Genomic DNA, 70,615 nt, shown 5'->3' with positions numbered 1-70,615 from the left:
TCCAGAAGAAGATTGGGAGAATGTCATATGGTCAGATGAAACCAAAATAGAACTTTTTGGTAAAAACTCAACTCGTCGTGTTTGGAGGACAAAGAATGCTGAGTTGCATCCAAAGAACACCATACCTACTGTGAAGCATGGGGGTGGAAACATCATGCTTTGGGGCTGTTTTTCTGCAAAGGGACCAGGACGACTGATCCGTGTAAAGGAAAGAATGAATGGGGCCATGTATCGTGAGATTTTGAGTGAAAACCTCCTTCCATCAGCATGATGAAAATTACAGGCCTCTCTCATCTTTTTAAGTGGGAGAACTTGCACAATTGGTGGCTGACTAAATACTTTTTTGCCCCACTGTATGCATAGATACTGTATGTCAGTCACTTCCTCCACCCACCACTCTATATATGAGGGTATGCAATAGGCCTACCTTTTATTAAAGAAACTGGAAAAAAGCACAGGCCTATCCCTTATTAGCTTAAGAGCTTGAAGAAAATAAAACAGATCTGATTATATAAAGTGATCTATAAGAGCACTTTGGTCTGAGATACTTTATGCTAGAAACAAGATGTAAAATACCTGGGAAATACCTGACTCCGATGCATATGGGGATATCATTGTTTTGTTTCTTTGACATTTAGAGGCTGACTTTGCTAGGGAATCAATCAAATTCTGTCTATCAATTGATTAAGCTATTAACTTTCTTTACAATAGAAGATGTTTAAACCCCTACTCTGATAACATAGTGATGTTGCTTTTGATACCGAAGCTCTGAGGCATACATCAAAATCACTAAGCAGTTTACTTCTAAGCAGTGTGCCTGTATCACTTTATCAGAAGAACGTGATCAATGACGTCCGAAGCATTGTTTCCTCGAACAACCACCTGATTGGTTTGGTAGGCGATTGGTTTGGTAGAAAACAAAAAGGCTACTATGCGCACAAGCTCCAGCGTGTGGGATGTCATCTATAATAATTTGGATGCTCTAAATTCTTTTGACCAGCAGGTGCCAACAGTGTACACTGTGTTGATCAAAGCCTTGACTAGACACAATTGTCTAGAAAGCTTCAATGCTTCAGGAAGCTTAGTTTCCCCATCACTACCGAATAATGGTGCAACTGGGAACTCTAAACTCTGAAATCTCAGAATTCCGACTTCCGTGTGTTCAAAACAATGGGGACCTCGAAAAAACGAGCTCCAGCTGGGAAAATCGATTTGAACGGTTATCCAACTCAGAATTCCAACTTGGGAAATTGGGCCTCTTTCTAGAGCTCCGACATTCTGACCTGAAGATCACTGACTTCATGATTTGACCTCGTATTTTTCCGCGTTCCCAGTTGTTTTGAACGCGGACTAATAACGGGTTATTGGTGTACATGTAACCGTGGTCACTGACTCCTTGAAGGAGATATTTCCTGAGGGGTGCTGAAGATGGCGGCGAGTGCAGGCGAGATTTCAGCTTGCTCCGAGTAACCTTAACTTTTATCCCTCAAACGTAATTAAATGTAACGGAACTTGGCTTATAGTAAACACAATAGAGAACAGCGCTAAGTTGACTGCTAATTTGATCTGAAACTTTGAGAAATGGAAGGAAAAAATGTGCGAAAGAGCAAACGGAGAAAAACCGCTACCTGATTCCTCGGGAGAAGAAATGGAGGATTCTGGACATTCGGTTGATTCTGAAAATCCAGTCACTAGTCCTGCACCCAAAAAGACACAGAAAGAATTGTCTTTGCGCGAATTACAGGTCAACATAATCAATGCTGTCTCTGCAAAGATAAACGAAAGAGCCGATAGTCTGGAGAAAATGATAAGCGAAAATACATCAAAAATAGTTGACCTCGAGACCTCTCTGAATCATGCATACAAGAGTATCGAAGAGCTTAAACTTGCAAACACTGCTACTTCTGAGAAATGCACTGCACAGGAGAAGACCATTGCAGACATGCAAGAGCGCTTATTGAAGCAGAGCGATACCGGAGAAGGTGGGGGCTACGGTTTTAAGGTGAACCGGAGGACCAGGATGAGAATGTGAAGCGCTTAGTAAGAGACATTTGTAACCGGACTTCCCCGATGGTTATATGGATATGGCTGTGGATGTATCTCATCTTATTGGGAAGAAGAAAGATGCCTTCATCAGCTGCTCGATCATCATCCAGTTTGCTTTTCGCGCAGCGAGAGATGCAGTTTGGAAGAAAGCAAAGGAAAGCTCCTTTCTGAAAGAGAGAAAATTTAGATTCGGTGAGGACTTGACTGCAGCAGATAAAGCAGCAAAGGCAAAATTGTGGCCTCTTGTACAACAGGCCTGAAATCAAAGAAAGGGTGGATACTACAGGGGAATCAGAGCCTTTTTTGCTGACTGAAAATAAATACGACCGGGGTGATTTGTTCTGTCGGTAGCTCCTTCCCCACTGCAAACTGAGCGTTCTAGTTTTGAATTATGGTGTTACTGTTTACAAGTTAAGACTTCTGTTAATACATATATGAAGCAACTTTTTATAGGGAGGGTAGAGTTGAGATTGCATAGGATTTTTCTTTATATTCTGTAGATATGGACTTGAAGTTTATGTCAATCAATGCCAGAGGGATACAAAACCTGTTGAAGAGAAAAGCTTTTTTGTTGTTGTAAGGACTGCAACGCAGATCTTGTATTCGTTCAAGAAACACATTCATGCAAAGAGGACTATAATTATTGGAAAAATCAGTGGGGCAATTTCATTTTTTGGGCCCACGGGACCAATCATTCAGTTGGGGGTTGCAATTTTAGCACACAACTTCAAAGGGAATTTTTTGTTTACTCAAATGGACTCCAATGGACATTGGCTAGTAGCGATCATCAACCACATGGACAAATTATTTGTGTTGTGTAATGTATATGGATACTGTTCTAGTCCCCCAAATAACTTACTTCTAGAGGAAATTTAAGAAATTCTTAAAAGTCTTCTCAGAAAATATCCATCCAGTCAGATTATAGTTGGTAGAGATTTTAATATGGTTTATTCTAATGAGACTGATAGATTGCCCCATAGGCCTAACATTGGTGTGAACAAGTTGGTGAATTTCTACCAAAGCCTGAACTTAATTGACATATGGAGAGTTAAAAACTCTGGAGAGAAACAATACACATGGAGTAATAGAGATCATTCTTTACAATCAAGAATTGATTTGTGGGTGATAACCTCTAGTCTTGAGCCCAACACTGTAGAGGTAAAAATACTGCCTGAGTCCTGACGGAATCATAAAGTGTGGCCAGAAACATTATGTGGTTGACTGAAGAATGTGCAGTAATGATGTAAGAAATACTCTGGTGGTTATTGGAAATTAAAAAACTCATTGTTATTGCATGATGATTTAAAAAATTGATTAAGAATCTAATTTCTGTTTACTGGAGTTTAGCTACATCTAATGCAGAATATGGAAAATATGGGAACGCTGGAAATTTAAAATCCGCTCAGCCTGTATTACTTATGGAAAAAGCTTGCTTTAAGAAGGATATGTGAGGAGCTGAACTCTCAAGACAATTGCGGATATCACAGAGATTGAGCATCTTGATCTTAATGAGAAAGCTAAATTGAATGATTTACAGAATCAACTAGATACATTGTATGGAAGAAAAGCTAGAGGAGCTTTCACAAGATCCAGAAAAAACAATGGCTTTGAAAAAGGCGAAAAGAAAACAGTAGATACTTTTTTAATATGGAAAAGAGGAGAGGGGAACTTAACACACTTCGGAAATGTAAGATTAATGGGGTTACCACTGAGGATAGAGAGTTGTTATCAGACTTTACCACTAAGTTTTATGAGAATCTTTACTCCTTAGATAACAATTTGAGTGACTAAGGATCTCCTTGATTCTATAGAGAATGTTAATTCGGTTAGTGAAGAATTAAATCGGTCTTGTTGTCAAGATTGATCCATTATGGACATCCAGTACGTGGTTGCTCAGTTAAAAAATAAAAATCTCCAGGTTGATGGATTAACCTGTAACGTTCGTGTCTGGAGGAGAAAAGAGACCAAGATGCAGCGTGGTAAGGTTCCATAATGTTTTAATAATAAAACTGAACACTGAAACAAAAAACAATAAACCGACAACGAACAGTCCTGAGAGGTGAAACACAAAAACACTAAACAGAAAATAACCACCCCAGGTGGAAAAAGCTACCTAAGTATGATTCTCAATCAGAGACAACTAACGACACCTGCCTCTGATTGAGAATCATACCAGCCAAACGAAAAAACCAACATAGACAAACGAACATAGATAACCCACCCAACTCACGCCCTGACCACACTAAAACAAAGAAATAACAAAAGAACTAGGTCAGAACGTGACAGTACCCCCCCCCCAAGGTGCGGAGACCGACGGAAGAAAGACGGGAGACCTGGCGGCGCTGACGGACGGGAGACCCTGGTGGCGCTGGACAGACGGGAGCACCTGTAGTGAGGAGACGGAGAGCAGCCTGGTGCGGGGCTGCCCACCGGAGGGCTGTGCGTGGAGGTGCACCGGATAGACCGGACCGCGGAGGCGCACTACAGGTCTCGAGCACCGAGCCTGCCCAACCCTACCTGCTGAATGCTCCACGTAGCCAGGCCAGTGCGGCGAGGTGGAATAACCCGCACTGGGCTGTGCTGCGCGAAACGGGGACACCATGCGTAGGGCTGGTGCCATGTACACCGACCCGAGGAGACGCACTGGAGACCAGATTGCGTAGAGCCGGCTTCATGCACCTGGCTCGATGCCCACTCTAGCCCGGCCGATACGCAGCGCTGCTATGTACCGCACCGGCTATGCCTACGCACCGGGGACACCGTGCGCATCTCTGCATAACACGGTGCCTGGCCCGGTCGCTCTCTCTCCACGGTAAGCACGCGGGAGTTGGCTCAGGTCTCCTACCTGGCTTAGCCACACTCCCCGTGTGCCCCCTCCCATACATTTTTGGGGCTGCCTCTCTGGCTTCCAGCCGCGCTTTCGTGCAGCCTCCTCATACCGCCGCCTCTCCGCTTTCGCTGCCTACAGCTCAGCTTTAGGGCAGCGATATTCACCAGCCTGTAACCAGGGTCCCTTGCCGTCCAGAATCTCTCCCAGGTCCATGAGTCCTGCGATCGCTGCTTTTGCTGCTGCTGCCCGTTACCACGCTGCTTGTCTTTGTTGTGGTCCTGACGGATCATAAAGTGTGGCAGAAACATTATGTGGTTGACTGTAAGAATGTGCAGTAATGATGGTAAGAAAATACTCTGGTGGTTATTGGAAATTAAATAACTCATTGTTATGCATGATGATTTAAAAAATGTGATTAAGAATCTAATTTCTGTTTACTGGAGTTTAGCTACATCTAATGCAGAATATGGGAAATATTGGGAACTGCTGAAATTTAAAATCCGCTCAGCCTGTATTACTTATGGAAAAAGGCTGCTTTAAGAAGGATATGTGAGGTAGCTGAACTCTCTAAGACAATTGCGGATATCACAGAGATTGAGCATCTTGATCTTAATGAGAAAGCTAAATTGAATGATTTACAGAATCAACTAGATACATTGTATGAGGAAAAGGCTAGAGGAGCTTTCACAAGATCCAGAAAAAACAATGGCTTGAAAAAGGCGAAAAGAACAGTAGATACTTTTTTAATATGGAAAAGAGGAGAGGGGAACTTAACACACTTCGGAAATGTAAGATTAATGGGGTTACCACTGAAGATAGAGAGTTGTTATCAGACTTTACCACTAAGTTTTATGAGAATCTTTACTCCTTAGATAACAATTTGAGTGACTAAGGATCTCCTTGATTCTATAGAGAATGTTAATTCGGTTAGTGAAGAATTAAATCGGTCTTGTTGTCAAGATTATCCATTATGGACATCCAGTACGTGGTTGCTCAGTTAAAAAATAACAAATCTCCAGGTTGTGATGGATTAACCTGTAACGTTCGTCGTCTGGAGGAGAAGAAGAGGACCAAGATGCAGCGTGGTAAGTGTCCATAATGTTTTAATAATAAAACTGAACACTGAAACAAAAACAATAAACCGACAAACGAACAGTCCTGAGAGGTGAAACACAAAAAACACAACAGGAAATAACCACCCAGGTGGAAAAAGGCTACCTAAGTATGATTCTCAATCAGAGACAACTAACGACACCTGCCTCTGATTGAGAATCATACCAGGCCAAACGAAAAAAACCAACATAGACAAACGAACATAGATAACCCACCCAACTCACGCCCTGACCACACTAAAACAAAGAAATAACAAAAGAACTAGGGTCAGAACGTGACAGTACCCCCCCCCCCAAGGTGCGGGAGACCGACGGAAGAAAGACGGGAGACCCTGGCGGCGCTGGACGGACGGGGACCCTGTGGCGCTGACAGACGGGAGCACCTGTAGTGAGGAGACGGAGAGACAGCCTGGTGCGGGGGCTGCCACCGAGGGCTGTGCGTGGAGTGGCACCGGATAGACCGGACCGCGGAGGCGCACTACAGGTCTCGAGCACCGAGCCTGCCCAACCCTACCTGGCTGAATGCTCCACGTAGCCAGGCCAGTGCGGCGAGGTGGAATAACCCGCACTGGGCTGTGCTGGCGAACCGGGACACCATGCGTAGGGCTGGTGCCATGTACACCGACCCGAGGAGATGCACTGGAGACCAGATGCGTAGAGCCGCTTCATGGCACCTGGCTCGATGCCCATTCTAGCCCGGCCGATACGCGGCGCTGCTATGTACCGCACCGGGCTATGCCTACGCACCGGGACACCGTGCGCATCTCTGCATAACACGGTGCCTGCCCGTCGCTCTCTCTCCACGGTAAGCACGGGGAGTTGGCTCAGGTCTCCTACCTGGCTTAGCCACACTCCCCGTGTGCCCCCTCCCAATACATTTTTGGGGCTGCCTCTCTGCTTCCAGCCGCGCTTTCGTGCAGCCTCCTCATACCGCCGCCTCTCCGCTTTCGCTGCCTACAGCTCAGCTTTAGGCAGCGATATTCACCAGCCTGTAACCAGGGTCCCTTGCCGTCCAGAATCTCCTCCCAGGTCCATGAGTCCTGCGATCGCTGCTTTTGCTGCTGCTGCCCGTTACCACGCTGCTTGGTCTTTGTTTGGTGGGTGTTCTGTAACGTTCGTCGTCTGGAGGAGAAGAAGAGGACCCAGATGCAGCGTGTAAGTGTCCATAATGTTTTAATAATAAAACTGAACACTGAAACAAAAACAATAAACCAACAAACGAACAGTCCTGAGAGGTGAAACACAAAAACACTAAACAGGAAATAACCACCCACCGAAACCCAGGTGGAAAAAGGCTACCTAAGTATGATTCTCAATCAGAGACAACTAACGACACCTGCCTCTGATTGAGAATCATACCAGGCCAAACGAAAAAAACAACATAGACAAACGAACATAGATAACCGACCCAACTCACGCCCTGACCACACTAAAACAAAGAAATAACAAAAGAACTAGGGTCAGAACGTGACATAACCTCTGAATTTTACAAAACCTTCTCTGAAGAAATAGCAAAATTTTTACTTGAAACCTTTAAGGAGGCTATAAAGAAGGGAGAACTACCTGCCTGTCTGAAGCAAGGGGTTATTACTCTTATACCTAAACCACACAAGGATCTCTTAAATATTGATAATTGGCGTCCAATCACACTCCTAAATAACGACTACAAAATTATAGCCTTAATTTTTGCGAAAATGTTAAAGTCTTGCTTGAATGATCTGATTAATGAATATCAATCAGGGTTTATGAAAGGGTGCCATATATCTAATAATCTGAGGCTGGTGTTAGACTTGGTTGAGTATTGTAATCTATTGGATTACTTCCCTGTTATCCTATTTTGGGATTTTCAGAAAGCATTTGATACAGTAAGTCACAATTTTATCTTTGATTGTCTTAAGCATTTGAAATTTGGTCGTTTTTGTTGTTGATGCTATTAGAACTCTGTATAATGGTGTATCAAACTCTGTCATGGAACATCCTCAAGGTTTAACATTTACAAAGGAATACGACAAGGTTGTCCAATTTCACCTTTTTATTTTTGTTAGTATCTCAAATGTTATGCTCATTAGTTCATAAAAGTCAATTTGAAGGCATTACATTCCAGTCCAGAGAGATCAGATATCCCAACTGGTGGATGACACCTCACCTTTTTTGAAAAATGTGTCACAAGCTAAATTAGCATTGGATATCGTGAAGCAGTTCTCCAAAATCTCAGGTTTGGCATTAAATCTTTCCAAATGTGAGATGTTTGTTTTGAAAGGAGCTGTCAATCCAGCAGATTGTAACATATCTGAAAAAGATACTGTAACCTACCTCGGTGTAAAGATCACCAAAAATCTTAAGGCTGTGAATGATCTTAATTTGAACCCTGTAACTGAATCTGTCAACAAAAATAATTATCCTCATGGTTAGCGAGGGATTTAAGTCTTCAAGGAAGGGTGCTTTTATCCAAAGCTGAGGGGCTATCTCGTGTATCCTATCTGTTTTCATCTATTGACATTCCCAAATCCACTTGCTGTACCTTATAGGCTTTTGTACAACTTCGTATGGAAAAACAAGCCACATAAGATAAAAAGAGATGTTATCACCAACAGGGTTTGTGATGGCGGTCTAAATGTCTTAGACTTCACTCTCTTCAATCAGATATCAAAGGTCAACTGGATTAAAAGGTACATAAAAAATCCTCATAGTTCTTGGAATATTATACCTCATTTTGTTTTTCAGAAGTTCGGAGGGCTTAATTTTTTACTACAATGTCCATATATTGTGGGTAAACTTCCTGTGAAACTGGCGGCTTTTCACAAGCAGGCTTTAATGTGCTGGGCTTTGTTGTATAAACACAACTTTTCACCTCATAAATGTTTTATATGGAACAATGGGTCGATATTACATAGAAACAAGATGTTATTTAACCATAAATGCTTCTCGAAAAACATTGTCCTTGTCAGCCAATTAGTTAATATTAGTGGGAATCTATTTACACTGATAGAATTTATGGAAAGATACGACTTTGAGGTTTCAAGCAAGGAATATGACACTGTTATTAAAGCTAAACCTAGTGGGATAAAATCTTGACTTCAGAATAATGCATAATTTGGAATATCTCCGATTGTAAGCGATATCCAGGTGAATGGCATTGGTCTACTAGATACGAAATTCAACAATCGTTTATTAAGGGATATTTTCTACAGGAAGTCTATTCCCTCTGCGATATTTTGTTGGGCTTCATCGTTTGATGTAAACTGGCACCGTGCTTGGCTCACTCCACACAAATTTATGTGACCAATAAAGTAAAGGAGATCTCGTTTAAGATTATCCATAGATTCTATCTGTGTAATAGCTTGATTTCTAAATATATACCTGATGTTACCAGTGAATGCAGTTTTTGTGAACTAGAAACAATCTATTGAACACTTATTCTGTCATTGTTTATATAGTGAAGTGTTCTGGACTGATGTAAAACCATATATTGGCCTCAAATTGCATACAACCATTGAAATTTCTAAGTTTGACATATTATTTTACTACACTGATTCCAGAATTTAACGTGAGTATGTCATAAATCTCTTTATTTTATGAGGAAACATTTTCGTACACAAATAAAAATGTATGAAGAAAAAGGCCCTTTTTAAATCTGATTTGGAAAACTATTTTGTCTTTAAAACGTATACAAAAAAAAATAATACAAAAAATGTATTCACTATATGTCTGTATTTGAATTGATATAATGTGGATTCGTTTTATTTTTATTATTATTTATTTGTGGAATCCCTCTGGCTGGATATTTCCTTGTCGGAGTTTACCCAGAATACACCGAGCGACCCATTGCCAACGTACGCAGTGTGTTAACAGATATACTTTTTGAGGAGATGAGAAACTCCTTTGTAATCAATTAACAGCCGCGCGGTGCATTCTGGGTGATTCTGGGACAAGACGAGCTCTCCTACAAGGAGTGAATGGGAGTCAATTGGGCGCTAGCTCAAAAACCCAACATTAGCATGAATTTCGTAAACAACAAGTACAATATCAATAACAAATCCGAGACGTGAGATAATTAACTTGTTATCTGTAATATCGTATAGCTTTGGAATCGGGACACTGTGTACTTTCAAGGAAAATAGGCAAGTTTCTCGACTCATACCCTGACTTTGAGAATGGATCGTGACGATGAGTTTAGCAACCGCATGACGCAGCATGACAACTTAAACGCGATTGGGCGACAGTCGACTCCATTCATTGCCAAAAGATATTCCCATCTCCTCCTTTCTCTAATATCGCTGGGATTATTACGATTCCAAGGGAGTTTCCGATTTCCTTAAAAGTATATCCGCTCCTCCCCTCAGTTTGTTTTCGCGGAAGTAAAATCCATCAGCGATAGCTAGCCAACTATTGGCTTTTCCAGCTGAATATTATCTTTAGAAACATAACACTAGTCCGATAAAATGTTGTTCCAGGAGAATATGACCAACTGTGTTACTTTTCAGACCAAATTATCATCCGTTATGGATGTGTTGGCCAAAGCTGCTGTGGCAGAAATAAGTAAATTGTTCGATGATGGGTTTGCTGTGTTACGCTTGGAAATGTGCCATAGAGAAAATGAAATTGAAGCCTTGAAAATAAAATTATTTATGGAGAACGAACGGCAAGCGACGAGTTCCAAACTGCGAGAAGCAGGCAATTCTTCCACATGTTCTTCGTCTTCCAGAAGGACAGAGCAGGGTAAGCCTGCGCGTGCTTGCTTACTGTACTAGCTAACTAGGTTGACTTATCTAAAATGTGTTGTTGTCCAGTGTCCATCTCAACTCAGGGGTCAATTCTTAACAGTATTAACAACATAACTGACAATAATTTAGCTCAATGCCTAGCTAGTGTACATATTGCCAGGAAATCCAACGTTGAATTGCATTGAATTCTGTTGGGCAGAAATTAGCGTTTGAGTAAGGGTAGTTTCCTCTCACGACCTCTGTTGAATACAATGATATTTTAACCTACTTTACTGGTTGTCCGTGCAGTTGGCTTTTTGGCGTTAGGAATGTGACACAATATATCCACAGAAAATTATGATTACATCAACTTTACAAAGCTCTGGTAGTGGGTTCAGATTTCTATCACCTGAAGCATGCACTTAACCATGAAAGCACGAGCTCGGCAAGTATGCGTGCATCTCATGAATGTATTTTTTAAATCTTGTGCACATGCTTCAGGTGATAGAAATTCGAAAGCACTGCCAGTGCTTTAGAAAAGTTGATGTAATTATACTTTCCTGTGGATATATTGCCTCACATTCCTACCTCCAAAAGGATCAACCGCACAGACAAATATCAAAAAGTTCAAAAATAATTTTGTTCAACATTCTGACTTGTAGAGGTTGTGAAGGGAAACTTTCCACATTCAAACACTCATTTCTGCCCTATGTGGAATTCAATGCAATTCGAGGTCAGGTTTCCAGGCAAGTGTAGATAATGGGTATCAGTTTTATTGTTGACCTATGTTAAATTGTTCAGTACACTCTCAACTTTGTTTTACAGTGCTTATGACATATAGCTTCTGACAGTTCAGTTAAACCTTCCCTTTCAGGGTCCAAGGGGTCTGATGAGGATGCTGGTGAAAGAACTTCATTTGAGCAGACCACCAGAGACAAAGTGTTCACACCTAAAGACAAACAACTGGATCAAAATAGACCACAGCCACCTGCAGAATCAGTAGAGGGGCTCAATGAACAGTACAGGTCTGTCCAGCGAGAGAAGGGTAGTGCACTAGAGTTAGTGAAGACAGAGCATGAGGAGGAGTATGACGTTATTTCACTACATACATCGGGAAGTGAACATGGCACAGAGCAATCAGATCATCAGGAAACTGAGTTTGCCATGGATCGCAGAGAGAGTCATCTGTGGGCGTCTGTATCAGAGATCAACTGTGACTCTGAGGGTCCAGATTGCTCATATGGTACGGAACAATATACACAGGATCTCAATACAGACATACAGCTTATTCAAAGTGCTGTGGAGGGTCTTGATAGCGATCCATCATCAGAGATGGGGTACATAAACAGACTAATGAAAGAAGAGATGCGAGCACAGTCTGGTTGGAATGACCAAAGAAGGACCCCTATAGATTTGGTTCAAGCACAACCAGGACAGCAGAGAGCGCAAACTATGTACCCAGAGAGAAGGGAGGATGGAACTACTACCAGAGTGCCGTCAGACAAACAAACGCGAACCAATGAGGGTGCAGCATATTCCAACGTTTGGCTAAACAATGTATTCTCATTTGCCCCAAATGGTTTCAACTCCGCAAAGGTAGCCCCAAGGAGTACCCCAGCAAGAGAGAAGTGGTTTGTTTGCACCTTTTGCGGAAAGAGCTTTGACAGGGTCAGTCACTTGGAGATGCATCAACGGATTCATACAGGAGAGAAACCGTACAGCTGTGTGACATGTGGGAGGTGTTTTGCTCAGCAGAGTAATCTCCGCACACATCAGCGAGTACACAGGGGCCTCAGAACAAAGCAAACGAAAAGTAATCACAATGACGAGACGACTAAGAACATTCTAGAGAAACCAGCTGGGTCCCGCCCCACACATTATGAAACACAACCTCATTAATATAAACTTTTTCTAATGACTGAGAACAAAGTGTTCATGAGAAGACAGTCAAGACACTCGTGCAAAAAGCCGCAGTGTGCTACTTTTGTTTTCCTATTCTTAAAGTGAGAGCAGTGCGGCCCTACCACTACTGTTACACTAGTGGTGCTAATATACTGTAGGGAGTTAAAGTTACAGGTTTACATCCTCCTGCTTGTATATTTTAAAAGGAACAGTTATCAAGAGGTGGATCTCCATCGTCTTTTTAGTTTTTGTAGGACTATGCCAGAGACAACACATCTGGAGAGAAAATACAATGGATGTGCTTTTATCAATGCATACATTTTTATGAATAAACATAAATTCTCTGAACTTTGAGCCCTTGTTGTTGTTGAAATACACTGAGAATACAAAACATTAACACCTGCTCTTTCCATAATATAATAATTTATACAATTTCTATAGCGCTTTTCATAGAATCTCCGTGCTTCAAGAGCAACAAAAAAAACACGCAATATATCATGACAGATGAACCAATAGAGGCCAAGTCTTTGAAAGCTGCATCCTCTGAAGATGGAGAGGGTCAGTTCATGGCTTGAGCAGAGAGAGCTGGTCAGAGGATGGTGATGGAGTCTGTTGACGATCTTGTAGAGGGCACGTCTGGGAACCAGCCTGACTCTTATAGCCACTGGTCTTCTTCTCTTCCAGTCTGTGTAGCACCCACTTGGGTGATGCCTCAGCAGCTCTGGACACCAGAAGGTTCACCACACAAAGTTCACAATAGTAGCCAGTCGTCCTCACTACGAGCGCTCTCTCTTAGCACTACTATATACTAGATGTTCTGTCCTCTGGGGTGTAGGAGGATGGTGTTGGAGTGTGGTTTGGGCTGCAGAAACCCATTGCTGTGGTTGAAGAGTGCCGCTGAGATCTGGTAAGAACTGGTGTCACAGTCAGCCTCATCAACCTCCAGCACGTCCTGTCTGTGGACCCAGTCGTCCCCTTCGGTCACACCGTCCCTCTGGCCACCCAGGTCACTGAGCATTGGGGGGATATATCTCCCATTCCTCTCACGTTTCAGGCGACTCCTGAAAATTGTTCTCAGAAGATCGGGAATTGGCAGCCAGAAGAAACAAAAAGGCTGGTAATGTGTCCAGATGCATTTTTCAAACAAAAATATTAGCCAGCTAGCTAGTTAGCCAAGCCAAAGACTTTTAACCTGTCAGTAAATCTGCAAATTCGTGGCCCTAAAACACTAGATATACAGTACCAGTGAAACGTTTGACACGCCTACTCATTCCAGGGTTGACTATTTTCTACATTGTAGAATAATAGTGAGACATCAAAACTATGAAATAACACATGCAATCATGTAGTAACCAAAAAAGTGTTAAATCAAAATGTTTTATATTTGAGATTCTTCAAAGTAGCCTTGACAGCTTTGCACACTCTTGGCATTCTCTCAACCAGCTTCACCTGGAATGGTGAAGCTAGGGCACCATGGCAACTATAGAACATGACAGAATGACCAGGTGAATACAGATGAAAGCTATGATCCCTTATTGATGTCACTTGTTAAAGAGACAGGTTAGAGAAGGATTTTTAAGCCTTGAGACATGTATTTAGAGGGTGAATGAACAAGACATTTTATATGTATGCCCTTTGAGAGGCATTTGAAAATCTCCCTGGTATTTGTGGTTGAATCTGTGTTTGAAATTCACTGCTGGACTGAGGAACCTTACATATAATTGTGTGGGGTACTGGCATGAGGTAGTCATTCAAAAACCACAGTGTTACACACAGAGTCCATGCAACGTATGTGACTTGTTAAGCAGATTTTTTTGTCCTGAACTTATTTAGGCTCGCCATAACAAGGGGTTGAAAACTTTTTCACTCAAGACATTTAAGCTTTTCATAAAAATGTTTAATCAAAAAACATAATTCTACTTTGACATGGGATATTGTCTGTAGGCCAGTGACAAAAAAAATCTAAATTTAATCCATTTGTAATAACGCTGTAACACAACAAATCAAGGGGTGTGAATACTTTCTGAAGGCACTGTATACAAGAAGCCCATGCTGATGGAAAAAAAGGACAAAGTCAACCTAAAAATGGCAATTAATGTGAACATGAGGTTGCCAAACACTCACTTCAGTCCAACTGTATCCAAGTTCAGTTCACAGGAGTGAGTAGCAGGCCACCATGACCATGGGGTTAGAGTGGAGCTGAGGGCAGTTCCCTTTTCAACCAACTCCTTTCACCCCTGTCTAGATGTTCTGTCCTCTGGGGTGTAGGAGGATGGTGTTGGAGTGTGGTTTGGGCTGCAGAAACCCATTGCTGTGGTTGAAGAGTGCCGCTGAGATCTGGTAAGAACTGGTGTCACAGTCAGCCTCATCAACCTCCAGCACGTCCTGTCTGTGGACCCAGTCGTCCCCTTCGGTCACACCGTCCCTCTGGCCACCCAGGTCACTGAGCATTGGGGGGATATNATCAACCTCCAGCACGTCCTGTCTGTGGACCCAGTCGTCCCCTTCGGTCACACCGTCCCTCTGGCCACCCAGGTCACTGAGCATTGGGGGGATATGTGGGCCACACACTGCCATCCTGGTCCTGGGGACGAGGAAGGAAGGCCAGAGTCCTGAAAAATAGAGAGCCACATATTGGGAGGCATTAAGATAAACAGATAGTTCTTTCAGTTATTACAGAGTAAACTTAGTGTGCATTTTCAAACAGCCCCTTCATACTCTCTCTGCACTCACGCCAGCTAGATTGGTACAGGACGGGGCGGCCTAGGTAGTCCAAATCACCCTCTCGAACCGTCCCCCACCGAGGGTGGATTGACTGCCTTTGTAGATGGGATGGTCCTAACGAGAGGGATCACAATAATCCACAGATTAAACATCAATGAAATCAGTATGATACTGTACATAATGTTGTAAATGTATAATATTGTTGAAGCTTTTATGAACTATCACCTCAAGGGACATTAGGCTTTTTTTCATTTCACTGTCTAGTCTGAGTAGTGTACAGTCTTCATTCTGTGGGTGGGGTGACAATTAGAGAAAGACAAAAATGATTGCTGGCAGACACTCATTCACAAGTAGATGATAACTAATAACTGAAAATGACCCCTCTAAGAAAATGAGAGATGACTGAAAATACGAGTAACAAGTGTTTGAAATGAAAGTACTCTGTACCTGTCGTCTGGGGTCTGTGCTGACAGAGTTGAGTCTTGTGGAGGAGGCCTATCTGGAGAGTGTTGATTTCTAACCTATGAAAGAGCTTTTTAGAAACTAAGGAGGATTTAAGGATAGGGAAAGGGGGTTCCAAGTATTGTGGAAATCAACCCATGTCCTTTCGCGAAGCTCCATCTCTAATGTCCTGTTATTGCGTCTATGGTATTAGTTAACTAAGATGATAATGACGATGACCAACACCCCAGCAGCCACACCTATAATGATCATCACTAGAGTGTCAAAGATCACTTCCTGCACACTCTGAGATGTCTCTGAGTGGGAAGGAAAGAGGGAATGCACACGAAATTGTAAACTCAAACAACCAAAGGTAGCGATTGCAGCAGGGGCGAAAATCTGATATCAACCTTGGAGGGGACAATTACATTAAATTTTCTCGAGCAATTCCTGAGGGGGACACCAAAAGTAGTGCTGTAACACATAGCATACGTTGTTATATGTTAAATGTATATTGAGGAACCATAATTCCTACAACTGGATAATTGATAGGTACAGTAGTTAACTGAAGGGTTTTCCCAACTTGTTCAAATGTTTAAATCATTATAATTCTACTACTAATAATAGTTATAGCAGTGCTCCTTACCAGTCCAGTATGTATGCAGGTATTCGTACTTACAACCAGCAATATCAAGAAAGGTCAGTAGGTGACAATGGTACTGTACACTGTATCGGTGTAGTTTTCATAAATACAATGAACATGGTGTGATCACATCTAAAAGAATCTCCATTGAGAACAATGACAAAGTTGGTCTCCATATTGAATTGACCTTTTAATTTGACTTTTTCTGATACATTTATATAGTCATTAAATATGTGCACCTGGCCTGAGTCTAATACAATATCTTTGCAAGAACAAAAAGCTTAAAATAAGTACAGTTCTAAAAGCAAAATAACTACTTCAATGAAAAACCCAAATAAATCAAACAAAATATCCTTCAGTCAGTGTCTCAACTCTTCAAACAGCAGCTATGGACAAGTATGTCGCACAAAGTATGCAATTTTAAATAAAATAACATGAAATAAATAATTTGTAAGTRTACTGAAAACTACTAAACAAAAGAACAAATATCAATTACACCAGGGGTTCTCAAACAGGGGTCCATGGACTAATTGCAAGGGGTCTGTGAAATAAAAAAGTGTAATGAATGTAGTCAGTACCACAAGATTTCCAGTAAGTTTACATATAATATAGAGGGGGTGGAGGTCCCTGAGGACCGCTCAAAACCTTGCCTGCCTTGCCTCAAAATATGCAGGGGTTCCAGTACCCCAAAAAGGTTGAGAACCACTGCTATACACACTACTGAACAAAAGAACCGAGCATATGTTTGCGGGTTTCCTCAACAACACATCAGTTGSCACTTTCGCAATGCCCTCGCCTGTTGTCTCCGACACCCTGTATAGCCCAATAAACTCCTTGTGAGGGACATGGTCATGGTCAACATAACGCAGACAGACATTCTCCTGTTCAGCACCAGAGACATCTTGAGTACCATCAACAATTAATGAAAATTGTACAATCGGAAGAGACGTAATCTCAGCTGCAATGCTTCGAATGACTATTGGCCATGATGTTCAGAATTTCATTCYGTGCTTTGGGGCCTGTGTACATTGTGGTACGCTCTGTTAACCACTTCAGTAAAATGGGATCATCCTCTTCTGCCCTAAGTTTCAAAATCTGGTATAAATTCCCACTGTCATCCGTGTGGCCTCTAAAGGCTTGTCCCTGTCTTACTACATGCCGCACCGAACTAACAATTTTCATCAAGCAATGCCTTGCGTCATCCTGCTGTTTACCCCACGCGCTGGATAACTGGACACTGATTGGATTTAGCTGGTGTGCTGTTACAATTACAAAGTGGCGGTGGGTTTGGCAGTTTTGATGTGCTGTGAATTTTTCAATGGCTTTTCTCCAGTTCCTAAATCCTGCACTAATGAAGGCAGCATCTGCTCTTTGGCCAAAAGATGGCTGTCTTGAAAACCCTTGGCTACAGTGAAAACACAACACTCCTTTTATTGATGGATTATAATGTAGCCACGGGAAATCGCGAAACCATCTCTCTTGAAACGTCAACACTCTGTTGGCAAGAGTTTGCGGTTCTATAAATTGTGGGTGTGGCTGATATGGTTTTGTGCCATCACTGTGGTAACTGGACAATGCTGTGCCACTGTCCCCTATACTGGTGCTGCTGGCAACAAGGGTGACACTTGGTCCTGCCGTGGCTGTGACACTGTCCTCTGAAGTCTCTCTCCCTGGCTCTTTCCCTTTCACCACCCTAACTGACTCACAGTCTGTCTCCTAGAAAATAAATAAGGTGTTTGCCGTACTCCTAACTACCGGTACCCAAAACTACACAATTAATCACAACAGCAATACCATTGCCGTAAACAAATCTTAGTTTAGTCACCAGTTTAAGTTGAGAGTGGGGGTATCCATGGCATTTTCCAATTATGTCCCTATTTTACAAGTCAAAAAAATTGAGAACCTTTCATAATGTTGCCAAACAAAGTCTCAACAAACTTACCTGAGACTCCCTGTCTCTGCATATCTGTCCCCAGCTCTGCTGTCTGTGTGCCATCTGTTGCCTGCTCTGCCTAATGACATCATTGTGAAACATTTCCATTAGCATTTCACTTCTTTCTTATGAACATTTTATCAACTAGTCTTTGAGATATTAGGATACTAGAGTTCTTACTATGCGTTTTGGTGTACTGACAAATACTCTGATGTCCGTCTTCTTACTTTTTTCTGCCATTTTTCTACCTGGCTGGCTGGCCTAGCTGCACACACACACATTTACACAACACATGCTGCAACCTTTTGTACTTTTAATAGTTTGTTTCATATTGGCTGGCTTCCAACAATAGCTGAATTTGTAAAGCAAGCGAGCACCAATTCCGTTTCTGTGTGTTTGCTATAATCTTTGCTACCTGGTTAAATAAAGGTGAAATAAAATAAAATAAAAAAAGTTCACTAGCGACAATTTATCTTTTGCAACGAGACCATTATATATATTTAAGACAATGGTAGAAGAGAGTGTAGTTCTGTTCTGTTCAGTTTGGACTTCAGTTTATCGCTAACCTTATCACAGGGACGTCGAAGCACTACAGCTGCATGCTGATCTTGGAATAAACTGATGATAGCAAAGATTCCATCTTTGACGACGCCACATAAATGGAATAGGTACTAGCTAGCTTGATAGTTAATGTTTGCTTTAGTTTGCGCGCTAGCTCTGTAAATTCAGCTAGTGTGTGAACCCTGCCAACATAAAAATAAATAAATAACATTGCTATGGACCTGCTATGGATTGACTGGATTAACCTCACGTCAGTTACGTACATGTCCCTTTCGGACATTAGATACGAACCCTCTATTACCTTGCCAGCTAAAGAACTGGCAGTGGATCAAACCATTGTGAGGCAAAGGGCGGGGGGGGTCGCAATCTTATGAAACTTAAAAACGCTTCTTAAGTGTCTATAATCAGCACAAGTGCTTTCATTGCGTATTATTAATATATTGAAATTACATAGTTATGTTTACAGTGATATCTTGGGGGGGACAAATCATATTTTTCCCAAGATGGGGGGGTCGTGTCCCCCCCGTCCCCCCTGGGATTTCCGCCTATGGATTGCAGTGCCATGTATATAGGATGCAGGTTTGTTGCAACTTTAGTGACATCTGTATTTCAGATTATTATCACAAGGGGGCAGCAATGTTACAAATATTACTAATCAGGTATCAAATAAAAAAATTAAGAATGATCACATGCACCAATACAACAGTGAAACGCTTACTTACAAGCCCTTAACCAACAATGCAGTTAAGAAAAATAAATAAATAAAAGTAACAAAAAATTAAAGAGCAGCAGTAAAATAAATAATAAGGCATGTAATAATAAGCCAAACTCCTGTTCCCCAATTGACATGTTTTGGTCCAGCTCCTCTTCATCCAATACCATGTCCAGAACATGCATCTCTGTGGACACCTCAATCTCCTCAGCCATGAGGCTGTCCTAGTCAGAATCCTGACATGTCATGAGGAAGAAGGAGAACACATTCTGTATACTGCCATTAACTTACATTGTCAGAGGAACATATTGACTCAGAATCACTTAACCAATAAATTGAGCATCACAAATGTATTTTATTTCAAAGATTGACTGTGTTGGAATGGACCTTGAACTACACCACAAAAAAACAGACTGAAAGAAGGGATGGGCTTATGGGGCCACATACCACACAAATCTCTTCAGAGTAAGACAGCACGTCCTTACAGGCAGACTGCCTTCCTCATCCTCCCATTATTCATCCAGAACAGGAGGAGGAGGAAGGCCAGTAGGAGGCAGGACACCACTAGAGGGTGGCAGGGATGAAGAGGACAAAGGACTGAGAGTGGAGAGGGAAGAGAGGAGGAATGAGTGAAGAGGAGTGAACCCCTCTTTAAGAATTGGTTCTCTGTGCTTATGAGTGGAGAGGTGAGAGAGGAGGAGGCGGTGGGGGAGAGGGAGGATGTGGTGGATGTTAGCCTGGAGGGCTGGAGAGACTGGCAGGAGGAGGGCTGTGATGCACATGAGGTCACAGAGAGGGCCTTAGGCAGCACAGAGGCCTGGAGCAGGAGTCTGTTCTCCATGCTGTCGCTGGTAGTTGGAGTAGAGCCTCCCTGGTGCGGCTTGCTGATCCCGGGCCCCATGAGGATGGCGCAAAGCCAGTGCCTTTATCTCTGGTGGAAGAAAAGTCTACTGACTGTCAGGTCATATGCACGCAGGAAGTTTGGGATGTATCTTGTCCTGGAGGCAGAGCTGAGCGATTTTTACTAATGGGCCAGCGACAAAGTCAAAATTGGCTATACATTGTAAAAAAATTCATGAAAACAAAAATACGCTAAGGTTAAGCAAAAGGTTAGCAGTTCGGTTAAGTTTAGGTTTAAAATCTGATTTTATGACATTGTGGCTGTGTCAGCTAGTGACTACCCTGCAGAGCTGCCTCCAGTACATAAGTCATCCCAAAAAATGCCAACCTGTGTATTCACACAGCACAGGGAGGGTCCGGGCCTTTTACAGTACATCTAGGACAAACATAAAACACAGTACCTGACTGGCAAGACATTCTAGGTTCATTATTTAAACAGTCTGTGTAAAACATACAAACTGCAGGCGGCAGGTAGCCCAGTGGTTAGAGCGTTTGGCCAGTAACTGAAAGGTTGCTGGATCAAATCCCTGAGCTGTCAAGGTAAAAATCTGTTGTTCTGCCACTGAACAAGGCAGTTAACCCACTGTTCCTAGGCTGTCATTGTAAATAAGAAGTTGTTCTTAACTGACTTGCCTAGTTAAATAAAACACAAAAAGCTATCCCTGTGTTTGAGCCTTTCTCTGGAAAAGTGAGCAGTAAAAGTGAAAAAGGTTCACTCAACTCAGATAAAGATTGTTGTCTGTTTGGTTGAGTAGCAGTTGTGTGCTTTAGAGAACTTGCTCAATAAATGAATGACATCAGTCCAGAATCATAGTATAATGCACCAATGTTGTTCTGGCCAGAAAACCAGTCTGAATTGTTGATAATGGTAGATTGGTTCAGGAGACAATAGTACTGTAGTCTGTTCCCTGAGCAGCAAGAAACAGTATTACGTGCCTGTGCCATGTATCTGGCTACAGAAAAGACAGGTGAGCTCGCGGTCTGTTTATGTCCTCTACGGACACCGTAGGACTCTTTAATGATCATATGACCACGCGCTTCTCCCATCCTTTGTTGTCGCGGAAGTAAAGACCCATCGGTGGTAGCTAGCAAAAGTGGTTAACAGTTAACTCAGGCAGTTTACCTTCCCAAAAAGTATACTTAACTGGGTGTGTCTCCCATAGACACCAATGGAATAGCAGCTGGGTCTGACTTCCATGGAAACAGGAAAAAAAGCAGCGAGTCGCTTCCTCTTCCGTCTCTGGTAGCTTGCTATTGTATTGTCTTTTCCGACTGAACATTATCTTTAGAAACATAACAGTAGTCACATAAAATGTTGTTCCAGGAGAATATAACCAATTGTGTTACCTTTCAGACCAAATTAACATCGGTTATGGATGTGTTAGCCAAAGCTGCGGTGGCAGAAATAAGTAAAATGTTCGATGATGGTTTTACTGTTTTACGCTTGGAAATGTGTCGAAGAGAAAATGAAATCGAAGCGTTAAAAAGAAAATTATTGTTTATGGAGAACGAACGGCAAAGGACGACGTCCAAAGCGCGAGAAGCAGGCTGTTATTCCACATACTCTTTGTCTTCCAGCAGAACAGAGCAGGGTGAGTCAGCTCGTGTTTACTATACTCATAGCAATATAATACATGGATTTTATTTCTAAGACTGTACTAGCTAGCTGTGTTTAGAATGAACCAGTACATGGGCTTGAGGAGACGATACATATGACGAGCACTCTGACGCCCAGGATCCTCCAATTTAAAGACTCATTAACCAGCTCCATAAACGTTATAATGTAAAAAACACGTTGGGTAGTCAGCAACATATGGAGTTATGCAGAACAACTACAGTCATTACTGCCCTTACGCACGGTATGTATTCCCAAAAAAGGTAAATAAGACTATTTATTTAGTTTTTTACCGCATGCGCCAAAACCACCTTCGGCACCTCCAATAAAATCACTCATTACTACTGTCTCGCAGGCTGATCCACCAGCATTACAATATTCCGAAAGGTCATTGATTTTATTGGAAGAACATACCGTGCGTAACGGCAGTAATGATTAGCTGCTCTGCGAAACTCCATATTTTGGTGAGTACAGAACCTATTTTGACATAACGTTCGAAGAGTTAATGGGACTTTTGCCGCGTTCTATTGCAAGTCGGAAAAAGAAAACTCAGAAATTTCCGACACGCTAACTGTTGTAGCGATACACGTGCCGCGTTCAACGAACCAGCAAGTCGGAAATGTCCGCGTTTCCTACCTCCGATTAGGATGTGAACGCGGCATTTGAATTGAAGGATCCTAGGCGTCAGAGGAAAGGTCGTCATATTCAGTTTATCCCCAAGCCCAGGTACTGGTTCAGGTATGCCATGTTCACATGCTAGTCGGAACTAGGAAACTCGGAAATTTCCAACTTGATGATGCGTTACTACTACCAGTTAGCAAGGTGGACATTTCCGACTTTCCTAGTTCAGACTAGCACTTGAAAGGTGCATTTGAGTAGACCTATCTGAAATGTGTTTCTGTCCATCTCAACTAAAGGGTCAATTCTTCAAAAAGATAAAGTATTAACAATATGACTGACATTTATGCCTAGTTAGTGTAGATAATTGATTTCAGTTGTTGACCTTGTTCAATTGCTCAGTGCTCTCTGAACTTTTACATAGTTTTTGACATATACTGACAGTTCATTTAAACCTTTCCTAGGGTCCAAGGGGTCTGATAAGGATGCTGGTGAAAGGACTTCATTTGAGCAGACCGCGAGAGACAAAGTGTTCACACCTAAAGATGACCAACTGGATCAAAATAGACCACAGCCACCTAAAGAATCAGTAGAGGGTCTTAATGAACAGTACAGGTCTGGCTACCAAGAGGAGAAGGGTAGTGGACTAGAATTAGTGGTGAAGACCGAGCAAGAGGAGGAGTATGATGTTATTTCACTACATACATCAGGAAGTGAACATGGTACAGAGAGATCAGATCATCAGGAAACAGAGTTTGCCATGGATGACCGAGAGAGTCAGCTGTGGGCGTCTGTATCAGAGATCAACTGTGACTCTGAGGGTCCAGATTGCTCATATGGTACGGAACAATATACACAGGATCTCAATACAGACATACAGCTTATTCAAAGTGCAGTGCAGGGTCTGGATAGCGATCCATCATCAGAGATGGGGTACATAAACAGACTAATGAAAGAAGAGATGCGAGCACAGTCTGTTTGGAATGACCGAAGTAGGACCTCTACAGATTTGGTTCAGGCACAACCAGGTCAGCACAGAGAGCAAACTATGCACCCAGAGAGAAGGGAGGATGGAACTACTACCAGACTGCCATCAGACAAACAAACGCGAGCCAATGAGAGTGGAGCATATTCCAATGTTTGGTTAAACAATGTATTCTCGTTTGCCCCAAATGGTTTCAACTCAGCAAAAGTAGCCCCACAGGGAACCTCAGCAGGAGAGAAGCGGTTTGTTTGCACCTTTTGCGGAAAGAGCTTTGACTGGGTCAGCCACTTGGAGATGCATCAACGGATTCATACGGGAGAGAAACCGTACAACTGTGTGACATGTGGGAGGTGTTTTGCTCAGCAGAGTAATCTCCGCACACACCAGCGAGTACACAGGGGTCTCAGAGCAAAGCAAACAGTCTACTGATGGTCATCACCATGACGAGACAATTAAGAACATTCTAGAGAAACCAGCTGGGGCACGCCCCACACATTATGAAACAACCTCATTAACCACGTTTCCATCCAGTTTTTATGCGAGTAAAGTCTTACCATATTAAAACAAAATCACGGCTGTGATGTTTCAGTGCAATTTCATAAATTCTGACAGATCATTTGTTTGTTCTACCTTTTTGTGTCTGTAAAATGTATTATGTGAGAAATGACAGTGGAAACACCTTTATGTGCAAATATTAATATAATAACCATACCAAAGTAAACTTGGAGTCACAATTATATTGTGGGTGGTCCTCCCATACGACTTGTGAAACCATGCAGTTTATTAGGCTACAGATTAAGTTATAAACTTCACAGCCCAATGGGCAAAAACTGGTTGCATCATTTTTTCCATGTTATTTCAACAACAAAAATGTAATCTGATGACGTTGAATCAACATGGAAAACTGATTGGATTTGCCAAAAGTCAGAACTGTAACGAAATTGTATTTTTCATCCAACTTTTAACCTAAATCTAATGACATGGTGACATTTCACAGTAGTTGACAACCAAATGTAAATATAAACTAGACGTTGAAATTGTCTATGCCCAGTGGGAAGGTGATGAAAGTGCACGGTGATCTTGATGCTCCTTTCCAATAAATATCGAGGGTCTTATTCTGATGACATGATGATCAACGCTTGACTACCGTGTTTGTCAAATATCCATAATCTCATCATGTAGACTACCCTACCCGCACTGTATCTGCGAGCTGTTGGCTCTAGCGCACATGCCAAGACCAGAGTAGGCATATTTGCTATATAACGCGACTGTTTTGTAGTTGAAAATGTGATGGAAACGCATTGAACTTTAGATTTTTATTTGGTACATGAAAACAAGTCAGTTTGGGGTAGACACGTTGGAAATGCAAATATTTTATTCGGATTCAAGAATATTCACATGAAAATCTGTCGCCAATTGGATGGAAACCTAGCTATTGACAAACATTTTCCAATGACTGTGAACAGAGTTTATGAGAAGACAGTCAAGACACGTGCAGAAAGCAGCAGTGTTACTTTTGTCTTTATATTTTGTAAAGTGAGAGCAGTGATCCCCTACCACAACTGTTACACTAGTGGTGCTAATATACTGTAGGGAGGTATCACAGCCTCCTGCTTGTAACCTTTTAAAAGGAACAACGATATCTAGAGCCAGATCTCCATCGTCTTTTTAAAACTGCCAGAGACTAACACATCTGGAGAGAAAAACGACAGTGGACATGCTTTTACCAGTGCATACATTTTTATGAATAAACATGAGAATTCTCTCAAACAGCCCTTTTGATTTTTTTAAATAGAAAGAAACATGAAAATAACATTAACGCACAAGGGTAGGGTATATTTAGTATATCAGAACTATAAGGTTAGCTAAAATGACATCACAAGCACAACTGATAAGTGCTTAGACAAGACTAGGTTTACAGTTGACAAAGCGATGCTGCAATATAACAGGCCTCCATGACCATTGGGTTAGGGTGGAGCAGAGGGCAGTTCCCTTTTCAACAAACTCCTTTCACCCCTGTCTATATGTTCTGTCCTCTGGGGTGTAGGAGGATGGCGTTGGAGTGTGGTTTGGGCCGCAGGAACCCGTTACTGTAGTGGAAGTGGTTGGAGAGTGCCTCTGAGATCTGGTATGAACTGTTGTCACAGTCAGCCTCGTCAACCTCCAGCACGTCCTGTCTGTCGCTCCAGTCTTCCCCTTCCGTCATGCCTTCCCTCTGGCCACCTAGGTCGCTGAGCATTGGGGGGATGTCTGTGGGCCCCACACTGCCATCATGATCCTGGGGCTTCATGGGGACAAGGGAGGAAGGAAGGCCAGAGTCCTGAGAAATAGAGAGCCACATATTGTGTGGCATTGAGAGAAACAGATAGTTCTTTCAGTTATTACAGAGTAAACTTAGTGTGCATTTTCAAACTTTCACGTATCCTCTTCCTCTCTCGGACACAAATACACACCAGGGACATATTGCTGCTCTTTAGGTACGACTCCACCCTTCGTCTGCGCTCTTCCCTTTCTCCCTTCATCTCAGCCCCCCTCGTACTCTCTCTGCACTCGCGCCAGCTAGATTGGTACAGGACGGGGCGGCCTATGTAGTCCAAATCATCCTCTCGAACCGTCCCCCACTTCCCACCGAGGGTGGATTGACTGCCTTTGTAGATGGGATGGTCCTAATGAGAGGGATCGCAATAATCCACAGATTAAACATCAATGAAATCAGTATGATACTGTACATAATGTTATAAATGTATAATATTGTTGAAGCTTTTATGAACTCTCACCTCAAGGGACATTAGGCTTTTTTTCATTCTACTGTCTAGTCTGAGTTGTGTACAGTCTTCATTCTGTGGGTGGGGTGAAAAGTAGAGAAAGACAATAATTATTGCTGGCAGACACTCATTCACAAGTAGACGATAACTAATAACTTAAAATAAGAGCAAACAAGCGTTCGAATTTAAAGTTCTCTGCACCTGTCCTCTGGGGTCTGTGCTGACAGAGTTGAGTCTCCTGGAGGAGGCCTGTCTGGAGAGAGTGTTGATTTCTAACCTGTGAAAGAGAGCATTTCAGAAACTGAGGGCGATTTGAGTATTTAAGGATAGGGAAGGGGGGGGGGGGGGTTCAAAGTATTATGGAAATCGGGGGGGTTCAAAGTATTATGGAAATCAACTCACATCCTTTTACTAAGCTCCATCTCTAATTTGCTGTTTTTGCGTCTGTGGTATCGGTTGACTAAAATGATGACGATGATCATGACGATGACCAACACCCCAGCAGCCACAGCTATAATGATCATCACTAGAGTGTCAAAGATCACTTCCTGCACACTCCGAGATGTCTCTGAGTGAGGGAGTGGGAAGGAAAGAGGGAATGCACACAAAATTGTAACCACAAACAACCAAAGGTAGCGATTGCAGTGCCATGTATATAGGATGCAGTTTTGTTGCAACTTTAGTGACATCTGTATTTCAGATTATTATCACAAGGGGCAGCAATGTTACAAATATTACTAATCCAGTGTAGTGTGACCAGTGTCATGTTTTTCTGTTCAGATCTCCCCAAAATACAGGAATAACTTTGCCTATTTCCCCTTACCTGTAACTGTGATGTTACATTTTACTTTCCTTGTCCCAACGCCGTTGTTCACCACACATTCATAAACTCCAGTGTCATTCAGTCTCAGGGCTCGGCCAAACAGAAGCCTTGCTCCATCCACAGTCAGGCCATCTGGCAGAGCCTTACCATCCCTGCAGACGGAGACAAATGTACCCACATACAGGGGATTAAAGAATAGCAGAAAACAGGAATGCCCACATTAATACTAATCCTCTCAACAATGTACTCATGTAACCTACTCAACATAGCACTAAGCTACCTGGGGCGGCAGGTAGCATAGTGGTTAGATCATTGGGCTAGAAACCGAAAGGTTGCTAGATTGAATCCCTGAGCTGACAAGGTAAAAATCTGTCGTTCTGCCCCTGAACAAGGCAGTTAACCCACTGTTCGTAGACCGTCATTGTAAATGAGAATTTGTTCTTAACTGACGTGCCTATTTAAATAAAAAATAAATAAAAACATACTCATCATGACTCATGGAATAGCAGACTCAACTGCATGAAACAATGGCTATGTCCATGAAGGCAGATACAGTGGGTACCCTTAAGAAAAAAAAAGAAAAAGCTTGCAGTATACCTGCAGTTGTGGACATAGCCATTGTTTCACACAGTGGGTCTGCTATTCCATGAGTCATGATGAGTATGTTTTTATTTATTTTTTATTTAAATAGGCTCGTCAGTTAAGAACAAATTCCCATGGTGTTTACATCTTTGCAGAAATCCTTTCAGGTGTATTTTGTAGCTTTTGGTGAATGCATTCTAATTATCTAAAGTCACGCTGTCGCGACTGCCTGTAAACACACAGTCCAGTTCAAAGTGAATTATGGCAGGCCCTTGTGGCAAATGGCTTGTTTACATAAAGGCCTACTGTAGCTCTGATTTGCTATAGAGCACCGGTCTGTGTAGACTCCAGTCCTGGACAAGACAGGTGTTTTTATTCGGTTTTATTTACTGCAGTGTCTATTAATTGTCCAAACATACAGCCACTTTCCCTCTCTATACTGCTATATAATTTTCACAAATGCCTTAGTATACATAATTCCCAAACATTCTAAGAATGTATGAAAACGTGAAAATTACCATATCTAAGTGTCAGCAAATATTTTAAAAGTGTGATATTTTTCCTGGGGGTGTATATGAACAGATGTGGCTAAAATGCTGTCAGTTCCAATTTAAATGCAACAATATTTCACACACAAGCTATTTTCAAAGAGATGACTAACAACAGGAAGTGCGCTGCAATAAACCCAGTTCCACTCACCAGATGATGATAATTTGAAACTTAACTTCTTGTTTAAAGTTATTCTTGAAAAGGGAGAAGCTAACAAATAAGCAACAACATCCTCTTTGATAACACCTGCTGCAGCCACTACAAACTAGTTAAAGGCATAAGTTTTTGTAAAAACGGTCCCTCCCATTAAGTCAAAATGTGATTGGTTGGTTCCACTGTCACGCCACTAAATGTTGCCCTAATATGAATGGCAGATGTCTTTATCTACTGTATTTTCTTATGGCCTAGTCAATGGCTGATTTAGCTAGCTAGATTTATCTCCCAAGAGACCTGCAAAGAAAAATCCTGACTGGATCTTTTTTCTCTTCAGTGTTAACAATTTCCAACACAAACTGAAGAGATTAGATCAGAACATTATTGAAAATAATAATCTAATCATATTATAATAATTATTTTATAAATCCTTAGCCCTTCTCTGAAGGCATATAAGGCCCATTGTTCCCCACTGTGTTTGGGTTAGTAATAATTTGTAGTTCGGCTATATTTTCCCTCGGCATGGATTTTTTCACTATTCTGAATGTCTAAAGAATCTATATGTTGTTCTGAAATATGAACCCAGAAATACTGGACATTTTGAACTCTTATTATGGTGGTGATTTGACAAATTACAATCATGGTCTTGAATTGGACTCGCATTTTTCTGGTCTCGGTCTTGACTCGGACGACCCCTTGTCCCTACTATGAAGTAGGAGGCCCCGGAATAAGCTCAGATGTCCTAGGGACTATAATAGAGAGCAAGTATCTGATCCCACCAGGAACTAGGTCCACTGAGAGGGCTCACGTTGCCCTAGTTTCACTGTGCCCAGCCGGGTTACCATTTTACTGTTCACCCCAACAAGGAGCTTCTCACATTTCTGTCCTCACTCAGCCCAACCTTCTAACCAATCCTTCATAATGGAATCAACGCCAGAGATTACATCTGACATTGAATATATGTTTGAGAATAATACTACTGATAGGGAAACCCTATCACCAAGTGGTCAGGATCCAGTTTCTTTTCATTAAAATTCATTACATTTTTAACAACATGCCAAATGTGATACTTTATATACATTTAGAGCAATTTTGGAAAAGTATATCTCCTTCAATTATATCTAACTACTGCAGAAACAGATTCATGGATTTTTATCATACTGCAATAGTGAGTATTTAATTGTGTGTTCTGTCATTATTGTAATGCTCGCAGAAGAATCTTTAATTATGTGCAGACCCTGTGTTTTACTGCGTATTAGAGTGATATTTGATAAAGTGCTTAAGATGCGCCTCCAACTCTTCCCCCTCCCTCCATGGCTCCCTCACTCATGTGAAAATGTCTCTCTCCCAATCGGTTTTCTTATTCTGTAACTGGACACGATGTCTTTTATTTATTCTTGAATGGAACAAAGAGAGAAAGGCACCCTCCTAATTGACATACTCTTCTTTGTATGTGTGTGTGTGTGTGTGTGTGTGTGTGTGTGTGTGTGTGTATATTTTTCACGCCAGTATTTGTATAGTATATTTTATAATGCAGATTGTGTTACATTAGGCAAATAATACATAGACAGAAACAAAGACAGTCAGTCAGACAGGTAATACCTGGTCCAGGTGAAGTTTTTTGGTTTGGGGTTTCCTCCAGACTCACAACGGAGTTCAGCTTCCTTCAGTCCCATGTACCAGTTGCCATCAAAACCGGTGACAGATGCATCTGGGGGAACTATCAACACAAACAATGTCACTTTAATCCATCCTAGCATGGCCATCTAGTTACCACCTTCCCATGGTGACAGCCGAGGGTAAACTCACATTGCACCACCAGGCGGTTGCTGATCCTGCGGGGTTGTTCCAGAGCAGGGTGCCAGACCAGGCAGTCCAACCGCATGCCATTCATGCTCCTCAGGGGGTGCAGGGAGAAGTGGGTGGACACGGCCCCGCCCTCGGAGCTGCGGTTCTGGGCCTGGCCAGGAAGGTCCGTGTCCCAGGTCAGGCGGGGTGGAGGGCGGGCCACGGAGCGGCAGGAGGCAGCCACGTGGAAGGACTGGCCCTCCTCCAGAACCACCGGGTCCAGAGAGGAGATGGGGAAGGCTGGGGGGAAGGGAGGGTGAGGGGCACGGTCAAGCTGAGGTATATTAGATTGCATTTTATACAGTTAAATAGAGTTTTTAAGTAAGGCTTTGGTCAGTCAGAACTGAGAGAGTTACTTCAGTGGAAATTACTATGATGATTATAACAATGAAAATAGTAACTTGGTTTACATCTAGGATGAAAAGGAGGATGGTTAAAGAAATGTGTCTTACTCCACACAGTGAGTGACAGCTTCCTCTCAAAGTTCCCATAGGGGAATGTGCTGATGTGACAGATGTATTTCCCCTCATCAGACTCCTCCGTGGTCAGGATGAGCAGAGCAGAGTTCACCATGGAGCGACTGCTCTCAAACCTCACTCTCCCAGAGTACCGCCCAAACTCTGATACAAAAACAAGACACGAGACAGATTTGTTTCTGGTAAACATCAGTCATTGTAAACAAATGCAAGAAAACAACATTATGATAGTGATTGAGTGATTACGTGATGTGTGAGGGCATGGTGTACCAACCTGTGTGTCCCTCTGTGCGGTGGGCGGTGATGATATGTTCCTTGGTGCCATCAGGTAGCTCCTTGATCCAGCTGACCTGAACTACCTGCTCGTCCTCCTGAACCTGGAACTGACAGGGCAGCCGTGTCTCATCCTCCGTCATGGACCGCAGGGCAAAGGATGGAGGAGGCTCCACAAACCCACCCCTCACACACGCTGCTTTTTGTGAGAGAGGAGTGTGTGTGTGTTTGTGTGTGTTAGAGACAGAAACAAGGGTGAGAAGGGGTGTGAGAAAGAGTAATGCATAATCATCATAATAAACAAGAGCAAACATTTCCCTTTGAAATGTCTGGGGGGGATAGACAGTCTGTAGTTAATGATTCCTTCACTCATGAATGATTACACCTATTTTACAGACAGGGAAGTGGGAAACAGACAGATACACACAGGGACTCAGAGGTAGAGTATGTGCCACAAAGCTGTTTAACTTGCTTTTCCTGTTCATGACATTTGCCTTTATCACACCTCAGTTTGGCAGTCATGCTAAGGCCATTAATACACAAACACACTGACAAAAAGTGCACTTACTCACCACAAACGAAGCCTACTTTTAACACAGGTATGGGCCTATACATGCTACAAAAACGTACTCATTACTAATCAATCAAAACAAAAGATGCAGGGAAATAGCCTGTGTTTTTTGTTTTCCAAAGAATGTTACTCTACCACATTTCTATGGTGAATGTTGCTCAGCGCTTGTCACCACCACTCCCTTTCCTAATAGTGTCATGGTATGCAACAAAAATACACACTCAGATATAAAAGCTATATATATATATTTGTTGTTGAAAACCCATTCCCAAATCTTACCAAATCCCCATAACACCAACCAGGCTGCCTCCCACTGGCTCTGGTCCCAGACAGGTAACTTCATCCCTTGATTCACCAGTCCTCACAATATCAACTACAAGCTTCAAAATGTTATGAAATAATTCCTTTTCGTAATCTCATTATTAGAAATATGAGAGTAAACTGGTGCCACTTAAAAGTGCAATTGAAGCAAAAAGATTCAGCTCCTAGCGCTGTTTACGGTGGAGGCAGGTAGACAGGGTGTGCGTCAAGTTGGCAGTGCGTCAGGTGTTCGCCTCTCTTCGTTTATGCTTCATTAACCAGACTGTTACCATGGTTACTTTATGGATTTTCAGTGTGACCAAAGTCGCCCTAAAAAAGACACAATAGTCTTCACAAGCCATAATGTTTAATAAAAATGACATTTACACTTACTTTCCCTGTTGTACATGCTGGTTGAGAGAATGCCAAAAGTGTGCAAAGCGCTCAAGGCAAAGGGTGGCTACTTTGAAGAATCTCAAATATTAAACATATTTTAATTTGTTTAACACTTTTTTTTGGTTACTACATGATTCCATATGTGTTATTTCATAGTTTTGATGTCTTCACTATTATTCTACAGTGTAGAAAATAGTACAGATAAAGAAAAACTGAGTAAGTGTGACCAAACTTGTGACTGGTACTGCACATACACAACATGTCCAAGAAAGAAATTACTTCCTAGTGAGGGTGGTAGGATGTTGTCACTAGAGGGTCATATTGAATAATGGGGTGCTGTGGAAAACAAAAGGCCATAAAAGAACTCCGAAGGGAACGAGTAGAAAGAGTGTTTTAGGTAAAAAAAGAGAGAAGTTTAAACCCCATCGGAATTACTTTTCAATTCGACATCTCTCTGAATTAAAATTCAGATTCCATTACGTCTTTAATCATATTCTCGTCAGCAGGCTTACAGTATTGTTTTTCTTAACAGGACCAGAGAATGAAAGACAGGGCTTCATACAATCACAACTTTGTGTATGTGAGAAAAGCAGAGACAGGGAGAACAGGAGTAAAAACATGGAGCACACTATACAAGCTACTATTATCAATAAAGAAACATTCAAATCTTTGTACACACCACCTCTTTTCCAAAAGTAAAAACATTTTTTTTTAAATTGAATTATAACTTAATAAAAAATATATAGAAAACAAAAACAACCTCATATAAAATGTATTTAAACCCACAATTCTAGCATGCATAAAAAAAACGGAACGACAATCATTAGCGTTGATGTTATCATCAATTATGTCAAACCAGTTGTGAACTTTCATTGGTTGTTCTCACAGAAATGTACGGTATTAGAGTTCTAACTGCTTGAATAGAAATGATTGGCAGTCATATTGTGGCTCAGAAGATGAACTGCACCAAACTGTTGTCTAAGTAGCAACATTAGGCTGCCAGTTTACAGTACATCTGGGTTCGAACCGAGAGGTTTAGTGGTCAGAGAAGTGGTTCTTTGCCAGAGATCACCGGCCAGCATTTCATAGTTCACACATGGGTAAGGCTGTTACTGTGCTTGTTTGAATGTTTTACAAATGTGGCACAATCTGGTGATTTGCTATGACTGCAGACAACTTGCAGTGAGGATACAATCACATGTCCCTGGTCAGAGTGAGATGGGTGGAGGACAGTGGACACAGGAAAAAGACAAGGCAAGTCCATTCAAAACAGCTTCATGGAACAAAAGGTTATGCAGGAAAGTCAGTCTGAGAAACATTGTAAGAATGCTGTCCCAAGGCAGGAATGATTTACTCACTCAATGTTATCAAATCATGATAACTTTTGTGTAAAAAAGGCCAGTGTACAATTAAATGATACCACATATACATGGAATAAGACTCTACAACACACAGTCTCTCAGTTACAACAAGCTCAGGAATGTAGTTCCTTTGCAAACTGATGGAGACAGTTGGCCTACAGACAAGAAACACCTTAAGGGAATTTTACAGTGTCATAAAACATGGTCAAGGCATCCATTTTCTGTCTTTGGAAGATCGTAACTTCCTCCCATTCTGTTAACATCCATGACAATGGTTCAATAGGAGAGTACATGATGATCTAGCACCCTGCGTATCCCAGTAGGATCAGGGGCCTCCATTGACCCCCCCTTCACACAGAGGTCTCCGACTGCAGCCTCATCACAAACTTGTGGCTCTTGGGGTCGATAAACTCCTCACCGATACGCAGGAAGGGGAGGGGCTGCACCGTGACGACAAGGGAGAAGTCGAGGCGGCGCAGGGAGAAGACCAGACCCTGACGCAGGGCAGAGGTTACCGGCTCCTCGCTCACTAGAGTCCACTGGCGCCCCCTGCCATTCTCACGCTGGTACTGCATGGTAGGGCCTGGGCTCACATAACGCTCCAGGAATGCCTGGACAGACAAGATAAAATACAGCCTTTCAAAATCAACCTGAATAAGGAAGACATGTGAATGGGTAAAAAGAAGATGCGTAGTTGTGTACAAGTTAGAATTTGAATTCTAGATCTGATCAAATGCATGCTATTTTTTAGGGCTGGGAGGATACCAGTATAGCGATGCACTTGAGTATTGCGGCAAGGAAAGCGGATTTGACTTCTTTAGGAAAGTCCTAATGTTGAAAACAAATATAATTATGCCGTCATCCAGCCACATGTATTTATTTTCCAAGCTGTAGCAGACAATATTTTACATATAGCAGGTTTTTAAAACCAAACAGTAAGGTCTGCTTCGTGTTTTCATTTTTGTCATGGAAAAAATATCGCAACACTGGTATCATCCCGGCCCTTCTATTTATCCCAAAAGCTGGTGTAACATTTTACCCAGAGTCACACAATGTACCATGATATATTATAGACTCCAAGAGAATGATCAATTCTGCTCACCTTGGGGGTCATGTTGTGGGTGATACAGAACTGCAGGTGCGTGAGGATGCTCTCCATGCTGTGATAGGGCTGCTGGCGCGTGGTCCTCAGGTACTTCTGCATGGCCCGCGCCATGGGGGCGAAGATGGCCTGAGCCGCCTCCCGGGGGTCCATCACCTCACGGGGGTGTTTGTGGGACGAGCCTGCGGGGTCATCATCATGGAGACGCTTGATGTGGGTGAAGGCCTCTTCCACCGCCACTACCAACCTGGACAACGCCACAATAAATCATTATGATCAGTGTTAGTGTTATTAATACCATCAGCACTATGATACAGGAGAACTCAATGGGCAGTGGCATCAGTCATCATAACTGAGCCTGAAATACACTATGAAAAGGGACTGGTTATCCTCCAGCAACGTACATAGCAACAAGACTCACTGGAGACAAACAGAACAGGGACATTAACAGGGTTCTTCTTTCCCTAATCACTTTAAAAGCATATTACAGACATGTATAGGGGGACAGGATGTTGTCGGTCTTACCTGGCCTTGCGCTTGCGGCACCTGCGGTCCATCTCGGCCTCCTCGTAGTAGTACTCGTTGTGGGAGTTGTCTCTCCTGCGGGCCGCAGCAGCGATCATGGCCCGGGACTGACTGGTGGAGTTATTGGTGCTGTTCTCTGTGGATCAATACATCAGTCAGTGGATGGATTAATAGGAGGGAGGGAGGATAGATGGATGAGTGGGTTGACAAATTACTGGATGGGTGGATTGATGGACAGCTGGACGGATGAATGGAAAGATACTGTAAGGTAGAGCGATAGAGGGGGGTGTAGAATGCTGTTTACCGTCCAGTGAGTAGACTTTGAAACCAGACATCTTCTTGGAGAGGATGGACTTGGGCAGGTTGAGCAGGGCAGGGTTGTAGACTGGGAAGTCCCTGTAGTACTGATCCAGCACCCACACTGCTGCCCTCTGGATACTGGAACACACAATCATCTTCAATACTATCAACATCGCAATGAGGATACGTGAACAGCACAATGCACAGCACAGAAGCACAGAGACAAACACGTACACACACTCACTGACCTGAGGTGTCCGACGTTGTAGAAGCGACTAGCCCCGTCTGTGGCGCGCACCACCTTGAGGCAGAAGGCAGGCTGCAGGTGTCTGACCTCCAGCAGCACCAGGGCCAGGTACTGGATGAAGAGCAGCGCGTCCACCAGCGACGCAGCATACTCCACGATGCCTCTGTAGTCCTTCTCCCGTGGCTCCAGCACGCGCACGCCGTAGAACAGCCAGTAGGACGCCACGAACAGGAACACCAGCACCATGAGCAGGCAGCGGAAGACAAAGAAGCGGGGCAGGGTGGCGCGTGGCGGGCGCAGGAACAGCGCCCAGGAGGAGATGAGGAGCACCAGGAGCTTGAAGGCCAGGGAGACGTAGAGACCCTCGCAGGGCGTGCCGCAGGGCTCCAGGGCCTCACGCCACAGCAGCTGGGGGAGGACCAGGAAGGCCAGGGGGGTGATCAGAGCGAACAGGCCTAGGCAGCCACCCAGCACAGGCCCCAGGAAGCGCTTGCATTCCAGGGGGGACGATTCCTCCAGCTCCTTGGAGACACGCGTCAGGTCCTCGTTGGACACGCTGTGTTCTGATGTGCCTGTGACCACAGTGGTGGTCTCGCCCCAGTTGTCATCCTGCAGACAGAGACAGAGACAGAGACATCGAGTAAACGTGGAGGAGAGATTGGACGGGGGCTTTATAGAGATATAAAAGGATAGAGAGGTGGTGAATTGGATGGGTAGGGAAGATAACGGGACCTGACGTTTTTCTGACCGCATAACCTGATCCTGGTTCAGTCACATGGTCAGGAAAAACCAACGTCCCTATTATGAGAGAAATAAATATGGAGATCTAGAGGGGTTGAAGAGGAGTAGGTTGTGATTCTAACCCGGTCATCGCCGCGGGTCGACTCTGCGTCTAATAGTGACTCCCCAGGGGCCTGGATGGTGACAGACTTGTCCCCACGGCTGCTGCCGTCTCTGCTCTTGGAGCGATGTCTGTCCCGCCGATCCCTGGGTAAAAGAAACAGGACAGCCACACAGTTATGTCAGCGTGTTAAGCCTCTGTCATTGCATAACCGAGGCCTGGGGGTACATGTGTTTTGTGTGTGGTTGCTCACCAATGTGCCCATTGACTAATGGATCGATGTGTGTGCGTATTACAAATGCGTTTGAGCCTAGTGTTTCACTAAAACATTTGTGGAACGACTGTTTAAAGTGTACTTGCACGCTTGTGCCTTTTTTTGTTGTTGTCGGACTGACCCTCTGGTACCTGTGCTTGCGGGAACTGCGGGAGTGGGACGACTTGTAGGAGTAGCCCGAGTACTGTGACTCGTTGTCCATGTCTCGGGTCGGTGGATGGGGTTGACAGGCCCCTCTCCCCCCCCCGTGCCTCGTTCCCTGATTCTGCCCAGCTGGCTCTTGAGCTCGGAGATGGACTTGGTGGATAGGGCCAGAGGCAGCTTCAGCAGCTCAACCTTACTCCTGAGAGAATCTATCTTGGAGGCCAAAGGACAGGGAGAAGAGCCCACCAGACAGATGGAATCAGGGAAACAATGGACTAGAAAAAGGAGGGTAGGAAGAAGAGAAGACAGACTAGACAGGGGGGGGTGAAAAGATATGATTATGAGTAGGATGGGGGGGTGGACAGGCCCTGAAATAGAGAGAAGGGAATTAGTGACAAAAACAAACTCCTATCCCGAATCTGGTGTTTAAATCCAACCCAATTTCATTTTACATTTCATTTTTTGTCATTTAGCAGTTAGTGCATTCATCTTAAAATAGCTAGGTGGGACAACCACACGTCTCAGTCATAGTAAGTACATTTTTCCTCAACGTAGCTTTCAGCACACTCAATGCTAGTGGGGAGAGGGTGGGGGCGGGTTCTGTGGGATTTTTTTTTAACCTTTATTTAAATCAGGTAAGACCAATTGAGGTTAAAAAACTATTTTGCGGGAGCGACCTGACAATGAGGCAAAACAGGGAAATAGCAGCATGTACATAAAATATTACCGAAAAATACAAAATACACACAAAAGACAAAGTGTCACAATTTCAGAGGGAAACTGGTTCCACCATTGTGGTGCCAGGACAGAGAGGAGCTTTGACTGGGCTGAGTGGGAGCTGCCCTCCCATAGGGGTGGGTGGGTCAAGAGACCAGAGGTGGCAGAATAGGGTACTGGGGTTTGGGGTGTAGGGTTTAAGCATAGCCTGAAAGTGTTTGTGGGTATTTGACCCTGACCGTCTGCGCAACTGAAGACATGTTACCTCTCGGGGTGAATACAAGCCTTTTGATCTCAGACAGGGTTGGCCCTCAACTAGTTCTACAGACAATACGTCTGCAGTGAGCCGAGGTCCAGGAAAGCTTACAGATCTGATACAATGGAGTCATATTGGATTACTGTGTTTTCACAAACTTGTTTGCCCTCGCCCTCTCTTTCCCTATCTCACATTCCCTCTTGGTCTCCCTTGGCCCCCTGGGTAACAGGGCCTCTCCGCTTCTGGTGATGATGAAAATAGGGTGTTCAGATGGAGGGAATTGGAGGCTGACAGTTTCCATGGAAATGGACCTTACACCACCCTCTCCTACCCCGAGAAACTGGTTTACCATGTTAATCGGACAGTTTGATTTGTCACATATGGGGCAATAGTCAGTCATGGCCATGCATGCTGGGCATTACATTTAACAACTAACTCCATTAAACTGCCAGTCTATTCTTAACTGTGTGTATCTGTTTACATGCACAAGTTGACTTGAGCCTCGTCTTGGGAAGTGCCCCACTGTTTATGCTATAAAAACCCATAGCCTTTGTACCCTCCAATGGAAACCTAAGGGCCCCTGAGCATTTGCTGAACTTCAGCTCCCATCACATGCTGTGCAGCCCTGGGAGGGTGTGGTGCATATAAGAGTTTTTTTTTACATGGACGATACATTGGAGATAATATATGACAACTACAAGGAACAACATGAAACTTCTAAAGAAGCCAGGCTTGGTATTTATAGCAGATTTTGAAAAGGCCTTTGAAAAAGTAATACTGGATTTTATATATAAATGCCTGGATTTTTTCCATTTCAATGAGTCTCTTATTCAATGGGTGAAAGTAATGTATAGTAATCCCAGGTGTAAAATAGTAAATAGTGGCTACTTCTGAGAGTTTTGAACCATTACGAGGAGTTAAACATAGGGTGCCCACTGTCACCATATCAATTCGCTATGGCCATCGAAATGCTAGCTATTAAAAGCAGATCAAATAACAGAGGATTAGAAATCCAAAGCCTAAAAACAAAAAGGTGTCCATGTATGCCAATGAATATGAACTGGGTGGGCTGAGATTAAATATAAAAGCACTAAATCTCAAAAAGCTTCACTTACACAAAGGTTTTATGTTAGCACAGCTGAAAACTGTTGTTCTGATTAAAGAAGCAATACAACTGGCCTTCTTTAGACTGGTTGAGTATCTGGAGCATCAGCATTTGTGGGTTTGATTACAGGTTCAAAATGGCCAGAAACAAAGCACTTTCTTCTGAAACTCCTCAGTCTATTCTTGTTCTGAGAAATGAAGGCTATTCCAATGCGAGAAATTGGCAAGAAACTGAAGATCTCGTACAACGCTGTGTACTACTCCCTTCACAGAACAGCGAAAACTGGATCTAACCAGAATAGAAAGAGGAGTGGGAGGCCACAGTGCACAACTGAGCAAGAGGACAAGTACATTTGAGTGTCTAGTTTGAGAAACTGACGCCTGACAAGTCCTCAACTGGCAGCTTCAATAAATAGTACCCGCAAAACACCAGTCTCAACGTCAACAGTGAAGAGGCGACTCCAGGATGCTGGCCTTCTAGGCAGGAGTTGACGCCATCTGTCAAGCATGGTGTAGGTATTGTGACGGTCTGGGGGTGCTTTGGTGGTGGTAAAGTGGGAGATTTGTACAGGGTAAAAGGGATCTTGAAGAAGGAAGGCTATCACACCATTTTGCAATGCCATGCCATACAGTGGATGGTACTTAATTGGAGCCAATTTCATCCTACAACAGGACAATGACCCAAACCACAGCTCCAAACTATGCAAGAACTATTTAGGGAAGAAGTCAGCTGGTATTCTGTCTATAATGGAGTGGCCAGCACAGTCACCAGATCTCAACCCTATTGAGCTGTTGTGGGAGCAGCTTGACCGTATGGTACTGGAAGAAGTGCACATTAAGCCAACCAAATTGTGGGAGGTGCTTCAGGAAGCATGGAATGACTAGAATGCCAAAGGTCTGCCATGCTGTAATTGCTGCAAATGGAGGATTCTTTGACGAAAGCAAAGTTTGAAGGACACAATTATTATTTCAATTTAAAAAATCATTATTTATAACCTTGTCAACGTCTTGACTATATTTCCTATTCATTTTGCAACTCATTTCATGTATGGTTTCATGGAAAACGAGGACATTTCTCAGTGACCCCGAACTTTTGAACGGTAATGCGTGTGTGTATATAAGATCTAGCCATACCACCATAGCAATATATACCACCATAGATGGCACCATAGTAAATGGGGGATTGTTTCTCTGGGTTAATCCTTGCCAGAAGATACTGGCCCTACCATTATGCTTGTTTACAGTGAGCTGCACTGGGGTTGAAGGCAATCATGATGGTAACCATGATTGCCTTCCAACCCCAGTGTAGCTCACTGTAAACAAGCGTAACGGTAGGGCCAGTATCTTCTGGCAAATCTAATCCATATAATGTAGATACGGAAAATATGCAAACATCTGCCGAGTATGCTGGCATCTATCAGATTCATCTGCCACTGCTTGTAGAAAATTCATACACAAGCAAGCCCAGTACCCACTCTGACCCCTTGAGTAGCTACCTCAAATGAAAGTCAAATGATATATCCAAATCAACCTCAGTCACTCTTAGAAGTCTAATCTGGCCCTGTTGTCAGGGATTTAAGATAATGACCCAGTCAGATAAGCCAGCGCCAAAGGCAGGGCTTGCCTGACCGTGCATAAACTATCATGCACGTCTCGTTGCCCCACAGTGAGCATCACAGATGCCTTTACCTTTTCTGAGTACACATCTCTCTCTCTTCGCATGGCTCTACAATTACTAGCCTAATATAATATGACAACATCTCCTTCATCTCTTCCAAATCTTAATGCTTTAATGGAGCTTGGTAAATATAAACAGAGGAGGTGATATACCTCTAACTACATCCCCACACAGAAATACCATTCAAAGCCATTGGACAAATCAACGTTTTCTACATTTCATGAAATCCAAACTTCCACCAGCTGTTTGAGGGAGTGGAAAAGTCCAAACAACTGATTGTGGCAACGAGGTATGTAACTTCATGTATGAGTAATATGAAGCCAAAAGACTTCAACTGTGAAAATAAACATGCACAGCCCAGTACAGTGGTAGAGAGTGAGTGAGTATGAGGGGGCCACACACACCATTTCAACCCCCACCCACCTACTGCAGTGACAACAGAAAACCAAGTGAAAAACAGACAACTGCACTCTCAACCTTTGTGCCCAGTGCTCCTATGAAGTGGAGCAGGTGTAAAAGTGGAGCAGGTGTACAATGTAAAAGATGGGGTGTGACCAAATCAACATACGGTCTATGGACTGGACAAAGCAGGCTTGTTACAACATTGTTACCAGAGGGGCAAGACAGTTTACCATTCACCTGCCAAGAAACTTTTCTGTGACCATATCCAAGCATGGATTTGAGGTTACCACTGTCCAAAGTCTTGCCTCAATCACCACTTGTCTATTTTGTCGTGATGTGCCCTTTGTGCTGTTGTCTGTGCCCAACAATGTTTGTACCCTGTTTTGTGCAGCTGCCATGTTTTGTTGCTACCATGCTGTGTTGTCATGTGTTGATGCCATGCTATGTTGTCATCTTAGGTCTCTCTTCATGTAGTGTTGTGTTGTCTCTGGTCGTGATGTGCAATTTGTCCAATATTTTTATTTAATTTATTTTTAATCTCAGCCCTCATCCCCACAGGAGGGCTTTTACCTTTTGGTGGGCCATCATTGTAAATAATTTGTTCTTAACTGACTTGCCTAGTTTAATTAAAAAATAAAACTATCCCTCTAATCTAATGGGCCTGTTTATTTTGAGAGCCACAGGCAGCTGGGACAATAGCAGTTGCACTGGGAACTCTACATTAGCCCTAGCAAAAGCTAATTACATGAGAAAAATAGGCATAAAATAAGAAAATAAAGATTAATCTTGTAGGCAGATTGCTGTGGCAAAGTTGGTCGTTGTAACTTCATTAGCATAGGACCATTTTGATTTCATAGGCCTAACTTAACGTTTAACTTAAAACATTCAAAACTCAGTAATTGTGTAGTTTACGAAGTGAAAGCTTAACATTCGCCATAATTTGAACTACTGTAGTAGCCTACTGTAGACATGTTTCACTTTAGTCTCTAGACTAGATTACACATTTGTAACATGCATATCTGCAGTCCTTGTTAATATCTTGCTACGTTGTTACAGTGTTGCAAGTGCAACAAAGTTACAAACATGTAATTTAGCCACCAGCTGAATCAGATACACTGTAGCTAACTATATTCGTAACAAATAGTGGCATGCCTCATTTCATTACCGGTCGTTTTGGAACAGGGACTTAAATGAAGTGTATCCACAAAAGCTTGAATGAAACAATAACATGTTACTAATTGAGCAATAACCTAGCAAACACAAAACATGTTTATCGAAGATTCAACTACGATATATACAAGTTATAAATGCCCATTTTATCCGACGTAAGCAGAAACGTATCCTCCATTATATGAGGGTTAGCAAACAATAGGGCGAGACTCTCCAGTCACTATCGAGCACAAATGGATGATCCGTTTTCCGTCTGCGAATCTTTTCCCCCATTTATTTTCGAAAGGGGAAGCCCTGGATGAACGGATCATGCACATTGAATTGAACACCAACCTTCGGCGAAATTTTTCACAGAGCTTGAAGCCACACGTGTCCTCTCAGCGTATCGTTCCCATGTCGTCGGGATGAGGGTTGGCTAATTTCTCCCAAATTGTTGGGACTCAGGATTCAACTCTTCGAACCCCGTAGCTACGTGGCCTGGGTGAAAATAACAATAGGCCCGATCACGCCAGGGGTCCTCTCTAAACTTCCCTGCAGCTTCGGTCTGGAGTGAAAACCGAGTGCGAATATAGTCTCTTCCCGACTTTTGTTTCGGAACCATGAAACCTCACCCTAGCAATATATATTCTATTCCCCCTTTACTTCAATGGTCAATTATTTCCAAACATGTTCACTATATATATCCACACTGAAAAACACGCTTTCGACCCCCCGCCCAAAAAACTGTGTATGGCTACTTATCCCCAAATATCCATTCAGGTATTTTCACTTTCCTCTTTTCTCCCTCGACTGACTGGTAGACAGGGTTGCCAGGTCGAGCTACAATTTTATTTAAATGGCTTCTGAAAACCCGCGCAGAATGCCTGGAAACTCCCCCCAAAAACATCGCAGCAAGAGATGAGTTACCACATTTAACCCCTTTTCCATAACGTTATTGAGCGAATTAAGAAGTAATATCGTTGTCATTTTTAACATTTTTTCCATCAAAATAATAATTCTCGCGAGTTTTTTTGTCACTCTCCAGATAATTTCCCATCTTTGAAGTCGATTTAACTTGTTTTGACTGCTATGATTAAGCAATAAGGCCCGAGGAGGTGTGGTATAAGGCCAATATACCACAGCTAAGGGCTGTTCATAGCCCTTAACCGTGGTATATTGGCCATATACCACAAACACCTGAGGTGCCTTATTGCTATTATAAACTGGTTACCAATGTAATTAGAACAGTAAAAAGTTAGTTTTTGTCATTCCCGTGGTATATGTCTGATATACCATGGCTTTCAACCAATCAGCATCCAGGGCTCAAACCACCCAGTTTATAATTGTAACCTCAGGATTTTGTGGTATATGGGCAATATACCACGGCTAAGGGCTGTATCCAGGCAGTCCGCGTTGCGTCGTGCATAGGAACATCCCTTAGCCATGGTATATTGGCCATATACCACACCCCCTCATGCCTTATTACTTAAATAAATCCTGTTTGCTCATATGCATAACTATAGATAAATCTGACGGGAGAGTTTGAGTGATGAAAATTGGACAGGGGTTCCCGAAATCTCTGTGCAAGAAACACTTGGACAAACTTCAAAAAACAAATGTTGGGCTATTTGCTGGCAATTGTGCTGTTATTATGTGCCAGATGTTAAGACTACAAACTGTTATAAATTGACTATTTGCAAGATTGACTTGTTATTTCAATACGCATAGGCTACTGACAAAAATCTGGGTTTATAATTGCAATTCAACTTTGCCATGGTTTGCTGAGCTAGATGCAGGTAGCCTGTAGGCCCTGATAGGCCAACATGCCGAAGTCCACAATGAAACTGACATTAAATGTGGAGAATGATACATTTAAGATAGAGCAGTGACCATGATCACAATTGATAACTCCCAATTTAATTAACTAAAAATGACCATTAATAATTGCATAGATACACAAGGCTACAACAACAAACTGAAGTTATAGGCTATTTATTAAATCCATTTGCCAGCTCCAAGTAGGCTACACAAGTTGAACTAATTGATTTGCAATGACTCCAGTGATCTCATCATTTCATTATATTTATTGTATCAAAACAGTAGCCTGTAATGGCATAGAAATTAAAAGCCTACTTGATGGCCAACAGATGCAATGTAGCCTATCATTCTCCACATTTAATGTACTTTCATTGTGGACTTTTTCTCATAAAACACGCACGTGAGGGAGTTCCATAACTTCCACTCGCTCAGCGCTCCAGACCCTAGAACTGAGCATGAGTAAAATCCTTCGCTTAATATTATCGATAAGAAAAGTCAACATTAGAATGCAGTTTACTTTAAACCACCTCTGAGCAAATTTATCTAAAGAGCCCTATTGCACCTAAATTAGTTTTCCAATGCTTTGTTACCATTATATCAGTTCTAGTGTGTTAATATGTTTTGTGGAAAAAGGGTGTCTACATAATGACCAATCTAAATAGCCTACCTACAACTTGTAAAAAGTTGTCAAGACATGCTCTTGTGCTGCTCTGTCTCCATGACTCAGCTGCCTCTGCTGCATCACTCTCTCAACAAGTGCTCTCAACGCACACACACCTATGGGGAGTGATTCAGGCCAGAATTCAGCCACTGAAGCTACTGATACCTCTCACCAAGTCACCTAATGCCATTAGATACCGTCATGAATAAACATGGACTGTCAATGGAGACAACTTTTTTCTAAGATGTCAAACTGCCTACACGTACACAGTGTCAGTTTGCTTGTATTTTTTAAATGAAAGATCTCACCACAAACGCCTTAAAAACGTTTACAGGTAGATGGAGCGATCTTCTGGTCAGACTTCGGAGGCGCGCACACCACCCACCACTTCCGAGTATATTACTCGTTAATGTCCAGTCTTTAGATAACAAGATAGACGAAATAAGGGCAAGGGTTGCTTTCCAGAGAGACATCAGGGATTGTAACATACTCTGTTTCACGGAAATGTGGCTCTCTCTAGATATGCTGTCGGAGTCGTTACAGCCACTTGGATTCTTTGTGCGTCGCGCCGACAGGAATAAACTTCTCTCTGGGAAGAAGAAGGCCGGGGGAGTATGTTTCATGATTAACAACTCATGGGGTAATTGTAAAAACATACAGGAAGTCAAGTCCTTTTGTTCACCTGACCTAGATTACCTCACAATCAAATGCCGACTGTATTATCTCCCGAGGGAATTCTCCTCGGTTATTGTCACAGACATGTATATCCCCCCTCAAGCCGATACCACGACGGCCCTCAAGAAACTTCACTAGATTTTATACAAACTGGAAACAATATATCCTGAGGCTGCATTTATTGTAGCTGGGAATTTTAACAAAGCAATTTTGAGAACAAGGCTACCTAAATTCTATCAGCACATTGACTGTAGCACCCGCCCTGGAAAAACACTGGATCACCGCTACTCCAACAACCGAGATGCATACAAGGCCCTCCCCCGCCCTCCTTTTGGCAAATCTGACCACGACTCCATTTTGCTCCTCCCTTCCTATAAGTAGACACTCAAACAGGATGTACCCGTGCTAAGGACTATTCAACACTGGTCTGACCAATCGGAATCCACGCTTCAAGATTGTTTTGTTCACGCGGACTGGGACATGTTCCGGGTAGCCTCAGAGAATAATATTTACGTATATGCTGATTCGGTAAGTGAGTTTATAAGGAAGTGCATAAGAGATGTTGTACCTACTGTGACTATTTAAACCTACCCTAACCAGAAACCGTAGATAGATAGCGGAATTCGCACTAAACTGAAAGCGCGAACCACCGCATTTAACCATGGAAAGGTGACTGGGAATATGGCCGAATACAAACAGTGTAGTTATTCCCTCCGCAAGGGAATCAAACAAGCAAAATGTCAGTATAGAGACAAAGTGGAGTCGCAATTCAACGGCTTAGACACGAGACGTATGTGGCAGGGTCTACAGACAATCATGGACTACAAAAGGAAAACCAGCCACTTTACGGACACCGACCTCTTGCTTCCAGACAAATTAAACACCTTCTTTGCCCGCTTTGAGGATAATACAGTGCCACCGACGAGGCCCGCTACCAAGGACTGTGGGCTTTCCATCTCCGTGGCCGACGTGAGTAAGACATTAAAACGTGTTAACCCTCACAAGGCTGCCGGCCCAGACGGCATCCCTAGCCGCATCCTCAGAGCATGCACAGACCAGCTGGCTGGTGTGTTTACAGACATATTCAATCTCTCCCTATCCCAGTCTGCTGTCCCCACATACTTCAAGATGGCCACCATTGTTCCTGTACCCAAGAAGGCAAAGGTATCTGAACTAAATGACTATCGCCCCGTAGCACTCACTTCTGTCATCCTGAAGTGCTTTGAGAGGCTAGTCAAGGATCATATCACCTCCACCTTACCTGTCACCCTAGACCCACTTCAATTTGCTTACCGTCCCAATAGGGCCACAGACGATGCAATCGCCATCACACTGCACACTGCCCTATCCCATCTGGACAAGAGGAATACCAATGCAAGAATGTTGTTCAATGACTATAGCTCAGCATTTAACACCTTTGTACCGCCCAAGCGCATCATTAAGCTTGAGGCCCTGGGTCTCAACCCCACGCTGTGCAATTGGGTCCTGGACTTCCTGACGGGCCACCCCTGGTGGTGAAGGTGGGAAACAACATCTCCACTTCGCTGATCCTCAACACTGGGACTCCACAAGGGAGTGGAGCCCCCTCCTGTACTCCCTGTTCACCCATGACTGCGTGGTCATGCACGCCTCCAACTCAATCATCAAGTTTGCAGACGATACAACAGTAGTAGGCTTGATTACCATCAATGACGAGACAGCCTACAGGGAGGAGGTGAGGGCACTCGGAGGGTGGTGTCAGGAAAACAACCTCTGACTCAACGTCAACAAAACAAAAGATTGTGGATTTCAGGTAACAGCAGAGGGAGCACCCCACTATCCACATCGACGAGACAGCAGTGGAGAAGGTAGAAAGTTTTAAGTTCCTCGGCGTACACATCACGGTCAAACTGAAATGGTCCACCCACACAGACAGTGTGGTGAAGAAGGCGCAACAGTGCCTCTTCAACCTCAGGAGGCTGAAGAAATTTGGCTTGTCACCTAAAACCCTCACAAACTTTTACAGATGCAAAATTGAGAGCATCCTGTTGGTCTGTATCACCGCCTGGTACTGCACCACCCACAACCGCAAGGCTCTCCAGAGGGTGGTGCGGTCTGCACAATGCATCACCGGGGGCAAACTACCTGCCCTCAAGGACACCTACATCACCCGATGTCACAGGAAGGCCAAAAAGGTCATCAAAGACAACAACCACCCGAGCCACTGCCTGTTCACCCCGCTACCATCCAGAAGGCGACGTCAGTACAGGTGCATCAAAGCTTGGACCGAGAGACTGAAAAACAGCTTCTATCTCATGGCCATCAGACTGTTAAACAGCCATCACTAACACAGAGAGGCTGCTGCCTACATACAGACTTGAAATCATTGGCCACTTTAATAAATTGATCACTAGTCACTTTGTTTACATATCTTGCATTTGTCATCTCATATGTATATACTATATTTTATACCATCTATTGCATCTTGCCTATGCCGCTCTGTCATTGCTCATCCATATATTTATATGTATATATTCTTATTCCATTCCTTCACTTAGATTTGTGTGTATTAGGCAGTTGTTGTGGAATTGTTAGATTACATGTTAGATATTGCTGCACTGTCGGAACTAGAAGTACAAGCATTTCGCTACACTCGCAATAACATCTGCTAACCATGTGTATGTGACCAATAAAATTTGATTTGATTTCCATGATATCTAAGTGTACATCATGCTTTCACGTCGTGTACATGCGACACTTACGTGTCACGTGTAAGTTTAAGTGTCTGTTTAGTTTATTATTAAGTATCTCACCATGAACGCCTTACAAACATCTACATAATGTCTACATGTATATGCTTTTGCACCATTTTTTTTTATTGCCAATCTCTGCCTTCGACTTCAGTGCTTTCAAGATAACTGGGAACTCGGGGAAAAAAAGAGCTCAGACTGGGAAAAATAGTTTTGAACTATCATCCAACTCGGCATTCCAATTCAGAAACTTTGGCATCTTTCACTGACTTTCTGACCTGAAAATCACTGATGTCATGATATGACTACGTTTTCCCCCAAGAGTTTCAAGTTTACCACAAATTTACCAGTAACAGACACAATCACCATGCGATCCTTAAGCTATACGTTGTGGAGATGTCTTATGGTTAAATGCAGGGCTTGAATTGAGGGGGTATGTGGGGATATAGGCCTAACACTTGCTATAGAGACGGGCAAAAAGCATATACTACCCCTTGTTTAATTAGCCTTAGAAAAAAACAACAGTCCAGATTATATAAAGCGATGTAGGCTATAGAAATCATTAACTCCACGATTATTTCTGCATAATCTTCTAGCCTATTGAAGGTCTTGCTCAGCCTCAACATGGGTTCTTGGTAGGCATATAGGCTTATGAAAATATTCACTTTTAAATGAAAATCAAGTGTCACTATCACAGGAAAATATGGTTGTTTTATTAAATGCTCCGCAATTTAGAATATTAGTGAATGGCTATGTCTACAGCAAAAGACCAAAAAGATAGAAGCGGTTTAGAAGCGGTGTGGGGGGACCAAACAGCTTATATACATTTATTCAGGAGAATCGCATTGAATCAGGCTATTCATTTCAGTGCATTTGCGTTAGCCTAAACGGAACCGAAAACACCCCAGCCTGTTTTGATCACAGATCATGATAAAGCCTGAACATTTCAGCTATATCTGTCATTGATTTAGCCCACTTTCACCTACAGATTTGATACACATGAAGGCCTACATTTAATCTGGATTTGACAAACAATAGCCTGACTAGAATCCTTTAACTAAATGTAGTCCTAATAATAAGCTTAGATTGTTTTCCTATTCATTTGCATAGGCTAACCATTGCTATCTTGAGCTTTTTATGAATAAACAGGCATTGGGATAAAAAAAATAAGTTTTGATGAACAGTAGCTGTAGATGATGTAATGAAAAGTTGGAGTGTGGTTGGTAATGGAGGACATCAGGTGGATCCATGTCTGGGTGTTGGGCAGAACCCCTAGGTCCTGGAGAACAGGAGCAGAGAAAAGGGAACAGGGTAGGAGACAGAGACGTAAACAAGCAAACACACAGGTTACAGGTTGATCAGGTATGTAAAAATACAGTTATTGAATGATTTAATTTAAATGTTTGATTAGACATGCAATAATGTTAATGGGAGACAGAAAAGAAAGGATACCTGTCTGTAATTTTTATGTCAGTGGGGTTGCTGAGGTTAGGGATGGTCCCTAGAAAAGATGAGAGAGGTGAGTTGTGAGAGAAACTCAGGGGTGGTGTCATGGCCACACCTTAACAGTACCTACCTGGCAGTGGAGCTAACGTGTCCCAGTGGTTAGCCTTGAGATTGACTATTTGGAGAAACCCCTGGGCCAGTGTTGGTACTGCTGACAGCATGGCAATGAGAGGTAGCAAATAGTAGTCATCTGAGATTTTTATATTTACCTTAATTGATGGTGACCCCAGCTTGGAGCGAAAGAGCAGCAAGTTTTCCCAGGTATCACCTTCCTTTCAACCTTCTTCCAAACTAAGTCATTCGCCCAGATGTCGAAGCACTTGGTCCGCTTCTTGATTCTCCTCTGGTAGCTCTCCTTCTGTTTCTCCTGCACCTTGTCAATGTTCAGTCTCACCTTGATTGATAATATAAATAAATGCAATTATATTTAATATTATTACAGATACATCTCTTACATGTCTCTTGGAGGGCCAGAAAATAAATTAACACCGGACAATAATTTTTACCTGGTCAAAAACCTCCAGATCCTTCTCAGCCCGTGCCTGAAGGTGGTCCTCGAAGGTGTTCTGACCTGGTTCGACAACTTCCACCACATCAGGTGGAGTTTCAGGGATCTCAAAGTACGTTATCCAAAAATAACAATAGACAAACAACAACACTAAGTCAATCACAAATTTTAAATACTACAGTATATGCAATAATTGTATATATAATTGCGTTGTTTACCTCAGTAAAGAGCTGCAGCTCCCATCCATACAGCAGTCGATAGGGTGAGTACTCTGGAGGCCTGGATGCTGCTGTTGTGTGCAAAGAGAATTACCTTCAGCTTGTCCTTCCACCATTCCTGGTAACCGTCAAGGGACTTGCCCATGGCAGTCTTGAGGGTCTGGTTGGTCCGTTCATCTAAAACTGGAGGAGGTGTCACGCCCTGACCTTAGAGATCCTTATTTATTCTCTATGTTTGGTTGGGTCAGGGTGTGACTCGGGTGGGAAAATCGATGCTTTCTATTTCTTTGTTGTTTTGCCGAGTGTGGTTCCCAATCAGAGGCAGCTGTCTATCGTTGTCTCTGATTGGGGATCATATATAAGTTGTGATTTTCCGTTTGGGTTTTGTGGGGTGTTTATTCTGTTTAGTGTCTGTGCCTGCCGGAACTGTTCGCTTTCGTTTTTGGATTTGTTATTTTTGTTTGAGTGTTTTTGTAAATAAATATCATGAACACTTTCCACGCTTTGGTCCATTCTTCCTTCCACCGACGACGAGCGTTACACGAGGGGGTCGGAAAGTGCAATCTATTGACAATGGAAGATGTTGAAATGTCTGATTATGTACCATGGAAAATGTATTAATTTAATAAAAATTAAAACAAACTATTGGTGACAGAATATAACTTATAATATCCGTACCTTGTTCCAGAGTTCATGACCTCGGTCACTCAAGATGACCTCAGGAGAATCGTCTTGTCCTTGATGGGCATCATACAAAAGGAAAATCAATTGTTGGTTCCAAGCACACTTTTTAAATGGGTTACAGAAGGGAATTTAGAGTTAAGCATGTTCTCTTCCTTTACTGACCATAAAATCTCTTTGGGATCGGTGTCCCGCTAGCGTGCCACTACAACAACATCCGGTGAAATTGTAGAGCGCGAAATTCAAAATACAAAAATCGTAATATTAAACATTCATGAAAATACAAGCGTCTTACATCATTTAAAAGCTTAACTTCTTGTTAATCCAACCGCGTTGTCAGATTTCAAAAAGGCTTTACGGCAAAAGCATAACATGCGATTATCTGAGGACAGCACCCCACATCAAAATACTTTTCCAAACCGGTATAGGCATTACAAAATCACAAATAGCGATAAAATAAATCACTTACCTTTGAAGATCGTCCTCTGTTTGCAATCCCAAGGGTCCCAGCTACACAATGATTGGTCGTTTTGTTCGATAAAGTCTCTCTTTATATCCAAAAAAGTCAGTTTAGTTGGCGCCATTGATTTCAGTAATCCACTCGTTCAACGTGCATTCAAACTAATCCAAAAAGTTACTGGTAAAGTTCGTCCAAACAAGTCAAATTATGTTTCTAATTAATCTTCAGGTACTCTAATATCTAAATAAATGATCATATTTAAGACGGAGAATAGTATGTTCAATAGGGAAGATAAATGACGAAGTGCGCGCACCTCATTCACACGCGCAACAAGACTACTTTTCTAATGAGGGACACCTTGGATAAACTACTTGTTTGTTTTTCAAGAAACAAGCCTGAAACCCTGTCTAAAGACTGTTGACATCTAGTGGAAGCCATAGGAACTGCAATCTGGGTCCTATTTATTTGTTTTTCTTATAGGCTAGCATTGAAATGGCCTGTGACCTCAAAAAAACATTTTCCGGATGGATTTTCCTCAGGGTTTTGCCTGCCATATCAGTTCTGTTATACTCAGACATTATTTTAACAGTTTTTAGAAACTTAAGAGTGTTTTTTATCCAATGCTACCAATTATATGCATATCCTAGCTTCTGGGCCTGAGTAACAGGCTGTTTACTTTGGGCACGTCAGTCATCCGAACTTCCGAACACTGCCCCCTAGCCTTAAGAGGTGAGTATTGCCTCCACTCACTTGGTAAAGTAATCGGTCCTCGTCAGACACCAGCTGTTGCCATTCCTGGATTTCATGAAGGGTCCGATGAGGTCCACCCCTAACATTTAAAGTGTTAGAGAGGATTACTTAATTCTTACCCATATCTGTGTCAGTCAGTATGCTGATTTTCATATTTGTAAGGATAATGACACACATTCTATAATATTGAACTCTTCTGTGGTCAAATAAAGCAACCCTTACAAAACTACTTATCAGGGCAAAACTCCTGCGTCACAGTCTTCACCCTCTTAAACTTCTGTCAGGCTGGACAGGTACTGACCTTTAAGCACAAGGTGACAAATTGAAATGTTGTGTTCTCTCTCATTAAAACCATAATAATTTCAGATATAATAGAATGTGATTGATAAACAAAAGGTTATTTCACTTGCTCAGCTGTCCCCATCCTTGACAATCCCACACCAAAAGAAGCGTAGGTTGATTTTGGCAATCATGAGCTTCACTTTGAAATGGCCAACATGCATCTCGGTCAGCATGGCCTATAACTAAATGTATAGCTAGCAACTTGTAGATGACCAACTAGCTAGATGTAAAATGGTTGTTCATAGCTAAATCCTTCCAGTTATGTAATAGAAGTTAACTGCTTAGCGGTACCCTGAATAGTGCATTTCTGCCCCCTACGAATGTTGCACCTCTTGTCGAGATCAGTGCTGCCATAGAACTTCGCCTGGTTTTGAAAGATTAAATAAAATCTCCTCTAGGGATGCCATTGAAGTGAAAACTACACACAAACAGAAAGCTACAATAACAGTTAGCTAGCTAACATTAGCTAAATAAAACTGTCTGGCTAGCTAGCTAGCTGACTAGGCAGGCTGATGTAAGTAAATAAGTAACGTTACAGTAGCACTAGCAATTTCAATCTAAAAAAAGCTTAAATTATTTATTCCTATTTAACAATATTTTGTTATATAAAAACAAAGATATTGTAACGACCCTGGGTTTATAAGCGCGGAAATCGACTCTGCCGCTTGAGCATGCTTTTGCGGCACAGTCGATAGCGCGCCGGACCTCGGGCTAGAAGGTCGAGGGTTCGAGACCTGCTCCCTGCTGTTTCATTACAATATGGTAAAGAAAGAGTATACTCTTTCCAGTCTTCTGAAGCATTAGGCACCGTCAAAAACACGCTTCTTCTTCCTGAGAAGGAAGAGCATTTTTGGACAGTATCCTTTGCAATCTCTCAGCAGTCCGGAAACCCAGAAACCTTTCAGAATCTGGCTGTGTTTTCCTGTCTTTTGTTTTAATGAGCAAAGTGCAAAGAAATGTTAATTCAGGTTGAGTGTGAATTTTTGCTTGAATTTGGTTAAAAGGACAGTGAATCTGTTCATAATTTGAAAACTCGCTATGAAGCTCCTGTGTGTACACACATAGTTTAATCTCTGTGAGATTATTCTGAACTGAAGACGCGTGTTACCATGTTGTTTTAGCCTATTGATGATAGTCATATACTCTGTGTAATTCTGTAATGTATCTGTCACACCCTGATCTGTTTCACCTGTCTTTGTGATTGTCTCCACCCCCTTCCAGGTGTTGCCCATCTTCCCCATTATCCCCTGTGTATTTATACCTGTGTTCTGTTTGTCTGTTGCCAGCTCGTTTTGTTTGTGAAACCTACCAGCATTTGTTCACCTGTTTCTTGCTCCTGTTTTCTAGTCCTTCCCGGTTTTGACCTTTCTGCCTGCCCTGACCCTGAGACTGCCTAAAGTCCTGTACCTTACCCCACCTTACTGGATTATTGACCCCTGCCTGCCCTGAGACTGCTTGCCATTCTGAACCCCTTGCACCCTCTCTGGATTATTGACCCCTGCCTGCCTTTGACCTGTTGTTTGCCTGCCCCTGTTTAAGGAATACACTTTTGTTTCTTCTACACTGTCTGCATCTGGGTCATACCTTAAACGTGATAGTACAAACTGACCATGACTGACCCAGCAGACTCGGACCAGCTCCGCAACGACGCTCTATTGGCTGGGTCACCCACAATACCACCCCCATCAACCTATGTGTGTCAGGGAACCACAGCGAGACGATCCAGTTCCTGCTCATTAAGTCTCCTCAGGTTCCCGTGGTATTGGGATTCTCCTGGCTCCAGCGACACAATCCCCTCATTGACTGGTCTGCCGGTGCCATCATGGGCTGGAGACCCTTCTGTAACGCCCATTGCCTGAAAGCGCAGCCTGGCTCGGGACGTTTTCTTGGGAGCTCGGAAGCTGCCCCGGACCTCGCCACCATTTCCACAAAGTACCAGGACCTCCGGGATGTGTTCAGTAAGGCCCGGGCCACTTCGCTGCTGCCGCACCGACCATATGACTGCGGGATTGATCTTCTCCCAGGCACCACTCTGCCCAGGGAATGACTGTACTCTCTGTCGGGTCCGGAGACCAAGGCTATGGAGACCTAGATTGAGGACTACCTAGCTGCTGGGTTCTTCCATCCTTCTGCCTCCCCTGCCCGGCGCAGGGTTCTTTGTGGAGAAGGACAAAACCCGTGCGCCCATGCATCAACTACCGAGGTCTCAACGACATCATTGGTGAAGAACCGCTACCCGCTACCGCTCATCTCCTCGGCCTTCGAGCTGCTCCAGGGGGCCACCATGTTCTCCAAGCTGGACCTACGGAATGCCTACCACCTGGTGCGGATACGGGAAGTGGACGAGTGGAAAACTGCCTTCCACACGGCCAGCGGTCACTACGAGTATCTGGTCATGCCTTTTGGCCTCACCAATGCCTTGGTCTGGATTACTGCAACTCGCTGTTGGCTGGGCTCCCTGCCTGTGCCATTAAACCCCTACAACTCATCCAGAACGCCGCAGCCCGTCTGGTGTTCAACCTTCCCAAGTTCTCTCACGTCACCCCGCTCCTCCGCTCTCTCCACTGGCTTCCAGTTGAAGCTCGCATCCGCTACAAGACCATGGTGCTTGCCTACGGAGCTGTGAGGGGAACGGCACCTCAGTACCTTCAGGCTCTGATCAGGCCCTACACCCAAACAAGGGCACTGCGTTCATCCACCTCTGGCCTGCTCGCCTCCCTACCACCTGTCTCTTATACACATCTAGATGTGTATAAGAGACAGGGAAGTACAGTTCCCGCTCAGCCCAGTCAAAACTGTTCGCTGCTCTGGCCCCCCAATGGTGGAACAAACTCCCTCACGACGCCAGGACAGCGGAGTCAATCACCACCTTCCGGAGACACCTGAAACCCCACCTCTTTAAGGAATACCTAGGATAGGATAAAGTAATTCTTTCTGACCCCCCCCCCCCCTTAAAAGATTTAGATGCACTATTGTAAAGTGGCTGTTCCACTGGATGTCATAAGGTGAATGCACCAATTTGTAAGTCGCTCTGGATAAGAGCGTCTGCTAAATGACTTAAATGTAAATGTAAAATGTAATGCCCCTGCTGTGTTCCAGGCTCTGGTTAATGATGTTCTCCGTGACATGTTGAACCGGTTCGTTTTTATCTACCTCGATGACATCCTCGTCTTTTCCCACTCCACCCAAGAACACGTGCTCCATGTCCGACAAGTTCTCCAACGTCTCCTGGAGAACCAGCTTTTTTTTTAAAGCAGAAGTGTGAATTCCATCGCTCCACCATCCCCTTTCTGGGTTGCGTCATCGCTGCAGGAAGCATACAGATGGATCGCGGGACGGTGAGAGCAGTGGTGGATTGTCCAGAGTACAGCTGCAGCGTTTCCTAGGATTTGCCTACTTTTATTGCCGCTTTATATGGGGCAACAGCACCCTAGCTTTCCCCCCTGTCTGCACTCACCTCTCCCAAGGTTCCGTTCACATGGTCCCCAGCTGCTGACCGGGCGTTCCGGGATCTCAAACACCACTTCACCACAGCTCCCATCTTGGTTCACCCTGACCCCTACATGGAGCCCAAAAGGGGTTCTTACTGGAAACAAAAAGGGTTCTCCTTTGGTGACAGCCAAAGAGCTCTGTTGGAACCCCTTTTTCGAAGAGTGTACTCAACAAGTTCAACCTGTTCAGTTTACACCATTTCATTCTGTACTCAAACATATGCCTGATATTCAAGATAACACACAACATAGCACACATCTCTGCCAACCTCTGCTCAGACTTAAATAGCAGTTCCAAGAACCTCAACCAAGAGTGACGGTAGTATCCTCAAACTGACAAAAACGAGACACAAGAGGGCACCCCGCACTCATTTTAGATCCCGAGGGGTCTTTTATTTTCATACTGTACACTCTCACTCTCAGCACTATCTCCATTGCCATCTTCCATTTATGGCATTTCAACAATGACACAGACGGTCACATCACACGTCTTTTCTTGGAACTCCATCCACCCACACACACACACACACACAACTGTAGCATCTTGTTTACATTTCTCACATTTTAGGCATCCAGCTGAGGCCTTGAATGGATTATGTTGCACTAGGGTATGTATGTACAGTAATTTTCAGTGTGGAGACAAATGAGTTGTGGAGGGAGAGTAGTGGGGGTGGTGAGTTGAACAGCTGCAGTGATGCTGATCGGTTGCTCTGGCTCATCACTTCTTCTTGACTAAAATACATTTGTTTGACATTACCATAGTTCAGCAGCTGAAAAGCCTTCATAAACATACTCCCAGAGATAGCAAGACATTCAGTATTCACTGAGTAAAGTAGCCTACCCATCCTCATTTACAATTTAATGAATCAATGAAATGAATTATACAATAGCACATTCAATGACGTTATTATTTTAGACTATAAGCTACTCCTGTGTCTACCTTGAACAATATCGTAATCATTGAATAAAGTAGCTTACCCATCCACATTTACAATTTCATTCACCAATTAGATAAATAATACTAGCACATACAGTTAGTTACATTATTGTAGAATAGTCTACTCCTGTATCCACACTATATTAGGATACCGTTAGGATTTCATTGGTCTTGTCAGTCATGATTTTAAGTCTTCAATCGAAATTGTATGTTGTACCTCGTTTCCCTTCTTCAGTGAAAAGTAGTTATGCATCCCCCATTCAATTCAGTTCGAGTGTGAATGTGTAGGCCTAGTGGCAGTGGAAAAATAAACTCATAGCTCCAGCACACAATGGCATATAGGAGTAGTGTATTACAATTAAAAATATGTATATATCCTATAATACAATGGCATGTAGGGGTAGTCTATTACAATGTAAAATATGAATATATCCTATAGCGCCACATGTGTATATTTTCATTTACAATTGAATTAATCCATGAAATAAATCCTACTAGCACATCAAATTACTTTATCATTGGGATATACCAAGCATCCCGAATAGCATGGACCCTCTGGGAAAGCCTATGAACTTGTCTATTCGAATGAAAGCCACGGACACAACTCTTATTGGTTGTCTGATGTAGGCTACTGGGAACAACACAGTCTGTGATTGGCTAAGAACCTTTAGATCTGTATACAGCAAGATAATATTACATACCATCCCATGAGTTGTTGAGGGAAAGACAGATTACCTATAGATTGGACATCATCTTTTCTAGGCCATGAGTGATATCTGGAAATACACAAGCCGTAGGCTACACTATAGCTCAAGGTGGTTACATCGGGAATGTTGGCTTGCATGGGAAAAGCGGTAAGTTTCTAACATTTATGGTTGAGATTTAATTAATAAAAATATAATCTATGCACTTTATGGGCAGGTGTCACCCAGACGTTAGTAAGGCGTTGGTATCGTCATGTCAGTCAGATGTTCAATGGTAGGCGACAGCCACACGGTGGTTCTGTTGCCTAGGCTGAATTTATGCCTTTATCACCCCCCATACTCAACATTCAAGCGTTCGAATGTCCTTTTCGCATGAACAGGTGAATAAAGCGCCTGTATTCTTAATTTCACATGTTGTGAGCACATGTTAAGTATTTTTTGCATTTACAAGTGTAGAAAACGCGTGACTTCTATAAAGTTCCTTTTCAAATTACAAATTTCCCTGTTTAAATCTTAGTGGACTTTTACAGTGCATTCGGAAAGTATTCAGACCCCTTGATTATTTCCACATTTTGTTACCTTACAACTTTATTCTAAAATGAATGAAATCGTTTTTTACCCTCATCAATCTACACACAATACCCCATAATGACAAAGCAAAATGTTTTTTTGCAAATGTATTAAAAATACGAAACTGAAATAATAACATTTACATATGGTCGTAAACAAAAATATTGGCACACTTGCACTTTCTTCAAATAATGCACAATTTGTTACAGAAAACTGTTGAAATTAAACATATTTTGGTATCCACATATGCATGTCTTTGATGTGCAGTTGAACAAAACAAAAAATGGTTGATAATTCCACAAAGAAATCCTAAAATGGCCTTGGACAATATTATTGGCACCTTCTAGAAGTAGTTAAAAATAATTAGATTTCAAATAATTAGATTTTTCTTTGTCGGTACAGTGGACTGCTTGGTAAGGGCAGTTGATGTTATCTTAGTGGTAGCTACTGTAGTTCTTGCAGCTGCTTCCACTGTTGTTATCTTTCTAGTTATCACAGGCTCTTCCTGTTTAGGTATTGGCGTAGGACCAATTCTAATGACTGTGGTGCTACTCCCTTCAGTCAATCTTGTTCTCGTTATTTCAACTATATGTTCTTCACCTTCCACTGGTTCAATCTTGTTCATGATGAGCACCCACTCGTCTTTTTCTTTGATTAATGTCAGGTCACATCCTTTCGGGTCCCAAACGACTTCTCCCTTTGTTTGGTGGTGTCCATCCACAGAGTGCAATCTTTGGTAAGGGTTTGATCCTTATGATTGAGATAGACTTCAGTTCTCCTGCTTCTGTTATGAGTTGAGGTGGAACAGAGATTCTAACCCTGTCATTCTTTTTAGATTGTTCGGCTGGTTCCTCTCTTCTCTTCCTGTTTCCCCAATACATCTTGATTGTGCGTGAGTCTGTTGTTTCTATACTAGCGGTCACTGTTACTTCTGTTATGTCAATGTCATTATTCTTTTGTTGTTCTAACTTCAATTGTCTGTTAAGGAGACCATTCAAGAGCTGAAAAGTCAATTGTGGGGAAATCCCCATTTTCTTCAGCTTGCAGGACTTTTCCTCCTCTTTCTTCACCTGAGGCTCCCTCCTCAGGCCGGACTTAGCTTCCATCTGGAAGGGTTTCAATTTTAGGAAAGAAACGTTCTTATTCTGTTCCTTGTGAGGCCTCTCCTCCTCTTTCTTCCCCTGAGGCTCCCTGCTCAGGCTGGACTGGGCTTCCATCCTGAAGGGTGTCAATTTTAGGGAAGAGATGTTCCCATTCTGTAGGTGGTACTTCGGGGTCCCACTGTGGAGGGCTTCCGTCAAGGAGGTCTGCCACAACAGGTATGTCATCAAGACTAGCAGGCATGTTACTTCCTCCCATCCCTGGACTCTCTGGCCCCACAGGAGAGAATACTGGTGGTTCGCAGGTTCTCTCTCCAGTGTTGTCTCTCCTTCGTCTTCTTCTGGGTGCCTTAGGCGATGCACCTGTCGTATTTTGGCTTTCACTTGGTCTGCTGTTCTCTTGGCTCCTCCCTGGCGTCTCGATTGCTTTCGCTGTTCCTGCTCCTGCCTGGTGGATCAGCATCCTCTGTGTCCTCATCTCTATATGGTTGTGTCTACATATGGTTGTGTCACTCTCTCTTCACCTGACTCTATGCCTCCAGGATACTTTTCTGCTGGACTTCCACAAAAATAAAAGCCTTAAAAAGCTTCCTCATGCTTCCACCCAGTCTTCCCCTTTCGGCCCCAGGTTCTGAGAGGTGTTCCCAAATCATGTCATTTTTTACTTAGTTTCCCATCTGCTCCATTTCAACTGATAAGCATGTGCATAACCTTAATCAACATTATCTCTTCTTGAAGTAATTCAACACTGTATATGCTTTCACATCAATTCCTTCAACATGTTGTTTAGAGTACAATTACCCTAACATCTATCCTTTTTCACATGATGCATTAACAAATAAAACAAGTAGCCCCCAAACTCAACCCAGTTTGTCTACAGTGGAATCTGGAATATAGTCTCTCTCTCTCTCTCTCTCTCTCTCTCTCTCTCTCTCTCTCTCTCTCTCTCATGGGTTATTTCCTGACAACAGACTTTCTTCTTATAGCAAGATCACTAATTCTTAATTTTTAAATAACAGCCCTATGTAAACATTCTGTCTCAAATACCTGGCCTCCTGCCACAGAAATATTCATAATGATAGCCAAATGATGGTCCCTACAGCAACTGCTGTAAGAATAACATGTAATCAGTCAAGTGTCTTCCAGTTGGAAGAATATCCAATCCTATCAAAACTAAGTCATCATTTTCTTATACTTTTGCTCTAGTGTTCAAAATGCCACCACTTATTACTTTTACCATAATCTAGGTATGTGTAATGTTCTATTTACTTTAGAATTGTCCCTATATTTTATATCCCTATATTTTACAAGGCCAACTGTCCTTCCTTTTCTGTGAGTTATCTCCTCTAATAATATACATTGTTTCTAGAAATAACACCCCTTCACTACCATAACCTTAATTTATGAGTCCCCTCATATCCCCAATGTAGTCACAGTTTTTCTAACCCATAACACATGAGTCACTACTCCTAATTTCCTTCCATAGTTTGATACATACTTAAACATTCTCAAATCAATTTTAGTCAATTTATATCAGTCCCTCCTCAGGAACAATATACACACTTATGTTCCTCAAAACAAAAATAAATTGACCAAACAAGAAAAAAGAGAAAAATAAATTATAATAACTGCATATTTGCAATAAATTACTACTATTTGTAATGTAATTAAACCTGGGGAAAACGTCCATCCATTTCATTCTATGCCCATGTTATGTTGATCTCCTTCTCCTTCATCCTTGGGTGTCATCGCACAACAGACTATACCTTTTATTCAATTACTTATATCATTCCAATTTATCATTCCAATTCCAATTATATTCTAAAACAAAAGAAACAAAAACCTTTAATCTAATATTCTGTAAATTCTGTCAAATTCTCAGGATTAGTTTCCAGAGCTTCCCTAGGCCATGTAAATTTAAACAGTTCTATATCCAAATCATAACTAAAACGTTCTTTTTTAAATACATTTTCCAACCCAATATTCAGGATAACAGTCCTTAGTGCTTACTTTAACTCAAATTTGACCTTATCTATTCAATACACATCATCCCTTTAATAATTAACATTTAGACTAAAAAACTTTTAGTACCAGTAATATCTATTTTCCAAATAGCCCTTTTGTCTCTGTTTTTCTCTCATGAGTGGCCTGGTAATAAAAGGTCAGTACCCCAATCCCCTTTAGTCTTTCTCCTCCCAGCACATATCATTCCCGCATGTCTATTTTAGATACAGTTCACAGGTCATCAGACACAGTTGTCCCTCACTATTCAGCCGGTTAGGGTGGGTTTGAGCTCCACACACACTTGTTGTGGTGATAATCTCTCCCATGCATTAAAGCATTCTGACGTCACCTTCCATGATAACTCCCTTATTCTACTGGTGATCTCTCAGACGAGTTACAGATTATGTGGTTATCAACATAACCCTCGCAGAGACCCACACTCCAATAAACCATTTGGAGTAACTGTCATCCCTTTTTAAACATATATTTCCCTTTTATATGCAGAATGAACAAAGCACATTTGTGTATTTACCCAAAGACCATAACCCCAGGGAACTGATAATTTTACCTATGAACCCATGTTAAATCAAAAAATGTACCTATTTGAGTAACTAGTCAATTTAAGATTACAACTCTTCATAATTATCCCAGGGAAATAATAGATTTTCAAAGTAATTATACACTTTGAATAGAGACTGGTGTTTCCTACTTGTTTTATAATTAAATCCCACCTGTTCCAACAATTTCTAGTGAAGTGGATCAATCTTCACGGGAAATTCTTAGGATTCAGGGCATTTTGCACCATAAAAATGTTTCCACTCCCCTTTCTTTAGAAACAACTTAAATACATTTTCAAAAACATGTCCATCCTTCTGCATACCCAATTTGAAACTGAATTGATAAAACCCCTTCCAAAATAAATCCACTAACGCATATTCATTCCCGGTATATGGTGTGTACTTACTAGTGAACCATAGGCCAAGAACACACAGGAACTGGCCTCACTTATCCGGAACTCCATGTTTTAGCCTTATCTTCTTGTCAATATGGGGGCGCTGTTTCCACTTTGTAAAAAATCGTGCCCAAATTAAACTGCCTCGTACTCTTTTCTAGATTGTACAATATGCATATTATTATTACTATTGGATAGAAAACACTCTCAAGTTTCTAAAACCGTCTGAATTATATCTGTGAGTTAAACAGAACTCATTTTGCAGCAAACTTCCTGACAGGAAGTGAAAAATCTGAAATCGAGGCTCTGTTCCAGGGCCTTCCTATTCAATTGCTTGAAATCTATGGATATACATGCACTTCATACGCCTTCCACTAGATGTCAACAGGCAGTGGGAGGTGGAATGGGGTGTCTAGCTTGATCTGAGGTCGAACAAGAGCTCTTGGAATGACGTRMCCACWATTTCCTTTGTCTACCAAGGCGCGGGAAGGACATCAGCATTGGCTTCTGAAAAGCGTTCAGTATAGACGGCTAATATCTCTGGCTTTGATTTTATTTGATACATGTGATAATATCATCGTAAAGTATGTTTTTTCAATATAGTTTTATCAGATTATTCAACGTTTATCGGGAGTTTTGGAGTTTTCCGTTCTCTGCGTTAGATGAAGATGGACATCTTCGCGCCACTTGGCTAGCTAAGGTTGCTAATTCGACAGGAGAGAAGGACATTCTAAAACCAAACAACGATTTATTCTGGACAAAGGACTCCTTGTACAAGATTCTGATGGAAGCTCAGCAAAAAGTAAGAACAATTTATGATGTTATTTCGTATTTTTGTGTGAAATGTTTAGTCCTATTCTCCGCCCTTATAGCGGGCGCTGTCTCGCAATAACGCAAGCTGTATGTCGTACTAAAGTTATTTGTAAAAATCTAACACAGCGGTTGCATTAAGAACCAGTGTATCTTTCATTTGCTGTACATCATGTATTTTTTAGTAAAGTTTATGATGAGTTCTTTGATTAGATTTATGATGAGTTCTTTGATTAGATTAGGTGACTGTCCAAAATATCTCCGGAGATATTTGTGCATTTCTGCTACGTATTCACAATGTAAAACCAAGATTTGTACCTCTAAATATGCAAATTTTCGAACAAAACATATATGTATTGTGTAACATGATGTTATAAGACTGTCATCTGATGAAGTTGGTCAAGGTTAGTGATTAATTGTATATCTTTTGCTGTTTTTTTGCGATCGCTACCTTTTGCTGCTGATAAATGCGGTTGTGTGTTTGGCTATTGTGGTAAGCTAATATAATGCTATATTGTGTTTTCGCTGTAAAACACTTAAAAAATCGGAAATATTGGCTGGATTCACAGTGTTTATCTTTCATTTGCTGTACACCATGTATTTTTCATAAATGTTTTATGATGAGTATTTAGGTATTTCACGTTGCTCTCTGTAATTATTCTGCCTGCTTTGGTGATATTTTTGATGGTAGCTGCAATGTAAAACTATGATTTATACCTCAAAATGCACATTTTCAAACAAAACATAGATTTATTGTATAATAGTTATAAGAGTCATCTAATGAAGTTATTTCTTGGTTAGTGACTAATTATATCCCTTTTGGTCGGTTTTGTGATAGCTACCTATGCGGTAGAAAAATGTGAAAATATGTGGTTGAGTCTTTTGCTATTGTGGTATAATAAGAAATACATAGTGTTTTCGCTGTAAAACATTTTAAAAATCGGAAATGATGGCTGGATTCACAAGATGTTTACCTTTCATTTGCTGTATTGGACTTGTGATTTCACATGAAAATTATGTTATATGATATCCCTGTGGCGTTAGGCTAGGCTATGCTAGTCAGCTTTTTTGATGAGGATGCTCCCGGATCCGGGATGGGTAGCAATGAAAGGTTATCCAGATATTTTAATTTTTAAAGCGGCTGACTTTCTCTAACTGCTTTCCCCAGTATCGCAGTCTCCAATGACATTTTGACCAGAGAAGATTAAACCCCTTTTTTCTGGAAAAGAAATTGTACATTTCGTTAACATTCACAATGTTACCTTTTAATCAGCAAGCCAATAGTATTACTTATATATTCATTTTATTCTATAAGCGTCTTAGCAGTTTCAGAGAATGACGGTATAGAATGTCTAACACAATTAAAATCCCCTTACTTTTACTTTTTATTTTTATCATGCGATAAAAGTTTTAGCCATGCCACAAAACGCATAGTTTCTTCCTGGTTGGTTATCTGTATCTTACCCTTAGAAATTGAAAACATCAATATGTTACATTTTGCTTTTCCTCCAACTAATTTTACCAAGGTGGTGATTTCTCATATACGTTTATTTTCCGTCTTTTGACGCTAATAACAAATTATCCACGTATTTATCACCACTGAACCTATTGTTTCAATGTAAAATGATTCCAAGTGGGACTATTTGTAAATCCCATCGGTACTTTACTAGAAGTTAGGTAAAACGTGATCTAGTACGTCTTTTATCACATATAAACTGTAATCTCTATGAACCACTCATTGATCGATCAGAGACTATACACCGCCAGGTGAAAATTCCATTCTTACTAACCTCAAAAACGATTAGTTGTTTGTTCTTTTGACAAAGATGCAAACTCTTGTATAGCAGCATTTCCTGCTACCGCACTACGTTCCAGTGTCACCGTACTCTCATTTTCCCCATACCCGATATTCCCATATCTAAAACAGGGAGCTATCTTCTTACGTTTAGATATTTTCTATAGCTCTTCTAACCACTCGCACGTCTGCGAGGACGAGCAGAATCATATTTGTCCCCCATCGTAATGTATTTTCTGATGATAGAATGTTGACATCAGAACGCTTGTAAATTGAGCATCTTATTATGGTTGTATGTGATTGTTCCAATTCCTAATTGCCTCCCTGAATTTTTTATTTTATTTATCCTGTTTACCGGGTAATGTAGTCCTACATTATCCAGTTTGCTCTGTCATATTTAATACGAATTCGGTAGAATTAACGTGCGCTTCTTTCAGCGACTCCATGGCTTTATTAAATCCGCTATCTCTCTATGCTAGGGAGAAACAGTCCTTTTGTTTCCTATGCCACTATTTATTTTTTCCTAAACATTCCCATCGTATTATACACCTTTTATTTACTATTTTCCAAGGTAGAGCTACTCACTTTCCCAGATAATAATTCATTAGTCACATCACTTAATTTCTCCTATCAAAGCCTACTTTATAATGTCTGCACTTTATTTCTGAATACTACAGATGACTTAATGTCTTATTCTAGTACAGTACCTCAAATATCACTGTGTTTTTCCCTTTCACAGATATCATTACTATTCATTTTATTAGTTTGCTTATTCTATTACTTTAACTTTATTCAGTGTATTAAATCCCATTTAATATATTTTTCCTTCTAATTCAGCTATTTATAATGTCTACACTTTCTTATCTCTTTATTTATCCGCTTGCTATATTCTCTCTTAGCCTATTTTACTGTTTAATTCCTGATTCATGGTTTTAGTGAAACAAAGTCTCTCCTGTCCTTCAGGCTATTTTTAAACTGCAGCCTCTGTTGCTACAGAGTGCCTGGTCGCCTGCTGTTTTCCTCCTATTTCGTTACAGTGCTCGTGATATTTTTAATATGTGTTCTAGACTTCTATTTTGGTGTCTCTCATGCAGTTTTGTCACTTTATTCTAGACCGCCTAGATTTATTTTAACCACGTAGTATATTTTAGTTTATCTGTATATTTTTAAAATTCTTTCTTCCTACTTCGCATCCGTTATATACTATCCGTGCCTTGTTGAATACCTCTTTAATTATTATTATTTATTTTAACACCTATTGTATTCTTACAATGGTCGTTTAACACATTATCACGTACATTTTTTATCCTTATTTATAACTTATTTTTCCCAATTTCTATCGATTTTGTTCCCTTTGTCTTAGTAAGTTAAATGCACTCTCCTTCTCAAATTACACTCAGTTAACTGTCACAGAGAGGCTTGCGCATTCCTCTCCCCTGGACCTATGACAAGACACACACAACATGTTCTTCCTCTCTGCTCCTTATGTTCTAGCTTATTCTGCTCTACTCATTTCATCACAGAGAATTCTCATTAATTCGTTTATTTTTCATTCGTTCATATACACCCTTCGTTTTACCTAAAACGACCTATAGTTTTCGCCTACTAAACTTAATTAACTTCCTCAACATAAGCCGGAGTTATTCTATAGGATTTCTCACGGTATGACGAGACCACTGCCTAACCGGGTCAGCCTGTCTTCATACCCTATTCACCCACCCAATACTGGCCTCTATTCCGTATTAGAGCAATATCGTGGCGTGACCTACCGATTTACAGACCCCCGTTTAGCTAGACGGAGCGTTTTTATCCGCAGGATTTAATTTGCAGTTGAACCCCGCCAAATCGGGCCAGCGTTCTTCCGCGTCCTATATATTCACCCGAGCAGACCCCTTTCTAATTTTCCTTTTTAAACGGCGGTATCGTGGACTTTCTAACTACTTATTTATTCAGTCCTCTATTCTTTAGAGCTGTATTCATAAGCAACCTGTCCAAGCTTTCCTTCTACTAATTTTATTGAAGAGGTATTACAGGATTTTCTACCTACTTTATCTGTTTTGACCGTATGGGCAGACAGCCGCAGCCCCACACCGGGCCAGGCAGCTCAGCCAGAGAGCGCAAACAACTGCACCAGTCAGGCCACACATTGGAACGGTCCGATCAGAACGAGTGCCAGCCCCCTCCGCTAAACGCCCGACACCCGCAAGGTTCACAGCCCCTACTCACTTAGCCCCTACACATGCACATATATATTTACATTTCACAACCCCCAAAATCACACATGCATGCAATTCATTGAATTCGAAAGTTCTTAGCATTTACTGGGTTTTTAGGAACTTTAAAGAGAGACCTACGTGACGCCCTTCTCGCTGAGACAGGATCTCTGAAGCAATATATAAAAACGTTCAACTATGTAAGAACAAGCTTACCTTTTTATAGTTGTGTGGCCACATTTGTTTGCAAGATTGTCCAAAGAAACTATCACCAGGCCGGAACGTCACACGTCCCTGTCTCTCCTGGCAAGCTCGCCAAGTTCTGTCGTGGAGAATCGTTTCAAAATATAACACTTACAAGAACTTGTGAATTCAATATAGGCTTTTAATACAAATATATCAGAAGCCTAGATGGTCCGCGGAACACACCCTTTCCCAGAGCACTGGCTCTGTATTTATACACACACAGCATATGAGTCCATTCCACATGTTWWTGAAGTTACTTCCCTCAGGTCATCTGCCACCATTATCTTTYAGTTCAGGCTTCCTGCTTGTTCATGCCCAATAACGCCTGTATCCGCTCTTGATTAGATTACAATGGTGGCAGGACCCTTTCGTGTCCTAAGAATGATATATGTACTATGTCTATAGTCCATCTGTTGGTCATTTGGCTGGCACCCTCCTTTGTGTGTCCCTCTGACCTCGGTATGTCCAGCTGTCCTATGCACTCATGGCCTTGCTTTGGTTTCCTGTCCTCTACAATAGACAATGCACTTTAAGTGTCGCCTCTTCCTCTTTACCCTAAGCATTTATGGCCTTGACATAATATACTTATGTTTGTTCCTCTCTGTCTAATCCTTGGTTTCCTGTTCTTTCCATAATGGCAAATGCACTCGAGTTGCCTTCTCCTCTTGTGGTCTAATGTACACCTGTCTTTGCTCAATAGTGTCATATCTGTCTCTATATGTAACAATAACTACTACACAAGCCTCCTCATTTTTCCTCCAAACATAACAATGGTCCTTATGGCCTAACAGTTCTATTTTTGTTTCATCAGACCAGAGGACATTTCTCCAAAAAGTACGATCTTTGTTCCCATGTGCAGTTGCAAACCGTAGTCTGGCTTTTTTTATGGCGGTTTTGGCACAGTGGCTTCTTCCTTGCTGAGCGGCCTTTCAGGTTATGTCGATATAGGACTCGTTTTACTGTGGCTGTTGTCGTGGCTGAATCAGAATTAGTTAGGTAACATAGATAAATAAGATGTTTTATTTTATTCTTGTCATTAGAATGTCTTCTTTTGGACTATACTGTTGGCGGTTGCAGTTATCCCTTCTCAGCTAGGGCTTAGTCACTTGGGGCCCAGAGAGGGGAGAGGTCAGGCTTGTCTTCATATGTCAATGTATCTGTTAAACCATGTGATGCTATGAAGAATATCAGAAGGGGAGGAGGACAGAATGGAGGCTTGTCTTCTTATGGGAATGTGTCTAACTATTGTATGTCCCCTCTGAGGTTGCCCTTATCTTGACCTAGTATATGACCTAAGAGGCTCACTGTCTTTTCTGATCTTGTCCAGGAGGGGGTGTATTTGAGATGGGCGTATCTAGAATTGACAATTGATATATGCCATTGGATGAGGTAATGTTTTGGTCCTAAGTGGTACCAAGAACGAGATTAGAATCTCGTCTAAAGAGACCAAACTGAACGATAATTTATAGCTAATGCTATCTGGATGGGATACTCCTCTTTCAAGTAAAAGGTTCTTTGTAATGTTCCTAAGATCTGTTATTCGTCATGTGAGTTGAGAGGGGTGTGTCTTGGCTACAAATGATACTAAGAATTGTTTTGTAAGCACTCTCAGAGAATTCATTTATAGACACTGAATTGATCTGAGAGTCAAAAAGGGCTATGGTGAAGCTCATATATAATTAAAGATGGACTTTATTATATAACTCTGACTTGTGTGTGTGGTTTGCTCTCTCAATGTTTAGTAATACAGAAAATTACCACGACACTATAGATACTTTTGTACCTGTTTCCTCCAGCATCTTCACAAGGTCCTTTGCTGTTGTTCTGGGATTCATTTGCACTTTTTGCACCAAAATATGTTCATCTCTAGGAGACAGAACGCGTCTCCTTCCTGAGCGGTATGACGACTGCGTGGGCCCATGTGTTTATACTTGCGTACTATTGTTTGTACAGATGAACGTGGTACCTTCAGGCGTTTGGAAATTGCTCCCAAGGATGAACCAGACTTGTAGGAACAATTACTTGTGTCATGCACAAAGTAGATGTCCTAACCGACTTGCCAAAACTATAGTTTGTTAACAAGATATTTGTGGAGTGGTTGAAAAATGAGTTTTAATGACTCCATCTTAAGTGTATGTAAACTTCCGACTTCAACTGTATATATATATACAGTATATATATATGGGGCATACAACAATCTCAGCTCTGTAGATTTTGCTGCGAAGAGACAGAATCACTTGATAATTTATTCGGATGTTGCTCCTATGTAGCTTGTTTCTGGTCACAGGTTCAGAAATGGTTAAAAAAAAATCACAACATTCACTTAAAATTAAGCAAAAGTCAATCAATCAAAAATATAATAATACTCGTTGAAAAGGTTTTCATCTTTACCTCACAATCTGTGGATACTATGCAATTAGAAAAGTTCAAAATGTATGTAAAACATCACAGCACATTTGAAAAATATATGGCACATGGAAACCAAACGAGGGTGGTCTATGGTGATAGGTGGGATGGGCTGAGAGTGGTTGTGGGGTGGGATTAAATACTTTATGTTCGGTAATGTATTATTGTTATGTGATTGCTGTATATAAAAGTACCATGTATGTCAAATTTGTATTGAAAAAGTATGTATATGTAACTGAAAAGCTGTAAAAAAAAAAAAAAAAAAGTTGCATGGACTCACTCTGTGCAATAATAGTGTTTAACATGATTTTTTAATGACTATCTCATCTCTGTACCCCAGACATGCAATTATCTGTAAAGTCCCTCAGTCGAGCAGTGAATTTCAAACGCAGATTCAACCACAAAGACCAGGGAGGTTTTCCAATGCCTCACAAAGAGGGTTACCTACTGGTAGATAAAAAAATTAAAAAGCAGACAT

The 70,615-nt window shown here is 42.1% G+C and overlaps 3 protein-coding genes and 2 long non-coding RNA genes across 7 annotated transcripts; 2 read left to right on the top strand and 3 right to left on the bottom strand.

Annotated features, from left to right (window-relative positions):
* The first annotated feature begins 9,892 nt into the window (after window positions 1-9,892).
* LOC111979306 (uncharacterized) lies at window positions 9,893-12,945 on the top strand. Its single transcript, XR_011481643.1, has 2 exons — window positions 9,893-10,707; window positions 11,566-12,945. It is a non-coding gene; the product is annotated as an uncharacterized lncRNA (long non-coding RNA).
* Window positions 12,946-15,060: 2,115 nt separating this feature from the next.
* LOC139029332 (uncharacterized) lies at window positions 15,061-21,091 on the bottom strand. Of its 2 annotated transcripts, XR_011481639.1 has the most exons (5): window positions 20,055-21,091; window positions 15,765-15,838; window positions 15,543-15,605; window positions 15,327-15,431; window positions 15,061-15,205 (listed from the first exon to the last, which is right to left on the bottom strand). It is a non-coding gene; the product is annotated as an uncharacterized lncRNA (long non-coding RNA). The 2 variants fall into 2 exon arrangements; XR_011481638.1 differs by lacking the exon at window positions 20,055-21,091 and having other exon boundaries at window positions 15,765-16,138.
* Window positions 21,092-21,819: 728 nt separating this feature from the next.
* Window positions 21,820-24,857, top strand: LOC111979309 (zinc finger protein 24-like). The gene is made up of 2 exons (XM_024009767.3): window positions 21,820-22,099; window positions 23,205-24,857. The coding sequence occupies exons 1-2, from the start codon at window positions 21,820-21,822 to the stop codon at window positions 24,152-24,154; spliced, it is 1,230 nt and encodes a 409-aa protein (XP_023865535.1). The 3' UTR covers window positions 24,155-24,857.
* A 169-nt stretch (window positions 24,858-25,026) lies between these two features.
* LOC111979298 (nectin-4) lies at window positions 25,027-32,322 on the bottom strand. Of its 2 annotated transcripts, none has more exons than XM_024009753.1 (11): window positions 32,045-32,322; window positions 31,196-31,393; window positions 30,898-31,065; window positions 30,407-30,685; window positions 30,200-30,317; window positions 27,314-27,465; window positions 26,893-27,058; window positions 26,692-26,767; window positions 26,503-26,565; window positions 26,179-26,391; window positions 25,027-26,045 (listed from the first exon to the last, which is right to left on the bottom strand). In XM_024009753.1, the coding sequence occupies exons 1-11, from the start codon at window positions 32,106-32,108 to the stop codon at window positions 25,746-25,748; spliced, it is 1,797 nt and encodes a 598-aa protein (XP_023865521.1). In that variant the 5' UTR covers window positions 32,109-32,322; the 3' UTR covers window positions 25,027-25,745. The 2 variants fall into 2 exon arrangements, with proteins under 2 accessions (XP_023865521.1, XP_023865522.1); XM_024009754.1 differs by having other exon boundaries at window positions 31,196-31,390.
* Window positions 32,323-32,415: 93 nt separating this feature from the next.
* On the bottom strand, window positions 32,416-37,621 carry LOC111979302 (vang-like protein 2). Its single transcript, XM_024009760.3, has 7 exons — window positions 37,243-37,621; window positions 36,860-36,983; window positions 35,998-36,605; window positions 35,754-35,887; window positions 35,450-35,585; window positions 34,925-35,171; window positions 32,416-34,433 (listed from the first exon to the last, which is right to left on the bottom strand). The coding sequence occupies exons 1-7, from the start codon at window positions 37,311-37,313 to the stop codon at window positions 34,173-34,175; spliced, it is 1,581 nt and encodes a 526-aa protein (XP_023865528.1). The 5' UTR covers window positions 37,314-37,621; the 3' UTR covers window positions 32,416-34,172.
* Window positions 37,622-70,615: the final 32,994 nt, after the last annotated feature.

The sequence above is a fragment of the Salvelinus sp. IW2-2015 genome, linkage group LG19 (assembly GCF_002910315.2).
Source record: "Salvelinus sp. IW2-2015 linkage group LG19, ASM291031v2, whole genome shotgun sequence".
Taxonomy (NCBI): domain Eukaryota; kingdom Metazoa; phylum Chordata; class Actinopteri; order Salmoniformes; family Salmonidae; genus Salvelinus; species Salvelinus sp. IW2-2015.
Note: the sequence above shows the minus strand (reverse complement) of the source record. Positions and strands in the feature narration are given on the sequence as shown.

Excerpts from the sequence above, each read along its gene's own strand:
- LOC111979302 (XM_024009760.3), bottom strand. The coding sequence starts at position 37,313 with ATGGACAACGAGTCACAGTACTCGGGCTACTCCTACAAGTCGTCCCAC. Across the intron at positions 35,888-35,997 it reads TACAACGTCGGACACCTCAG|TATCCAGAGGGCAGCAGTGT; the intron begins GTCAGTGAGTGT and ends TGTGTGTTCCAG. Across the intron at positions 35,172-35,449 it reads TGCCGCAAGCGCAAGGCCAG|GTTGGTAGTGGCGGTGGAAG; the intron begins GTAAGACCGACA and ends GGCGTTGTCCAG.
- LOC111979298 (XM_024009753.1), bottom strand. The coding sequence starts at position 32,108 with ATGAAGTTACCTGTCTGGGACCAGAGCCAGTGGGAGGCAGCCTGGTTG. Across the intron at positions 26,392-26,502 it reads AAAGCCTAATGTCCCTTGAG|GACCATCCCATCTACAAAGG; the intron begins GTGAGAGTTCAT and ends CCCTCTCATTAG. Across the intron at positions 26,046-26,178 it reads AGAGCAGCAATATGTCCCTG|GACTCTGGCCTTCCTTCCTC; the intron begins GTGTGTATTTGT and ends TCTATTTCTCAG.
- LOC111979309 (XM_024009767.3), top strand. The coding sequence starts at position 21,820 with ATGTTGTTCCAGGAGAATATAACCAATTGTGTTACCTTTCAGACCAAA. Across the intron at positions 22,100-23,204 it reads TTCCAGCAGAACAGAGCAGG|GGTCCAAGGGGTCTGATAAG; the intron begins GTGAGTCAGCTC and ends AACCTTTCCTAG.